Below are 72,089 nucleotides of genomic sequence, written 5' to 3' on the forward strand. Positions count from 1 at the left end.
TAATGCGATAAATACTACTTTCAAACAGGCTTTAACGAGTATGTCAAGTCACCTTAGCTCCGATACTGGCTACACTTTTCCAATATAACCACTCTGGTGTACATTTAGTTAATTTTCATATTTAATGATGGATGACTGAGCTAGGTGTTGGTGATGGTTGGTGATGATGTAAACGCTATTTTCTTCAAAATCTTAATGTGTTCATACCAAGAAAAGCAAATAGTTTCAGAGCTATACCCAGCAAACCATTTGCGAATAAAATTCCAAGTGGCAAATTTAACTTTGAATGAAAAACACTGCTATTGATTCCCTTGAACTGACTTGACTTGTCCGGACCTGATACCCACCAGGGGCTGTAAGGTTTTGCAGCACTAATTAAGATAGCTAGCCTAACCTTAGCTATCCCTCCCAATGTTATGGACTGCTCGCGGTGTTAATATTTTTAAAGACTCCCCAAAATTATTAGAATTTTGTGAAGGTTTAATAATAATAATAATTTTTTTTTTTAGCCAAATTTGTCGCTGGGATATTTTTATCCATAAATTTTGGCCCATACCACCTCCGCCACCAGACATTCCGAAAATGTTAAAACACAATTTTTGTTGACTTTTATTTTGGCGTAAATTATTTCACTTTTAAAACATTTGGTGTAAATTAAAAAGCATTTTTGCTTTCAAGCGTCCCCATGCTCCCCCTACACACACGCACACACACACACACACACACATACAAGCAACACTAGAGTTGACTTTGCCTGGTCTAGTCGTTGAGCTGCTTTATGCGAAATTTAAATTTTTGTGCTTTTTTTTTGTTGTTGGCGAAAAAGTTTTTCTTTGTTACAGGCCAACGAAACGAAATGGATGGGTGTTTAGGTGAGTGAAAACGGTTGAGATTTTGAAATTCTACAAAACAATGGAGGCCATATGCTGGGGTGGAATAATGGATTTCCCTTTTTTTTGTGTTTGTGGTGGAGACAGAGGGTGGCAGTGTAGCTATCTCAGACAAAAGAAAAGATGTGAAGGAAAAGTCTTGGCTTCAGACAAAAGAAAACTTTTGATATACGTACTTTGCATTGTAGCTTTAACATTTTTGAAGGATCTTCTCAGGCATGCGGTGATGAGGAATTATGGGTTGCCCAAAAAGTAATTGCGGATTTTTTAAAACAAAAGTAAATGCATTTTAAATAAAACTTAGAATGAACTTTAATCAAATATATTTTTTTAACACTTTTTTTCTAAAGCAAGCTAAAAGTAACAGCTGATAACAGACAGAAGAAAGAATGCAATTACAGAGTCACAAGCTGTGAAAAATTTGTCAACGCCGACTATATAAAAAATCCGCAATTACTTTTTGGGCAACCCAATAGTTAAAGGTGACAAGTAAATATGAAAATTAATGAACATTAAAAATCTTATTTTGCAAAGAAATTTATTTTTAAAATCAAATTTAAACGGTGTTTCTATAGCAATAGCACTTTGATATAAAAATCGAAAAATTATTTTTTTTATACCCACCACCATGGAATGGGGGAGTACTAATTTCGTCATTTTATTTGTAACACCTCGAAATATTCGTCTAAGACCCCATAAAGTAAGACCCCTAAAGTCGTCTCGACGTCCTGAGTCGATCTCACCATGTTCCTCCGTCCGTCCGTCCGGCTGTCAAAATCACGATAGCGGTCGAACGCGTAAAGCTAGCCGCATGAAATTTTGCACAGATACTTAATATCAATGTAGTTCGTTGGGGATTGCAAATGGCCTATATCGGATCAGATCAAGATATAGCTCCCGTATAAACCTATCTCCCGATTTGACTTCTTGAGCCCCTGAAAGTCGGAATTTTTGTCCGATTTGACTGAATTGCATGCGGTGTTCTGTTATGACTTTCAACTACTATGCCAAGTAAGGTCCAAATTGGCCTATAACCTGATATAGCTCCCATATAAACCGATCTCCCGATTTGACTTTTTGAGCCTTTACAAGCCGCAATTTTTGCCCGATTTGGCTGAAATTTTGCACGTAATGGTCTGTTATGCCTTCCAACAACTGTGCCAAGTACGGTTCACATCGGTCTATAACATGATATAGCTGTCATATTAACCGATCTTGGGTCTTGACTTCTTGAGCCTCTAGAGGACGCAATTCTTATCCGATTAGAATGAAATATTGCACCTCGTGTTTTGTTATGATATCCAACAACTGTGCCAAGTATGGTTTAAATCGGTTCATAACCTGATATAGCTGTCATATAAACCGATCTTGGGTCTTGACTTCTTGAGCCTCTAGAGGGCGCAATTCTTACCCGATTGGAATGAAATTTTGCACGACGTATCTTGTTATTATATGCAACAACTGTGCCAAGTATGGTTCGAATCGGTTCATAACCTGATATAGCTGTCATATAAACCGATCTTGGGTCTTGATTTCTTGAGCCTCTAGAGGGCGCAATTCCTATCCGATGTGGCTGAAATTTTACATGACGTATTCTATTCTTTCTTTCAACAACTGTGTCAAATAAGGTTCAAATCGGTTCATAACCTGATATAGCTGCCATATAAACCGATCTGGGATCTTGACTTCTTGAGCCTTTAGAGGGCACAATTTTTACCCGATTAGCATGAAATTTTGCAGGACGTGTTTCGCTATGACTTCCAATAACTGTGCTAAGTTAGGTTCAAATCGGTCCATAACCCAATATAGCTGCCATATAAACCGATCTTGAATCTTGACTTCTTGAGCCGCTAGAGGGCGCAATTATTATCAGATTTAGCTGAAATTTTGCATGAAATGTTTTAGTATGACTTCCAACAACTGTTCTGAGTATGGCGCAAATCGGTTCATAACCTGATATAGCTGCCATATAAACCGATCTGGGATCTTGACATCTTGAGCCTCTAGAGGGCGTAATTCTCATCCGATTTGGCTGAAATTTTGTTTCTCTCATGACCTTTAACATACGTGTCGAATATGGCATGAATCGGTTTATAGCCTAGAACAGCTCCCTTATAAACCCATCTCCCTATTTTACTTCATCAACCCCTAAAGTGCACAATTCTTACAAGATTTGCCTGAAATTTTACACAATGACTTCTACTATGGTCTCCAATATTCAGTTCAATTATGGTCCGAAATGAACCAAAACTTGTTAATTTTTAAATGATTTGTAAGAAAATTAGGGCGTCCCGGTAGCCGAGTTGGTAGCGTGCTTGGATTACCAATGCAGGGGTCGTGGGTTTGATTGTCGCTAGAAGCCTTGGTCTGTCGCTACTGTGGTATCACAATGGACTTAAAATTGTCTAAGTGGGTCTCTAAAGGACTCTTACCTAACCTAATTTAACTAAACTTAAGTTTCGAAATGCAAATGTTTACAGTTGATCACCTGGTATAGTTGTAGGGCTCTTTAGTTGGTGGCCACCAACATTTTTTTGGGATTGGATTCCCACGACTTACATACAGGGTGGCTGATGAAAGCCGCTACCAAAAAAAAATGTAATAACTTTTTTTCTATTTAATAATAATTAATTTAATTAATTAATTAATTAATTTAATTAATAATAATTTAATAATTAATTTAATAATTTAATTTAACATGAATAAAAGAAAAATGTATTCCATACACCGAAAAAAAAATGTAGCAATATTCATCATTGTAGCAATATTCATCAGCCACCCTGTACATCGTGGCAATTGCAGTGTCTTCATATGATCATTGCAACAACGAACGTTGTTTCGTTGTGCGGTTATGTAATAAACTCTTTGTGGCCAACAACTACAACAACCACGAAAGAAGCAGCCTTTATACCTCAGCCTTTAATAATACCTAGAAATGGTCGTTGGTGCTGTGGCTGTGCTGTTCTTGGTAAACCAAAACAAAAAAAAAGGGAACATTGAAAATAGACATATTGTAATTAAACATGCAAACCACAAAAACGCAATTGCAGTCATTTTTCTTTTCACCCCTCCCCCCCATACCCCCGGAAACCGTGACGTTCCAGTTCCCTGTCATATAAAGCCACACGCTGCACACAAAGCCATTTACAGTGGCATCAGGTTCAAATGCAAATAGCAAAGCAAACAACGGGCCAGTGAAACCGCATAGCCACGAAGCGAGCGGTGTGAGAGGTGTGAGATCTACGGCAAACAACAACCGACCACCGCCGTCGCCGCACCTATGAATCGCATACGGAATTGTGTTTGGCTTTTATGAATAGCTCACCAATATCGGTTGTCAGAGTCAGAGTTGCCATAATGAGGAGAGCTTTTCGCAAGAAATTGTGAGAGAAGAAATTGTTAGACTAGAGTGGCTGAATAATAGCAAGTAAAAAGGGGTTAAGTTCCGGACTTTGGATACCCACCACCTGGGGTATATACGTTAAACACCTTTCATCAAAATCCGGTGAAAAATGCATACAACATAGCAGCTATATCGAAATATGTTCCGAATTGGACCAAATACTTAATTGTGTATACCAAAATATTGGTCTTTTTAATAGCTATATCTAAAAATAAACCGATCTGAACCATATACGACACGGACGTCGAAAAGGCTAACATAAGTCGCTGCGCCAAATTTCAGTGAAATCGGATTATAAATGCGCTTTTTATGGGCCAAAGACGTTAAATAGAGAGATTGGCCTATATAGCAGCTATATCCAAATCTGGACCGATTTGGGACAAGTTTAAGAAAAATGTTGAACAGCATAACACAACTCACTTTACCAAATTTAGGCGAAATCGGACAATTAATGCGCCTTTTATGGCCCAAAAACCTTAAGTCGAGAGATCGGTTTATATGGCAGCTATATCCAAATCTGAACCGATCTGAGCCAAATTGCCGAAGTAAGTCGAAGGGCCTAACACAGCTCACTGTCCCAAATTTCAGAAAAATCGGATAATAAATGTGGCTTTTATGGGCCTAAAACCCTAAATCGGCGGATCGGTCCATATGGCGGCTATATCCAAATCTGGACCAATCTGGGCCAAATTGACGGAGGAGGTCGAAGGTACAAACACAACTCACTGTCCCCAATTTCAGCAAAATCGGATGATAAATGTGGCTTTTATGGGCCTAAGATCCTAAATCGGTGGATCGGTCTATATGGCAGCTATATTCAAATCTGAACCGATCTGAGCCAAAATGCCAAAGGACGTCGAAGGGCCTAACACAACTCACTGTCTCAAATTTCAGCAATATCGGATAATAAATGTGGCTTTTATGGGCCTAAGACCCTAAATCGATGGATCGGTCTATATGGCAGCTATATCCATATCTGGATCGATCTGAGCCAAATTGCCCAAAGACGTTGAAGGGCCTAACACAACCCACTGTCCCGAATTTCAGCAAAATCGGATAATAAATGTGGCTTTTATGGGCCCAAGACCCTAAATCGCTGGATCGGTCTATATGGCAGCTATATCCATATCTAAACCGATCTGAGCCAAATTGAATAAGGAAGTCGAAGGGCTTAACACAGCTCACTGTCTCAAATTTCAGCAAACTTGGATAATAATTGTGGCTTTTATGGGCCCAAGACCGTAAATCGGAGGAGCGGTCTATATGGGGGCTATATGCAAATCTGGACCGATCTGAGCCAAATTGCCCAAGGACGTTTAAGGGCCTAACACAACGAACTGTCTCAAATTTCAGCAAACTCGGATAATAAATGTGGCTTTTATGGGCCTAAAACCCTAAAGCAGTGGATCGGTCTATATGGGGGCTATATCGAGATATAGTCCGATATTACCCATCTTCGAACTTAACCTGCTTATGGACAAAAAAAGACTCTGTGCAAAATCTCAGCTCAATATCTCTATTTTTAAAGACTGTGGCGTGTTTTCAACAGACAGACGGACAGACGGACGGACATGTCTAGACGGTCTTGGATTTTTACGCTGATCAAGAACATATATACTTTAGAGGGTCGGAAATGAATATTTCGATCTGTTGCAAACGGAATGACAAAATGAATATTTCCCCATCCTTCGGTGGTTGGTATAAAAAAATTTAACAAAAAATATTTTAAAATTTTGTTTTTAATTTCGCAGATATCTCCACGAGTCGGCTGAAAAGTTCAAAATTCACCTGTTTTGGGTGCCGGGCCACAGAGATATACTAGGGAATTGTAAAGCGGATAAGTTTGAGAGGCTAAAAACTACCCTACACAATTCGGGAATACTGAAATCTGTGGGTATGCCTCTAGCGACATGTAAGCTAAGTTTTCAGGATCAGTACTGAAGGGCAACCAAGAGGGGGCTGTGAGCATTCCAAAACTATGGGGCCTAATCTAGACTTGAAGAGGTCTACTGCTTTACTGTCATTGTTTAGAACAGACGTCTTAGTCATTGTGTCTGTCATGACAGGTCACTGTCTAATCGGAAAACATGCTGACAGACTGAAGATTGCCAGCAACGACTTTTGCAGAAGCTGTGAGGACATCGAGGAAGAAGAGAATATAGAACACCTTCTGTGTGTGTGTCCTGCACTAGCAATTAGAAGGAGTTCCCCTTTAGGTTCTCAATTCTTTGAGAAACTGCCTGATTTGCCGGATGTGAACATTCGCAAGTTGTTGATTTTTTTTAAGCGATCTGGATGGTTCAACGGTAGGAACTAGAAGGCATTTTCCTTCTTCCGTTCCTGTGGTATCATATTGGATAAAATTGGCAATAAGAAATCCAACTTTAGCGGTTGTCAATAGGATAATGAGAAATAAAATATCTGTAGAATTGCGGGAATGAATAAGAAAAGACTAAAGATAGTCAGAATACATGGCATAACTACCAGGTAGTGTACCGTAAACAGCTGAGTACAATTTTTTCTCGCGAAGTGCACTATCTGTCAACGAGTTTTGGTTGTGTGTGTGTATTATAGTTAAGTTGCTATTGGGTTGCCCAAAAAGTAATTGCGGATTTTTTAAAGTAGCAGCTGATAACTGTCAGAAGAAAGAATCTGTTACAGAGTCACAAGCTGTGAAAAAATTTGTCAACGTCGACTATATGAAAAATCCGCAATTACTTTTTGGGCAACCCAATATTTACATGCACAAAATCAGAGTTGCACATATCACTGATTTTGACAGATGGTGGCACTCAATATTTTGTTGTTGGGCAACTGCCATTACTTGGTCAGAATATGTGACACTTCAAAGCCGCTAAGACTCACTCCATTTTATTTCCTGAATTCCCTAGGAGCCTATATCGATTATTATTGGATATATAAGATGAAGACTAACGAGAACTCAACCTAGGTCAGGTTAGGAAATAAAACGTTTTGGATTATCTTTGGATTAAGATTTCTAAGAACATCGGTGGATCTTAAAAATTGTTCCCCCTTGGCAACACTGCTCCGTATTGCCTCCAATGAAACGAGTTTGATTTCTAAGACATTGATCTGAGCGACATAAGGCGACAGCCAACAACCGGCTGACCACGCATAACTCGTGGCCGGCGAATGAACACACTGAGCGTCAAACTTGCACTACCCACCTATCGATTTGCAGCCAAACAAGCCATGTCCTGCCCGCCACCCAGAGCAGCAGGCATTAATCAAAAGCGAGCAGCCAACACTATTGGGGTGATAATAAAAACATTAACTAATAATGTGCGGATGCATGACCGAAGAAATGCATGGACGGATGGAGATCGATGGATGCATGAATAAATGAACTGACCGGCTTTTGGTCAATACTCGTACTTGGCCGGTGGACTAGACAGACCTGGCTGGCTGGCTGGTTGGCTGACTGGCACGAGCCAAATATGAAAAGCCTTTAGCAAACAGTAAAATCGTCAGCCACAGCTAGCTAAGACTGTGTGTGGATGAACAGACAGCCGACAGCAGCGACAACAAACATCTAACACTGGCCAGTCGTCAATCATTTAGGCATACAACAGCTAACAACAACAACAACGATAACACCATTGCTTATAACACAAACAAGTGGAAGAAGCAAAACGAAAAAACAAAAACTGAAAAAAAAAAACGCTCAACTAAAAACAGCGGCAATAAAAAATTGATATTTTTAATTAACGCCAAGGCCAATACCAGATACCAGACTGGCGAACGACGACGACGACAAACGAACGAACGTACGAACCAACATTCAAACGCACATTGGCAGACGGATAAGGCAGCCAGAGCAGTCGCAAAGCAATGTTAACAGTGATGGGCAAAAATATAGCATAGGTAAAAAAAATAGGTATGTTACAAACAATAAAAATTTGCCCATGAACATTCCATTAAAATTGAAACGGACAGCACTCGTTGATATGTGAGAAGTTTGCCCCAGTACCTTAATGGCATGTTCATGGGCAAATTTGCATTTGCATGGCATTCCATTAAGAGAAAGGGTAAAAACTTCTCACATACCAATGAGTGCTGTCCATTTCAAGTTTAAGCTCAACGATAAGGGGGCGTACTTTTTATAGTTGAGCCCCAACGGCATGCAGCAGTGCGACACCTTTTGGGGAGTAGTTTTTACATAGTTGCCATATCATTTTTATATCCACCACCAAAGGACAGGGCTATATTCATATAGTCATTCCGTCTGCAATACATCGAATTATCCAGTTCCGACCCTATAAAGTATATATATTTCTTGATCGTCGGAAAATCCAAGACGATCTAGACATCCGTCCATCCACCTGTCCGTCAGTCTGTTTATATCACGCTACATTTTTTTAAAAATAGAGATATTGAGCTGAAACTTTGCACATATTCTTTCTTTGTCCATAGGCAGGTGGAGTTCGAAGATGGGCTATATTGGACTATATCTTGATATAGCCCCCATATAGACCGATACGCCGATTTAAAGTATTAGGCTCATAAAAGCCACGTTTATTATCCAATTTTGCCAGAATTTGGGACAGTGAGTTGTGTTAGGCCACTCAACATCCTTCTTCAATTTGGCCCAGATCGCTGCAGATTTGGATATAGCTGTCATATAGACCGATTTCGTGATTTAAGGTCTTGGGTCCATAAGAGGCGCATTTATTGTCCGATTTCACTGAAATTAGGGATAGCGAATTGTGTTAAGCCATTCGACATCTTTTTTTTAGTTGGTTCAGATCGGTACAGATTTGGATATAGCTGCGATGCATACCGATCTGCCGAGTTAAGGTCCATAAATGGAGTATTTATTGTCCGATTTGGCTGAAATTTGGGACAGTGAGATGCGTTAAGCCCTTTGACGTTCTTCATTTTGGCCCAGATCGGGCCAGATTTGGATATAGCAGCCATATAGACCGATCTTTCGATTTAGAATCAGGGCCCCATAAAAGGAGCATTTATTATCACAATTTGCTGAAATTTGACACTATATCCATGTCTTATATGGTTCAGATCGGTTTATATTTGGATACAACTGGCAAAAATACCAATCTTGAACAGTGACTTGTATTTATCAGACCTCTCAATGTCCTTGCCGAATTTGGTTCAAATTTGGACCATATTCCTGCTATGGGGCATAATTTATGGCTTTTTTGTCCGATTATAAGAAAAGGACATATACACCCGAGGTGGTGGGTATCCAAAGTTCGGCCCGGCCGAACTTAATGCTTTTTTACTTGTTTCAAATGGCACAGTTCACTATAATGCCGCCAGCGTTAGGAGGGGATAACCGCCGCTGAAAATATTTTCTGATGCTTTCGACAGAATTCGAACCCTGGGGTACTTTTTCGTCCATTGTGATACCACAGTGACACACATACAGAAGGTGTTCTATAGTCTTTTCTTCTTCGATATCCTCACAGCTTCTGCAAAAGTCGTTGCTGGCAACCTTCAGTCTGTCAGCATGTTTTCCGATTAGACAGCGAACTGTCATGACGGACACAATGCCTGAGACGTCTGTTCGAGGCAGTGACAGCAAAGCGGTAGACCTCTTCTAGTTTAGATTAGGCCATTTATCATTCGTTGTTCTTTGAGCCTGGTCCTAAAAACTTTGCCTACATGTCGGTAGAGGCATACCCATAGATTCCAGTTTCTCTGGAATGTGAAAGGTAGTTCCAAGTCTCGTAGGCTCGTCCGCTTTACAATTTTCTGGAATATCTCTAAGGCCCGGCACCTAGAATTTTGAATTGTTCAGCCATCTCGTTGAGAGATCTGCGACAGTCGAGGTCGGATTTTGTGCTCAGAAATACGTTCTCCAGGAATTTAATGGCTGCCTGGCTGTCTGAACATAATCATTAATAACACCGTGAAACAATTTTAGAGTCAGAGTCTTGGGTGTGCAAAATTCCAAGTCAGAGTGATGGTGTCAGTATTTGGGTCTTTTAATATGTCCTAAAAAATAACGAAAGGCCCCCATATACTCGTATAAGGGGAAAAGTTAAGTGTCAAGGTCTAGGGTGTGGACGATGGTATTAGGTCAGTAGAACAAACGCCCGAAAGGGTATAGAGTTCACAGCCCAAACTTTTGTGTTAGGACCTTTTTATATGTTTTAAAAGGGGAGCACACCTTTTTAGGCCACATGGTCATGAAGACCAAAACCAAATAGTCAAAAAAGCCAAGCAGTACAATATGGGACTTGAATGAAAGGTATTAAGGAAAGGTATAGATTACGAGTCTGATATATAAATTTGGAGCTAATTGTAGTGTCAAGACTTACAAGATGTCAACACCCTAAAAACCTTCAATGCAAACACAGCCTTGCTGGCAACAGTAAAAACCGAAACAAAATGGGCGCGTTGGGCTTCGATGTAAAAATGCAACTCTGCACACAAATTTCACAAAAGCAACGCAGAAAAGTTAAAAAATGTTCAAATTTGACCATTGGAAGCGAGCGTTATTCTGTTCTGCCACATATGTAGAAGTGTTTTAAGTCGTCAAAGTTAAAAGTTGTTTAACTTTTGCTAGTTGATTTTTTGAGATTTGTTTGCAGAGTTGCATTTTTTAACGCGACGCGCCTCAACGCTCAACACATTCTGTTTGGACCTTAACCCGTACTAAAACTCAAGTATATTCTCAGGTATCGCATTAAAAAGCATATCATGACGGCCAGGAGGTTTTATCGACGTCGCTATTTGCCACTATGGTATGATCAGATCCCACCGACTCTCCGATCCTCAAATAAATCTTAACTTTTCAATGGCTTTCTGTGCAAAATTTCAGCCCGAAAGATTTACTCCTGTGTAGACGGACAAGGCTATATCGATTTAAAACGACAAGGCAAAAGAAAATAAAAACGTATAGCTTGGCCAATTGATATTTCGAGGTGTTACAACAATAATAGTGAAGGGAACAAACATCTGGCAAGATTAAGATTGAAATAATAATTCCCCTAACTCTAATGTGCTCTTTTAACGAACACAATGGTTAATGCCTATAGACAGACAGACAGACATGCTGATTTGCGTTATACAAAATGCAAATTCAAATTCGAAAAGAAAATAAAATAAAATAAAAGCAATTCTCAGTCCGTCGATGGGCAAAGAAAACGGGCGTCCGATGAATTTTAAAATGACTGTTATACACACACAAAATAAGTAAGTTTTCATGCGGCAAAAGCAAGAGATTGCTGTGAGAGTAAAAGGTGCGCGCGCCTCGCTAAATCTCTGAATGGGGGAATTGGACTCTCAGTTGCTGTCGTCTTCTTCAATGTCGACCATGACAAAAAGGGGCTGTTAAGAATGGAATGAAGCGGCGAACTCATTTTAATGATGGACAACACACCACACCTCTCGCATGTTCGCTGACAACAGCACGCACTGTGTGAGTGTGTGTGTTTATGGCGTGGCAAACGAATGAGACGGCTCACACCCCATACGAACGCTACACACAACCAACCGCAGCAACAATAATAGAGTGCAATGCATTCGTATCTATTCGTTTGAGTTCGTAGCGAAGCCGAATGGCCACAATAGTATGCAGAGTAACCAATCAAATGAGGGCACACAAATAAGGGGTAGGCCTTGTCCGTCTAAGATATGGCGGGAGGCACCACTTTTCATCGGACCAATTCGATGTGCGTATGGCTGTGTGCGTTGTGTTTGCTCTCTTCGAGTTGGTAATTGCATGAGAGCGAGTGGGAGAGTATTACTTGCTGGCCAACCTAGCAAGAGCAAATGAAACAAACAAAATATTCAGGCACTAATACACTTGTACTCAGCAGCAACTCAACTTGGCTCGCTAAGGCAAAGAGCCGTTGTCGTGTCGGCAGTCTAATAGGAAAAGAGGCATACAACGCTCGCTGTGCTTGCTTGCTTGCTGGCGAAAAATCCCAATTGCGCCCGTTAGTCTGTGGATAGTGCTGCTAAAGTTCGGTTAGACGGTCGGTGGAATTTCGTGTGTTTTCCTCCGTTTCGCATACCCACTTGCCTGGCTTGACAGAAGAAGTTATCTCATACAAGTGTGTGTTTCTTATTGTTGTTGTTTCCCCCCTCCAACGCTGTGCAATTCGAATTGTGATTTTTTCTACAACAAACGAATAAACAAAAAAAAAGAAAGAAAACAACAACAGCACACAGATCGATTTTTTGCGTGCTTACACAATTTTATCGCAAAATGAAATGAAAAAAAAGAGTGTTTATGCCAAATAACCAAAAGAGTGAAGTAAGAAAAAAATAAAAATAAAATAAAAACAAAACAACATTGGAGAAATCAACGAAAATTATCAGCAAAGCAAAAAGGCACAAATAAATGACACCTTCAGCAACAACAACAACAGCACAGTAGCAGCAGCAGCAGAATTCTAATGGAATTTTGTTAAAAATCAATAAATCATTTCCCCAACAGAAAAAAGTTAGTATTTTCTCGAAGAATCTGGGAAAACATCACAACAATACGAATGCCGGTATTTAAGGCAACGCAAAGAAGAAAATGAATATCTTTCATAGCTAACTAAAAAAATGCAAGAAAATAGAAGTGGTTTGGTGGTGTTCATGCTGACAGTTGGGGAAACTTAAATTTTGTCATTAAAAATGTTCCGTTTTTCCTTGCCTCATTTCCTATTTCCTCATGTATTCGTTTATTTTTGTTTGTGGTTTATTTTGTTCAACAAAAAGAAAATGACAACAGCAGCAGCAACAACAACAACAACAACAAACGTTGGTTGTAATCAAAACGGTGAAGGGAGAGTTTGAAGCTCCAGTGGCAAAGAAGACGTTGTAAAAATTTCACTTTGTTTCTATTCCGAAACAAACAAAAAACCCACAAAAAAAATAGAAATAAAAGAGAGCGAGCAGTGTACAACTTTGTTTTTCGCCCCATGAAATTTCTCTAAATGTGTATAGTTCGCCCGGTATGCGCGAGTGTGTATGGCGCCAAGTGCCCATGGTGTGGAGGTTTTTTGGGGTGGTTGCCTATATTTTTCTTCGTTTGTGTTTTTGGGTTTGCGACAAGAGAATGAGAGAGAGAGAGCAAATCAAGTGAATGCCAGAGAGTTTAATGTGGGCAGAAGAAAATATTATTACATGGGGACACGTGACATTCAACGATTTTGTACCCAAGTCTTGATTCTCATTTTCTTCGCCCTATTCTGTGGCTCTCTCACTCTCTCTCTCTCTCTCTTTCTTTGGCTCTGGGCCACTCTTTCCGCATGTATGTATCTTGTGTGTTTGACTATTTTTTCGGTGGCTGGTTGTTGGGTTTGTAGTTCTGTGTATTGTATTGGAATTTAAACTTTAATAAATTTTCGTTGGGGTTACCAGATGTGACCATACACAGTTGTTTATAAATGCTGTGGCAAGGGAAAAAAGCCGGCTTTTAGACAAACACTGAGAAATATCTTTCGACTGGGAAGAAATCTTCTAAGAAATTTGTTTTAAACCAGACAGTACTGATTTTTATGGAATTTGGAGCACTTGGAAAACCAGTTAACAAAAAATAAGTCCCCTAAAAATAGTTTTCAAGAGAAAAGTGTACTGCCGGTACCCATCACGAGACGATTTGAAAGGATCAGGATACAAGCAAGGGTACGTGCGTTCAACAAAATTTATTATGCAAAATAACAGAAAAGTCTGTTAAAACAACTTTGTTTGGTAAAAACAAGAGAAATTAGACCATACTGACTGTTGTTTTTGCAAACATTTTGTTCTATTCTTGGAGCAGAAGCGAATTTTAGCTAAAAACAGACATTTCAACAAACTGTTCCTGCTTGTTAAGGGGGAGATCTTTTTATTTTATAAATCTCAATTTATTTCTCTTTCAAGAAGAGCATAGTGATCGAGGAATTTTTTGCAATGGAAAAGTAAAGCCAGAAGAAACAACAACACCAACCTTGGTATCACATATTGTGATCACTTTGTTAAGGAGGTCGTCATCGAAAGCGCAGGTGTCAAAGGGCCGTACGTTGGTAGGTTGTACTTATATCGAGTTCATTGCTAAAACTCTTTTCTGATGTAAATACGACACTAATGTATGTAAGTCAAGCAAAATTTGTACAATCCTTTAAACATTATGAATAATTCTAAATTTTTTTTTTTTTTGATTTCTTAATGGCCAAAATCGCTGCTTAATCGAATATGGCTTCAAAATAAACCGATCTTCCGATATGACTTCCTCAGGCTTTAAAGAGCAAAATTTAGGGTTATGTTTGGTTTACAAATATCATTCCAAGTACAGTCCAAATTGGTTTGTGCCCTGGTACAGCTCCCATTTACAATGATCTTCTATTCAACAAACTTGAATTCTTGATCACCTACAATACAAAAAAGTTAGGATTTTCCTGTGAGTAATTTGTAATTTTTTCATATTAACGTCTAATTGTGTGATTGACTTGGTTCCGCCGAGAAATGTTGTACCACCAAACAAGTTTACCAAGCGATGTTCTCCAATCGATTTTGGAGGTTAAGTTACTGCAACGACAAGTGTTCTCCGGTTGCTACGGATTCCGCACACATGGGCAGAGTTTGTCACAGTTATTTTGTATACACTACAACACCACTGTGGTACAGGATATTATAATTTTGAGCATTTTTTTTTTTTTTTTGCAACCCTAAGAAGGAGAAGATCTAGACCCATTGATTAGTATACCGATCGGCTTAGAATCACTTCCTGATTCGATTAAGCTATGTCCGTCTGTCTGTCGCATTTATTGTCCGATTGTCAGAAATTTTGCACATGGCACTTCCTTGGCCCAAGTACAAAAGCTATTGATTTTGAACAAAGACTGGTTCACATTTAGCCCCCATATATATTTTTCATCCGATATGGACTTTTAAGACTGTAGAAGCCATAATTTTGGTCCGATCGTTACAAAATTTAGCATGAGGTGCTTTATATGGCGTCCTGATATGTTTGCAAAACTTCGTCAAAATCGTTTCAGATTTAGATATAGCTCCCATATATATCTTCGATCCGGTGTTTTATTCGATGAGGTGTTTTATTTGACGTTTTAATATAGATATAGCTCATATATATATTTTCATCCGATATGGAGTTTTAAGACAGTAAAGCCACAATTTTGGTCAAATCTCTACAATATTGGCCGTGAGATGTTCTATTTGACGTCCTAGTATGTGTGCAAAATTTCACCAAAATCGGCACAAATTTAGATATATCTCCCATATAAATCTTTATCCGATATGACCTTTTAAGGCTGTAGAAATCAACAATTTCTGTCCTATCGTCTGGAAATCATACAAGGTTATATTCGATATTTCAACAGGCATGCAAAATATAAGTCTGACTAGATTGGTGATAAGTTCTATATATTGAGAATAGTACGTGGACTAGCTGGTGAAGCGTATTATATACGCATGACTTTTGCCTTTCCTTACTGGTTTTTGTGGTGACAGAGAGTTCAAATAGTTTGGGAGACAGATTTTAATATTATGTTAGATTAGGTAAGAGTGACAGTCCTTTTATAGACTTACTTAGACCATTTTAAGTTCATTGCGAACTTAAACAGACCAAGGCGGGGATGTCACGCGTGCAAAACACTGAGAGCTAGGCACTGTAAGTTCCAGTCACTTCACTGCCGGCGTGGTGCCGTGATTTCTTTATATTCAATGTTTATTGGCGTTAAGGAATATTGCTATCACAAAAGCGGAATCACGGTCAACAAGACGCGACTTCACTTTGCTCGAAGGTATCCAGACACTTCATTCGCACACTCTACTTACCCCAACGTGTTATCTCCTCAACAGACTTCAATTAAAGGATTCCTTTTCCTTACTGCAACCAATTTTTTAAACAATCAAAACAAATTTACCCATACATGTTAATTGGGTTACAACTCCCTTCGGAACCTTCGCCGTTTGATTATCTATTGCGAATCCTAAAATTAAATTTTCTAGTTTCGGTATCCAGACTATAAAATTGTTGTTAGCCGGCCGGGCCGAATCCTATATATCCACCACCATGGATCGCATTTGTGAAGATGTTTGGACGAATTCACTTTATAGGCAGAAATTAAAAATGGATAATGGGGGTCATAACAAAAAATCCCCATCAGTTTTTTATATGCTAGAATAAGAATCGCGTCCTCTAGAGCCTCTTTCTGTTTCAAAAGTTAGTGTGCTTTCGACAGAGAGATGCAAGGGTATGGCTAGATCGACTTTAAATGTTATGACGATCAGGAATATACAGTCGAAACCGGATAAGTGAAACGCTAAAAATACATGCATTTCGTTTCGCTTATCCGTAATTTTCAGTTAAGCGTAATTCGGATAAGTGAAATAAGTTTCCAGTTAACCTACATAAGCATAAGTGCGAGCGAATTTTCACCTCAACGCACTATGTATGAAATAACTTGAGTTGGAGAAGAGCAATGCTCAATACAAATCTTAAAAGTCAAAGACCATCATAAGCGATATATCAAAATATGTTTATGTGAAATTTATCAATGACGCGAATTTTTTAAATTCCATATTTATTTTCCATAGAATCATTTTTCACTTATGCGAATTCTCTTTCCTATAAAAACGTTATTCGGGGTTCACTTATTTGATCAGTTAAGCGGTATTTGCAGGTAAGCGATTTTCACTTATACGAATTCAACTGCATTGAATAACACCAAAAACGAATGGTTCTTTCCATCAAGTTTCACTTAAGCGGGAATTTTCACAAAAGCGTATTACAGTTATGCGGTATCGACTGTATATACTTTATTTGGTCTTAGACAAATATTGCGAGGTGTTACAAATGGAATGAGGAAATCAGTATACCAACATCCTATGGTGGAGGATATAACAAGGTTAACAGCTGTGGGTGTATTTGGAGTCTAAAATTTCACTAAAAATTCGAAAGTTGTAAAGCATTTTTAAACCAAAGAAAACGACACATTGACTTTGACTTTTGTGACTCTGACCAACCTATTTGAAGTATTCATTTAGCGGCAGATTATTTTCTCTCTGGATTGCATAGGTAAGCATGCACCACTATGATTTCCTCATTCCTTTACCACATACACTTCTAACTATGTCTTTAGACATTACAAGCTTTTGGGTGCGACTGCTACCATTGAACGCATTTCATACTATGAGTGAGCACAACTGGTCACCCCAATTACTCCACATTCAGTACAATGTGCGTCGAACCTTTTAAAGAGAAGAAGTTTCACTTCAAAACAAATCTTGGCACATACATTTTTGCTCTCCGCTCACATACACTCTGGTGCTCTCTCTCTCTCTTTTGATGTACTCTCCCATTGCGATATACTTTAAGTACTCATACAGTGTGTGTTGTTTTACTTTTCGTAATAAGAAAAGAAAATCCCGCGCGTTATTGTTTAGCTTTTTTTTTGTCATTACATTCGTTGAGCAAGAAGAAGAGGCAGAAGAAGCAGAAAAATAACATAGTAAACATACAGAGATAGATACAAAGAGGAAGACAACAAAATCCACAATAGATACACAGCAAAATTTAGTAACGAACGAACGAAGTACAAAAAAAAATTCGAATCAACGAACGTTAGCTGGTCGCTCGTTCGTATGTATGTTGGGTGCAGGGTTGGATAGATGGATGGATGGTCGGTCGCTTGGATGGATGGATAGATAGATGGTCGAAGAAATGAAATCAACCAGCTACAAAAATGGCTGAGAATGTAATTCTTCTTTTTCGCTCATGTTTAACTGCAGAAAAAAAAACATTGGATTGCTGCTGAGAAATGGCTTTTTTGGCAAACTCAAAGTTTTGTTCAAGTCAGTTGAATTTTCTGGTGACTGCCGCATTGATGGCATCGGCGGAAGAGTATCTTTACAAATCATACATCTAAGCTTAGTGCGGAATTGTTAGCGGTAAAGATAATAGGAAAAACAAAAACCCTTACGTACACCATATGATGAGAGAAGATAGAAGAAAAGCAAATGGACTGATGGCACTTCTGTTGTAACCACATCCCTAACAGGCAAAGTGTATTTGGTTGTTGCTATTGCTTTATACCGTTAGCGGCAAGAGAACAGTTAAATTATTACAAAACTCTCCCAGTGGATACACATTTGTTGGGGCATGCTGCTGCTCAGTAGAAGTAGAAGTGGGGCGTTAAAATTGTATGCCAAAACACAAACAAGGATGCGGGATGCTAATGATGTAAATCAAAACATAGTCAAAATGTGTGTAACACCAACTTCCACCCCACCTCGACCCACACACATTACAATAGTGCCCCAGCATGCAGCAGCATTTGTGTTACATCGCCTTAGAGACTCTTAGTAAGAATGTAACGATAAAAACAAAACAAACTAAAAATCAGTTAAACATTGAGATACTCAATTACCAGCGCACCTACAACGCCACCCTGACATACTCTCAACGACTCACCAGCTCTTTTATCATTCGGATACACTTGTTTTGTTGGCTACAACATTCATTCGTTCGTTCGTTCGTTCGCTCGTATGTTCCGTGGTCGTTCATTGGGGTCGGCATTTCAACAAAGTGAATTTGTGTTGCCACTGTTTTGACTGAATCGCGGTTTGTGTGCGCTCTGGCCTTTGGTGTTTCTCTGCATTGAGGAGATTGTTTTTTTTTTTTTTGCTCGTTTTGGTTGTTGACGGTGTGTGTGTGTGTGCGTGCGTGCGTGTGTTTGATTCTTGTTTACCAGCAATTCAATCTGCTTGTATGCGTATCGAGCGTGGCAAAACGGCAACGATAACTACCAAAAGCCGGTGTAAATTTCTGGCTGCTTGTCTCTTGGCGAAAACGTAACGCCACAACGCGTAACAAGCGTCCTCAATGAATGTGTGAATGCTTGTGTTTGGCGGAAAAATGCATGCGTGAAAGAAACACCAAAAAAAAAAGAAAATACGGCGAACAACATCAAACATCCAAAACACTTGAGAGAACACGCACATGTAATGAAACTGTTTTGTTTATGTGTTTGCTTGGTCGCCGACCCACGGATCGGCCAAACCAAAGACCAAGAGGTGCTGCCAATACACATATGTAGCTCACTTTTTCGGCACTAGTTGAACGAACGCACTCACTCACGTCGTTTAACTGGTCTCTGTTGTTGTTTTGCGATTTATTAAAACCCCTTCGATGGGTCCACCGATCGCTAAATTCTACGTTGTAGGCATTTCTTTGAATACCTATTTCTTGCAAAGATTTTCGATTGCTTGCCAAACAAATGAAGTTTGCGAGGAAAACAAAAATTTATTTTTCTAATATGCAAAACAAAAATTAATTAAAATTGCTTATACTCAAGAATTTGTGGTAATTGTTCATACCAATAGCGATTTGGCGGATTAAACACAATATTCAAGCAAGTATTTGCAAGTATTGGAAATTAGATTATCCAATCACTTAGACGCCCTGTAGGCGTATAAGTAACATACTCGGCATACCAATGTGCGGGTTGTGAGTTCGAAATCTACCAAATTTTGCTAATACCTATAAACTTAGAATCATCCGCTGGTGCTTAGCCCATACCAGAATATTTTAAGCCCCTTAACATTTGAACAGAATGTGCTTCTTTTATGCTTTTCAATGGGTTTTAGCCCATTGGTACCCCTTAAGATAGCCAACGTTTTATGCTTTAAAAGTCTCTAAGATTGTTTCGATAGAGCTGGACAATTATCGATAAACGCAGCAGGTAATCGAAGATATCGATATTTCTTATAATAAATATCGATAGTATCGATACAATCGTTATTTTCCCATCAACTATACATCAAATGAAAACTAGTAAAAGGGTGCTAAGTTCGGCCAGGCCCAATCTTGGGAACCCATCACCATAGATTCTGCTAAAATATGGGTATATCTGGTTATACAATAGAACGATTTGGACCGCATTTGGCACAGTGGTTGAGACGCATAACATAAAATTTCAGCAAAATCAGATAAAATTCGCGGCTTTTTGGGCTCAAGAATCACATCAGGTTATAGACCGATTTGGATCGTACTTACTACAGCTGTTGAGTGTCATAACATAACACTACATGCAAATTTCAACCAAATCGGATGAAAATTGAGGCGTCCAGGGGCTCAAGAAGTAAATTGGAAAGATGATACCAGAACGCTACATGAAAAATTTCAGACAAATCGGACAAAAATTGTGGCTTCTAAGGTCTCAAGAAGCCAAATCGAGCGAACGGTTTATATGGGAGCTATATTAGGTCATAGATCGATTTGAACCGTAGTTATCACAGATGTTGGAATTCATAACGGAATACCGCATGCAAAATTTTAGCCAAATCGGACTAAAATTGAGGCTTCCAGGGACTCAAGAAGTCAAACCTGGAGATCGGTTAGTATGGGAGCTATATCAGGTTATAGACCGATTCAAACCGTACTTGACACATTTTTTTAAAGTCATAACAGAAAGCTATGTACAAAATTTCAGCCAAATCGAACACAAATTCCGGCTTCCAGGGGCTCAGGAAGTCAAATCGAGAGATCGGTTTATAGGGAGTTATATCAGGTTATGAACCGATTTGGACCGTACTTGGTATAGTTGTTGGAAGTCATAACAGAACGCTTTGTGCAAAATTTCAGCCAAATCGAACAAAAGTTCCGGCTTCCAGGGGCTCAGGAAGTCAAATCGGGAGACCGATTTGTATGGGATCTATATCAGGTTATAAACCGATTCGGACCGTACTTGGCACACTTGTTGGAAGTCATAACAGAACGCTATGTGCGAAATTTCAGCCAAATCGAACAAAAATTCCGGCTTCCAGGGGCTCAGGAAGTCAAATCGAGAGATCGGTTTATAGGGAGTTCTATCAGGTTATGAACCGATTTGGACCGTACTAGGCATAGTTTTTAAAAGTCATAACAGAACACTTTTTGCAAAATTTCAGACAAATCAGACAAAAATTGTGGTTTCTAAGGTCTCAAGAAGTCAAATCGGGCGATCGGTTTTTATGGGAGCTATATCACGTTATAGACCGATTTGGACCGTACTTATGACAGTTGTTGGAAGTCATAACAGAACACTGTGTGCAAAATTTCAGCCAATTCGGACAAAAATTGCGGCTTCCAGGGGATCAAGAAGTCAAATCTGAAGATCGGTTTATATGGGAGCTATATCCAAATCTGAACCGAAATGGCCTATTTGCAATCCCCAATGACCTACATCAGTACAAAGTATCTGTGCAAAATTTTGAGCGGCTAGCTCTACGCATTCGACTGCTATCGTGATTTCGACAGACGGACTCAGAATGTCAACATATACGACCTGCACTATGATTACAGGAAAGCATGGACTCACAAACGGACAGTCGGACGAACGGACATTTTTGAATCGAATCAGAACGTGATTCTGAGTCGATCGGTATACTTATCAATGGGTCTAGCTTTTCTCCTTCTTAGCGTTGCAAACAAATGCACAAACTTATAATACCCTGTACCACAGTAGTGGTGTAGGGTATAAAAATACTTCAAGAGAGTATTTCACACATACAGCCGTACTGTCCTTTTGGGTATCGCTGATTTAAAATCAAAAGAGATCTTCCGGGTTAAAACGAAAAAATTCATTTGTCGGTCCCGTATTGATAAAACTTTCGAAATTATCATCAAACAAGTAAAAAGGCGTTAAGTTCGGCCGGGCCGAACTTTGGATACCCCACCACCTCGGGTATATATGTAAATCACCTTTCGTCATAATCCGCTAAAAAATGAATTATTTATGTCCCCATAGCAGCTTTATTGAAATACTGTCCGATTTTGACCAAATTCGATACGAATATTGAGTGGTCTAATAAGTACAACTCATTGTTCAATTTTGCAGAACAAAATATTGATCTTTTTGGTAGCCATATGCAAATATAGACCGATCTGAAACATATACGACACAGATGTCGAAAAGCCTAACATAAGTCACTGTGTCAAATTTGAGCGAAATCGGATTATAAATGTGCCTTTTATGGGACCAAGACTTTAAATCGAGAGATCGGTCTATATGGCACCTATATCCAAATCTGGACCAAGATGGGCCGAATTGAAGAATAATGTCGAAGGGCCTAACACAACTCTCTGTCCAAAATTTCGGCAAAATCGGACAATAAATGCGCCTTTTATGGGCGTAAGACCTTAAATCGAGAGATCGGTCTATATGGCAACTATATCCAAATCTGGACCGATCTGTGTAATATTACACAAGTATGTCAAGGGACTTAACATAACTCACTGTCCCAAATTTCAGCGACATCGGACAATAAATGCGCTTTTTATGGGCCCAAAACCTTAAATTGGCGGATCGGTCTATATGGCAGCTATATCCAAATCTGGACCGATCTGTGTCAAATTGAGAAAGGATGTCGAAGGGCCTAAAACTACTCCCTGTCCCAAATTTTGGCAAAATCGGATAATAAATGTGGCTTTTATGGGTCTAAGACCCTAAATCGGCGGATCGGTCTATATGGCAGCTATATATAAATCTGAACCGATCTGTGCCATAATGCACAAGTATATCGGGCGGTTAAGATAACTCTTTGTCCCAAATTTTGGCAAGATCGGAAAATAAATGTGGCTTTTTTGGACCGAAAATCTTTAATCGAGGAATCGGTCTATATGGCAGCTATATCCAAATCTCGACAGATTTGGGCCAAATTGATGAAGGATGTCGAAGGCCCTAACACTACTCGCTGTCTTAAATTTCGGCTACATCGAAAAATAAATGCGCCTTTCATGGGCCCAATCCTTAAATTGAGGGATCGGTCTATATGGCAGCTATATCCAAATCTGAACCGATCTGAGCCAAATGGACGAAAGTCACTATCCCAAATTTTGACAAAATCCCATAATAAATGTGGCTTTTATGGGCCTAAGACCCTTAATCGGCGGATCGGTCTGTATGGGGGCTGTATCAAGATATAGCCCGATATAGCCCATCTTCGAACTTAACCTGCTTATGGACAAAAAAAGAATCTCTGCAAAGTTTCAGCTCAATATCTCTATTTTTAAAGACTGTAGCGTGATTTTAACAGACAGACGCACGGACGGACATGTCCAGATCATCTTAGATTTTTACGCAGATCAAGAATATATCCACTTTATAGGATCGGAAATGGATATTTCGATGTGTTGCAAACGGAATGACAAAATGAATATACTCCCATCCAGCGGTGGTGGGTATAAAAACCGGAAGCTACATTTTGATGTTGGAACCATGGTGTCTTGGGCCAAACTTCTTAGAATATTTCGTAGATTAAAATTTTTACCACCACCATAAATTGACCTACCCTGCTTCATAACATTGCCCAACAGTTTTAGTTATTTTGTAGATAAGAGATTATCTTTTTCCAACTCTGACTGCTGTATATGTTGTGGGTTAGGTGAGAACCTTCAATATATTAATCAGCACCTCATTCAATCAAATGAGCCTCCGAAAAAAAAACTTGTACCGAAATTAGTTCAGTTTGTTTCAACTTTGTGAGGGTTTGATTTCTGCGCCATACTTTTCATATATGAGCTGCAATGAAATTCCCAGACCCATTTAATTTATGGCCATGCTAAAGACATATTCGTGATTTAACTGTTAAAGTTACCAAATAACCCTTCTTGGCTCTTAACTTCAACTTTTCTACTTCACAAAGCTGGAGTGGTAAAATTGAAGTGCTGTTTGTCATCATCGTCATAGTTGTTGTTGCTGCTGCTGCTGCCGCCATGGTTGCTGCTGATGGTAAAATAATGACTTTTGACATCATTTTTCTTCGTTTGTGTCAGTTTACAACATAATTATGACTTTTGTTAATTCATTTGGACTTCTTCTTCTTCTTCTTTTTTAACTCTTCTGCTTTTTTGTGTGTTTTTCTTCCGTTATGGTACAGGTTCGTTGCCATATTTCTTGCTAACAAACTCTGGCGGTTGTTGGTCTTTTAGGTCTTTTTTTTTTTGCTTCTTCAGACTGTTGGCACTTTTTGTGTGAGAACATAAAAACTTAGCTAAACCATCCTGGTTGTATGTAGTGGTCAAGAGCGGAATAATTATAGATGTATGAATAGAAAATTATTAAAATAGTAGAATTTCGGGAAATAGAAAAATAGATGACGTCAAAAATATGGGTTACTCTGCAAAGGTTGCTATTTATGCTTCGGATAGAAAAAAACAAATTTTATAATGGTACTCAAAGGTACTTTTGTGACAGAAAGAGTACTTTTATGAAAATGTAAGTAAATAAACCCCCGAAATAAGGAAAAAGGTATTAAGTTCGGCTGGCCCGAACTTTGGAAACCCACCACCTCGAGTATATATGTAAAATACCTTTCGTCAAAATCCGGTGAAAAATACAAACCTTATGGCCCATATCAGCTATATCGAAATATGTTCCGATTAGGACCAAATACTAATTAGTACAAGTCATTGTTCAATTGAGTGTAAAAAAATATTGATCTTTTTAGTAGCCATATCTAATAAAACCAAACCGATCTGAACCAAAAACGACACGGATGTCGAAATGCCGAACATAAGTCACTGTGCCAAATTTCAGTAAAATCGGGCAAAGTTATCAAAGAGCCTAACACAACACACTGTCCCAAATTTCGGCGAAATCGGACAATAAATGCGCCTTTTATTGGCCCAAAACCTTAAATCGAGAGATCGGTCAATATGGCAGCTGTATCCAAATCTGGACCGAGTTAGGCCTAATTGAAGAAGAATTTCGAAGGGCCCTAGACAACTTACTGTTCCAAATTTCGGCGACATCGGACAATAAATGCGCCTTTTATTGGCCTAAAACTTTAAATCGAGAGATCGGTCTATATGACAGCTATATCCAAATCTGGACCGATCTGGGCCAAAGTGAAGGAGAATGTTGAAGATCCTAACACAACTCACTGTCCCAAATTTTAGCAAAATCGGATAATAAATGTGGCTTTCATGGGTCTAAGACCCAAAATCGGTGGATCGGCCTATATGGCAGCTATATCGAAATATGGACCGATCTGGGTTACATTGACTAAGGGTGTCGAGTGGCCTAACCCAACTCACTGTCTCAAATTTCAGCAAAATTGGATAATAAATGTGGCTTTTATGGGCCTAAGACCCTAAATCGGTGGATCGGTCCATATGGGGGCTATATCAAGATATAGTCCGATATAGCCCATCTTCGAACTTAACTTGCTTATGGACAAAGTTTCGGCTCTATATATCTATTTTTAAAGACTGCAGCGTGATTTCAACAGATAAACGGACAAACAGACGGACATGTCCAGATCGTCTTAGATTTCTACGCTGATCGAGAATTCTTTATAGGGTCGGAAGTGGATATTTCGATGTGTTGCAAACGGAATGACAAAATGAATATTTCTCCATCCTTCGGTGGTGGGTATAAAAACACTGCTTCACGTGTGGCAGCACAGAATAACGCTCGCTTTTAAGCGTCAAAGTTGAAATTCTCACAACTTTTTTTGGGTTGACACGACAACCTTAGCACAGAGGTTAGCATGTCCGACTGGGTTCGAATCCTGGCGAGTACCATCAGAATACATTTTCGGTGATGGTTTTCCCCTCCTAATGATGACAACATTTCTAAGGTACTATGCCATGTAAAACTTCCCTCTAAAGAGGTGTTGCACTGCGGCACGCCGTCCGGACTTGGCTATAAAAAGGAGATCTCTTATCATTGAGCTTAAACTTGAATCGGACTTCACTCATTGATATGTAAGAAGTTTTTCCCTGTTCCTTCATGGGCAAAATTTGCGCTTTTACAACAATTTCTCTTAAATCTCAGAAATCTGCCTTTTTTGATCTTGTTGTTGTTGTTGTTGTTGTAGCAGTTTATTGTGTTCTATCTTTCGTCTGCTTGATTCTGTTGAGTGTCAACACCCAGGAACTCTGCGACTAAGATGGGGTGTCCAAAGGGATCTGGGTCTGAGTCGTGGTCAACAAGGTTTCGTTATCTGCACCCCAAGTGCTGCCAGCGATTGACTTGAGGACCTTGTTTCTACTTTTGACTTTAACGCAGATTGCTGTGGCATATGGGGAGAATGTGTAAGAGCTGTCAAATGTGACGCCAAGTATTTTGGGATACTTGATGGTTGGAATCATTTCTCCATCGACCATCACAGTCAGCTCAGTATTCACCTCACGCGTATTTGTAGTGAACAATGTGGATGAAGATTTGGTGTCGGATATCTTCAGGTTTCTTGCAGCGAAATATGAGGCAAGCTCGCTGAGGTATCGCAGATGTCATCAATGGGTGGGGGGCCTGATGCCATGATCGTACAATCGTCCGCATATGATACGATCTCTATGCCGTCTGGAGGGGGTGGAATGGAGGATAGGTAGAGGTTAAACAGTGCCGGAGAAATCACCCCACCTTGGGGAACTCCCCGTTTCACTCTACGGTGTTTCGACTTCTTATCCCTAAAATTCACAAATGACTGGCGACCACACAGATAATTCGCGACTCATCGACTCAGTGGTACTCATCTGCGAGTACCACTTCTTGCGCCGGGAAATTGGGCCGCACACTGACCCCAAAGAGATGACGGCTTGCCAGGATACGTCACTCAGGAGATCAGGGGATGCAATGGAGATTCACCGGGGGGACAAAATCCTGAAATTTGTAAAAATTTCTTTGCAGAGAATACCGCTTCCGGCATTATTTTGGTCTCTAATTTTCTCTATCTAAGTGTCTGCGGGAAAATTTTCCCGCACGGAAATGCAAAACCTGAAGATTCTATCTTAAATCTCTTTCTATGCCAGTTAGTCTAAGACCACTCTCGTGGTCTTAGACTTGACAAAGTGGCCACATTCGTTCATAAAAGTGAATCAACACAATGTCATAAGATCAACAACAATTGTTTATAAATGGTAGATTTTACTTAGATTTTCAGTATGGGGCCTCTTATGGATCCCTTCTATGCTCTTGAGATAGTCCCAAATGTAGCTCTTAAGACCAAAGAGGGCTTATTTTACTTTCAATTTCGATAGAATTTAGTTGTGTTGCGATTGACTGTGTTGTTTGAGACCGCGGTAGCGCAGCGACTAGCACGTCCGCCTATGATGCTGAACGCCCGGGTTCGAATCATGGCTTGAACTTCAATTCGACAGCACTCATTGATATGTGAAAAGTTTGCTTCTGTTTGTTAAGGGAAAGTTTGTGGGAAAATTTGCAATATGAGTTGTGTTGCCACCTTAACATTTATTGGCTTTTGATATTGCCTTCATATAAACCAATTTCCTTACATAGGGTCAGCAGAAAATCCATGGTAGGCCGGTAATGCCTTTTTTCAGTCCTGTTAATTTTCTAAAAATTGGCTAACATTCTAAGTAGACCTCGATTATTTTTCCAAGATCCGTTTTTGGTTGTTATTTTCCCAAAAAACTCTTCTCTAACTCCTCTCCTTTGCGAATTTCCCATTTCAGGAGGTTTCCTTTTTTTTATTCAAAACAAGAAAACAAAGCTGAACGTCGTGGCTTTGTGCAATCAAATAGAGGCTCTAGGATAAATTAATACAAAACTAAAAACTACGAAAATAGCTAAAAAAAAAAATTATGCAACTGCTGACACAATTGACAACAAAAAGTACGGCGACAACTACAACAGGCTGTGCCAGCACAGCGAATAGCAACAACAGCGCCATCAACACCAATGCAAATCATCAGACCAAGTCAACAGGCAAAATGGATAAATTCTATCCGCCAAGGCCAAAAATCAATGCCTTCAATGAACTGTTCAAGTGCCAACTGTGTCAGGGTTACCTGATCAATCCGACAACGATAGATGCGTGTACGCATACATGTAAGTACTTATGTAAGGTATTCCAAGTAATGACTTCTGCAGAGTTTACTTAATAAGAGATTAAACAAAAAAAAATTATATCTCCTCCCTTAGATTGTCGTAGTTGTATTGTCAGGCATTTGAGCGAGGACGAATTCTGCCCCCAGTGCAAAGGAAATGGAGGCAAGACCTTAAGTCCAGCCAATTTAAAGTAGGTCCCCCCAAAACTTTCCAAAGTCCTGAGTAAAAGAAAAAACTTCCCCCTTTTTTTTTGTTGTTCTCTACTCTCTCAAGATCCGATAATGTTCTGCGTTCGATCGTCTACAAACTGGTACCTGGTTTATATCAAAAAGAACGTGAGCGCATAGTGCAATTTGTAAATAATACCAAAAATGAGGCCCCTCAGCCCCTGGGTGGCTCGCCGCCAGAACCCCTTTCTTCGTTGCTGGAAAGTGATGATGATTTCATTACAGCCAGAGACTCGATTAGTTTGTCTCTGGAGTTCCATCCCTTTTTGGCCAGTCAATGTGATGAGGCCGATGTGCCGCCCGTTAGATATCTCAAGTGTCCGGCCAGTCTTAAGATCACACACTTGAAGCGTTTCCTCTGCTCAAAATTCGACATTGATCCCTGCAATAGGAGAGTGGACATTGAGATTATCTACGAGGATGAGGTTTTGCCCAGTGATTTCACGCTCATGGATGTGGCCTATTGTTACCAATACAAGGGGGTAAGTAGAGCTCTCAAAGAAGTGAAGCTGGCAGGCAAAACATAACCTCATTTCTCTTTTCTCCCCCCCCCCCCCCCCCCCCCCCCCCCTTCACTTTTAGCAATCCCCTCTCAAGCTTTTTTACAGAATTCTTCTTTTTAACGATGAGCAACTGGCCAAGCCAGAGCATAAGGAGGCTAGTGTTGAAAAGGTTTCGCCAGAGCCCAGCACCACTAATCTGGAACTAAGAGCAGATTCCGGCCTAGAGACCAAGAAAGCCATACAGAACTCCTCTTCACTCGCCAAGGCGGCTGCAGACGCTAGGACCAAATCCTCCTCATCCTCACCTTTTATAACGCCCTCGGCTCCCACCTCCATAGGCAGTAGCAGCAACTCCTCCAAAGTCAAATCACATAAATCGTCGGCTTCGAAGCCCGTCGCCACTCCGCCATCTGTAAAAATGACCCTCTCCTCGCGACCAGCTGAATCAAAGAAATCGGTTTCAAAAAAATCTTCCCTGGCGGAAGATTTCACTTTGCCCACCACCACCACCAACGATTTTAAATCACTGCGCAGCAATGACATACGCTACAGTCATTACGCGGTAACAGCTTCGACTACAGCTCCCCCCACGCCCGCTGCGGCCACGACCACGGTGACCACAGGCTCCAAAGTCAAGGTGAAGGCGCCGAAGGAGGAGAAACATGCGTCGTCGAAATGTGATATTGTGGTTAGCATTCCGCACAATCAAATGCAAGATGAATGGGATTCCAAGCCTTTGTCACAGTTGAAGACGGCCAGCAAGAAATCGCCAAATACTCCTCCGGCCGCCCTCAGCTACTCGACCGTGGTGGAGGAGACAAAGCCAACGGATGCCAATAAGAAGGTGAGGAATGTGCCAAAGCTCAAGATAGAGTTGAACAGCTTGAAGACCAAGCTGATTGAGAAGCCCAAGTCGGCAGACATTCGACTGGACACGCTGATGATAACGCACCCTCACAAGCCCCGAAAGTTTTCGCTGGACGAGCCTCAGGCCATTGCGAATGACAAGGTTGACTTGCAGACCTATGTGAAGAACATAGGTCTGAAGCCCATAGAGGTGCAGACCAACACCAGTACCCCAACTACTCCCCATACTCCCTTGGAGACGGAGCTTTCGGAAAAGTTCACTCCCAATGCCTCGCCGCGTTCTTCTTGTTCCTCTTCGACCACCTCCTCATCGAATGGCTATCTTCATGTGACGGGGGAGATTTCAAAATCCTCCTCCTCCTCGCACAAGAAGCGCAAGAAAAAACATTCCAAAGAGCCACGTGACTCCAAGAGAAAGAAAATGCACGCGGAAATCTCCTCCCATGCTGCGGACGAGAGTCTAAAGATGAAGGTGAAGCTGACAACACCGTTGAGCATTAAACCTTCCAAATTGGAGAGTAAAAAATCACCACCATCCTCAGACAAAACGGAAGGGTTCTTCTTTGCCAAGCCTCCCAAATCGCCAGAAACAAAAATCAAATTGGCATTTGAGCCTCTGCCCCCCTCAAAGGAAACGCAGGAGAAGCCCAAGGAAAAATTGAAGACTCCTTCGGATAAGAAGGCCAAAGATGCCCTGAAACTACAGCCCTTGGCTATAAAGACTTGCAAGGATTTCGAAGATGACGATGACATCAGCATGCTGCCGGACATCACCACCTCATTGAGTCTCAGCAAGCCTTTGACGAATTTGAAGGACTCCAAGCTGCCACATTCTCCTCCGCTGCCTCCTAGTCTATTTAAAACCACACCGCTGACCTTTTCTACATTTACGCCCAATGTGGTTACCGCGCCCAAGTCCAAGTCTGTGGTCACACCTGCCAAACCCGCCAAGGACCCCAAGCCAGTGCAGCCAATACGAATGAAAACATTGGCCCCAAAACCTATGCCCGCCTCCAAACCTCTGGCCGTGCCCATAAAGCCGCCTCAGTTCGCAGTTCCTAATCTACCCAAGTTGATGGCCTCAAACTCCTCAAAGTTCCTTAACTCCACGCCCTCGTCCATAGCCAGCTCGGCCAGCAAGCAAATGGGCAACTTACTCAAGCGTTCGGCCTCCATGGATGAGGGCAAATCGATGGCGAAGCACCCGAAACTGGACAAGCCGCATCAGATTACGGTGAGTGCCTATGGTAGCAATCTGCAGGTAACCCGAGTGGAGGTGCCCGCCACCCCAACATCGTCTACAGCCAAAGCCACCTATGAGATACCTCTGTATTCCCCCCTCTCGGCCTCCTACAATCCCAAATGTACATTCAGTGTGGGCTCCTCCAGCGCTGGTGGCCGAACCCAGACGGGCGCCCTAACTTCTGCCTCCCCCACAGCAGTAGCAAAGGCGCCCATGTTTACCACCAGCATGGCCACGAAGAAACCCGAAAAAGATAAGGCCAAGGCCAAATCTAGTCCCTCGGGGCTAAGTTATGGCAGCAGCAAAACCTCGCCAGTAATGGGTCCTCCTTTGTCGCTGGGCAAATTGAACACCGAGGTACCCATGTCGGTGAAGTCACCACCAGTTCCCACGCTTAGTGCCAATAAAGCTTTGTCGCCCTCGCTGGGCATGGTCAACTCTAGACCTGGCCTGTCAGCCTGTCAAGTAACGGAGAAGAAGACCGATGCCACAATCTCAAGCTCTCTCAAAGCGAGTAACAATGGCCCTTTGGAGAAACCCAGCAGCAGCAGCCTGAGACAATTTCGTTTGCCCTCTAGGGAGTCGGCTCAGGATATTTTGGATTTATCAGCTGCTCCGAAGTCAGCGAACGGCTTGCCAGCCGCAGAGAAGAAGTCCCCTGCCGCAACCACAGCTGGCTCGTCTTTGGAGTTGGCCTTGACCAAAATCAAACAGAACATCAGCAACAACAACAACAACAACAACAACCATCAGGAAAGCAAGCCAAGTCAGTTGGATTTGAAACCCAACTCAGATGATTTGCAAAATCTGCACCTGCTGTCCGAGTCGGCAACGGCCCGGGAGAAAATCGCCATAAACTCGCCAACCTCCTCAGTCCCATGTTCGCTGTACGACAAGGCGAAAATCAATCAAAACTCCCTGGTGCGACAACAGAATGCCTCGGTGCGCAGCATACCAAATCCCTCGGCCCTGGCCTTTCGCAATCATCAGCCTGCCAACACCATACCCATGGTTACCATAGCCGCCCCCTTGGTCTCAGCCCTCACCAATGCCGATGCCGATAAGTCTCTGCTTTCCAAGCCCCTTTCGCCACTCAGCGCTATGCCTCAGAGTCCAAACTTTACTACCTCCTCGCGCAATACCTCCAGTGCCACCTCGCTCACCACCAAAAGGCATCCCTCCATAGATCAGGTGGCCGCCAGTCTGAATATACGCGCCACTGCGGCTGCTGCCGCCGAAGCAGCCACGGCCAAGTCCAGTCTAAAACAATTGGACGAAATGGCCATCGTTACATCCACATCATCATTAGCGGAAACCAATGGAGGAAGTAAACTCAAGCAAATAAAACAGGAAACTGTGGAGCAAACGCCAACAGCGGCCGCCAACAGCAGTTCACATTGCCAACAACCCTCGTCAACAGTGCACTCGGCCATGGCAACATCCTCGGAGGTTGTGGAAATCAAAAAAGAACCTGAAGATAGATTCTCCGATTCATCGGCGATGGCGGATGAACCACGCGACCAAGTGAATGCTCTCTTTGCAGCGGCCAAGAGCAGCAGCGGCAGCGGCAGCACTGGTGCTGCCACCACAGCAATGCCAGTGCCCTCGTCGCTGGTGTCGAAGGTTGAAAATCTTGTGACGTCAGTGATTAATGTCTCAACACCCACATCCAGTTTGTTGACCACAAGCAGTGCGGGATTTTGAAGTTTCACCACCAGCAGACACTAGAGCTCAGTTACAACAACAACAACAACAGGTAAGTGAATGTAAAATGAAAAGAAGAAAAGATGTTACAAAAGCATAGCTCTTTAAGTTTTCATAGACAATGGAAAGGTTTTTGTGGGTTGGAAACTTAACGGAAACTCCATGGTATGCTAGGTAGTTACGCTACGGTTTTCCGCTTGATGGCAGTCAAGGGAAATGCTACTACCACTCCCCCAAATCTACAATACATGGTTGGAAGTACAGGTGAACAGTTTGGCTGGCTAAATGGTAGATGCTCTCGATAAACTTCCATACTACTGCTCGGAAAAGTGATTAATGGCTATGGGCCAGTGTCTAAGTGATACAGCTCACATTGAAGAGATTATCTTGAGAATTTCAAGTCGAATGTTGAAGACCATAGCAGTAGTCATGGGGTAATATTTCAGTCCATTCGGATAAGAATTGCACCTTGTAGGGGCTCAAGTAGCATAATCGGGAGATCGGTTTATATGGGAGCTGTATGTGGCTTTAGATCGCTTCAGACCATATTGGAAACGTATGCTGAAGGTTATGGCGGAAACCGTTGCACAAAATTTCAGCAAAATCTGGTAAGACCTGCGCCCTCTATAGGCTTAAGAAGTCAAGATCCAAGATTGGTATATATGGCGGCTATATCAGGTTATGGACCGATTTGAACCATATTTATCTCAGTTATTGGAAATCATAACACAAAATACTTCATGCTAAATTTCAGTCAAATCGCATAAGAATTGCGCCCTCTAGTGGCTTAACAAGTCCAGAGAATCTTGGGAATCTAGACGTTAATAAGTCCCCGGGCCCGGATGGCATATCAACACTTGTCTTGCTTAGGTCGAAGAGCTTGCTCATCCATTACGCAACCCTTTCAACCTTGCCTACCGTGCGGGAGTCTTCCCGGCGCGTTGGACTGCGAACGTTCAGCCAATACCCAAGAAGGGTGAGGCAAACAACTCTGCAAATTATCGGCCAATTGCGATATTCTCCGCTCTCTTCAAGGTTATGGAGAGCATGCTTAATCACCATCTTGTGAGGTATTTAGAGTCTAATGGCCTTCTCAGCGACCAAGAGAATGGGTTACGCAGAAATCGCTCTACGGGTGAGATATCCAGAGCCACAACCTTACTCTCACCAAACTGGTGGATTGATCGACTCCAACGTTCCGACAGAAGTGCGATGAGGTCACTTCTGTCAGAACTTCGGAGTCGCTCAATTCACCAGTTTGGTGAGAGTTAGGTTGTGGCTCTGGATATCTCCAAGGCATTTGATAGGGTCTGGCACGGTGCACTTTTATCAAAGCTTATCGCATTTGGTGTCGGTAAAGGCTTCGTTCGATTTATTTTGAGCTTTCTCAGAGATTGCACTATTCGAGTCATTATAGATGGGTTCTCATCCAATGAGCACGAATTGACCGCAGGTGTACCCCAGGGGTCTGTTTCTCCTTCTCTTTTTTTAATTTTCATCAACGATCTGTTGAGTCAGACATTGAATCCGATCTTGTCATTTAAGGATTACAGTAATCTCTGTCATTCGTACTCATTCGACCATAGACCGAGTCTTCGAGAGATTGAGGACAAGAGGCGGGTTATGGATGATACACTCTGCCGGGATTTGCTGGCCATTTCTGAATGGGGTCGAATGAATCGAGTAAATTCAATGCTGTTTATTGTCACACAAACGATTCGCTGACCCATTACCATCATCTTTGTCTATTAACGGTATAAATGTTGGATAATCAGAAGCTCTTGAAGTTCTGGGTATGAAAATACCCGATTTGGGGTCTTGACTTCTTGACCCTCTAGAGGGCGCAATTTTTATCCAATTAGGCTGCAATTTTGCATGAAGTATTTTGTTATGACTACCAACAACTGTGTTAAGTATGGCGCAAATCGGTACATAACCTGATATAGCTGTCATATAAACCGATTTGGGATCTTGACTTCTTGAGACTCTAGAGGGCGCAATTCTCGTCAGATTTGAATAAAATGTTGCACGTAGTGTTTTAATATCACTTTCAACAACTGGGCTTGGTATGGCGCTAATCGGTACATAACCTGATATAGCTGCCATATAAACGGATTTGGGATCTTGACTTCTTGAGCCTCTAGAGGGCGCAATTTGTATCCTATTAGGCTAAAATTTTACATGAAGTATTTTGGTATGACTTTCATCATTTGTACGAAGTATGACGCAAATCGGTACATAACCTGATATAGCTGCCATATAAACCGATTTGAGGTCTTGACTTTTTGAACCTCTAGAGAGCGCAATTCTCATCTGATTTGGCAGACATTTTGTACAACGGCTTCTCCCATGACCTTCAACAAACGTGTCCAATATGATCTGAATCAATCTAAGGCTTAATACAGCTCCCATATAAACCTATCTTCCGATTTTGCTTCTTGAGCCCCTACAAGGTGCTATTCTTATCCAAATGGACTGAAATACTACCCATTGACTTTTACAATGTTTAGCATTCAATTCATTTATGGTTCGAAGCGGACTATAACTTGATATAGCTCCAATAGCATAACAGTTCTTTTTCATTACTCTTTGTTTGCCTAAAAAGAGATACCGCGCAAAGAACTCGACGAATGCGATCCATGGTGAAAGGTATATAAGATTCGGCCCGGTCGAATTTAGCTCGCTTTTACTTGTTGACCGACCATAAGGAAGCTATTCTTCAGCAGTGAATTTTTTAAACCGCTGATTATCAAAGTGGGTCCATGCTGGGGCCAAGTACCAAGTACCATTGTCTACGCTTTTTTTCCCCGCTTGGAGTTCTCTTATTTTATACAGTCGAATCCGCATAACTGTTATACGCTTTAGTGCAAAATTCCGCTTAAGTGAAACTTGATGTAAAGAACCATTGAGTTTTGGTGTTATTCTATGCAATTCAAACCGCTTGAGTGGAAATCGCTTAACTGAAAATACCGCTAAACTAAAAAAGTACTAACACACAAAATTCGGATTTATGTGAAACTAAAATCGGATAAGTGAAAAAGTTGTTGTTTTTATGTTTCTATATAAGAACTTGGAAAATCTAGCGTCCTCAATTACATTCCAGAAACTTATTTTGATATATCCCTTATGATTGTTTCTAACTCCTAAAGAGTTCAGTATTGCAATTTTTCAACGCAAGTTATTTCATACATAATTAGCATTTTGACTTCAAAATTCTCTTGCCTATATCGTTTAACTGAAATATAATTTCACTTATCCGTACTGCGTTAAACTGAAAATAACGGATAAGTGAAACCAAATTGATGTATTTTTAAATTTTTTGCGTTTCACTTTTGCGGTTTCAACTGTTTTTTTAAATCATTACTAATATTTCATAGGTCTTTAATAATAATAAACCTAAGGATGCAATGCTCATTCACAATGAATGTTCTATTTTGAGTTACAACCTCAGCCTTGCTATGGACAAGTTGAGTAACCAAAATAAACGTTGTAATTCTAACTGACACCATAAGGCCTTAAGGCATTTTCCATTTAATTTATTTCAGTAGCCTAATAAAAAAATTTCAATATTCAATGAATGAATCAAATCGATTGTTTTCTTTTTTTTCTATCTTGTGCTCTTTACTTGCAGGCAGAATATTCCATAAGGCCCATTTATGAATATTGCAAAGTGGCAGACGGCATAGTTAATTCAGAATCAGAATTCAATGCAGTGCAGTGCCATGACAAGGCATGCAATGCAATGCAATGTTGTAATAAACCCCCCCTCAAGTCTCAACCCCACCACAGCAGGCCCAACGTAATGCAAAAAGGGAGAGAAAACAAAAACAAAAAAGCCCTAGACAAGTAGTTTGAATGTTTGTATATGTATGTAACGTAGTAGCCCCTCGCACAAAACCCCACTCACACCGCCCAATAAGCCAACAAATATGCATAGGCCTCAGCAACCAGCAATACTCACTCACTCTTACAGCAGATACTTGAAGTGCACTCGGTCAATCGTCATGAGAGGAGAACAACAACGAAGAGCAACAGTGAGAATAAGAGCCATACAGAGAAGCAAAACAGAAGAAAAAGACCAAAACACCAACGAAGGAAAAACAACTGATTTCAATTCCTACAAAATTGCAAAATCGCAGACATATTGACATCATGCGATATGCAAATAAACAAATAAACGCCACACACAGCAAAATAAAAAATGGAAAAAAAAACAAAGCAACAAAGAAAAAAAATAACAATAAATTCAAAACAAAACGTCACCATCATCATCATCATAACAACAAAAAAAAAAGTGAAAAAAGAAACGCAAAAAATAGAGACACCAACCAACGGCACAGTTAGCGTCAACAAAAACATTTCCATAATGAGCTATGAGCTACATCCCTACCAAGTAACTCACTCCCCTTTGCTCTTTACCTTTCCTACTCTTTTGCCATAAGGCCCATAAATTGCAAAAAAATAACGCCAACTATGAATGTGAGAATTTGGAGCTTCGTCGTGTGCTGACGAAATTGAGGTTGGCGCAAATTTTCGGCCATGGAAAACGACACCATCGCCAATGTAGCTAGCCAAGCAGCCGGGGGACAGGGAAGCGCAGGGAACGTGAAATGAATTTGGAATATTCCTAAGCAGCAACATGGTTATAAAGATACCGTATAAGTGGTCACCCGGGAGGGGGACTAGCATCATCTAAATGGTAAGTACACATCGGGAAAATTTATGGTGTTTATTTAAACAAGAATTTAGATAATTTTCTATTTTGTTTGAATATGCGGTATGTTTGGATTGCTGATGAGGGTATCTAGGATAAAACAAATATTTTTGGCTACAACACAAAGAATAGATTCAAGATTATGGAAGAAATAATCAGATTTAAAAAATACCGAAATTTTCATATAATGGAAAAATAGATCATTATATTTTTAGTTTATTATTTTGATTCAGAAAAATGTTGAAAAATGACACCACATGTTGTCAATATTTTTAACAACCCTGTGTATGACAATGACACCAAAGGGGCATGATTTTGCAACATATTTTTTTTTCTGTCAGTGTATGAAATGATATTTCGATTTGATTTCTAAACTTTGCATGGTTCAAATCGTCTTAAAACACATACACAAAACTCATTAAACATGTTTTTTCGACACTCTCTTTCCACCTTTCGCCAGTTTACCCATCTCATATGTTCAGAGTATCAGAAGACGATGTTACATCGTGAACTGTCGTGTAAGGCGTGAGCCACGGGATTAGTGAGTGAGATGAGAAAAAAATACTTTGTGCGTGAGTCAAAAGATGCTCCCAACACTAGTAATGACTAACGAAAAACTCACTCACTTGAGAAATCACGGCAGGGAAGAAATCTTACGTTATACATACGAGAAATCACAGCTCTCGAGAAAAAAAAGACTTTTATTTATTTTCGAAAAAATCAGGATTCAGGGAATAATAATCATATCTTCCGAGAAAATCAAGGCTCACGGTTGAAAAAAAAAATATTTTTTCACATTGATTTGTTTCTTAGTCCTTATCAGCTAGTTCTCGACAGTGGTGATTTTTGTCGTGAGTCGTGTTTTCGTGAATCCTGATTTTCTCATAAATCGTGGACTTTGTTGTCAGTCATGTTTTTTTGTGAATCCGTGATCGACACGCTGAAGCACTAATGTGTTATTTGGGCTTTTTAAGTTAGAATTTTCTATGATTTTCTATTGAATGGGACCGTCGTAGAATTGGGTAGCAGTATTGTCAGGACAATAAAGGGTTTTCAAAATGTTTTGCCTGTTAGGCCGAAGATCATTAAATTTCACAATGTTTGTTTGTTTCTCTTTCGAGACGAGCAAACAAAAAGAAGGGGTTTTTTCAGGCAGCTACAACCATAGAAAAAATCAAGCGCTGCGTTGAAAAATTGAAAACATTGGTTCATAAAAGTGAATCAACACAAATGTTATTTGATCAACCACAAATATTCATAAAGCGAAAATCCTTTTTGTGAACGAAACGTTCGAAACTGCCCCAGACATTGACATTTTGACAACGTGGATAACATGTGACACGTTCTTTGAATGCCTTTTTCAAATTTATAGGAGACCCATTCGACCATTCTTGTCGAGAGGCTCATTAAGTCATATCGGGCAATCATGGGTGTAGCTGTCTGAAAAAAGAAAAAATCAAGTGCGGCGATGAAAAAATTGAAACCATTTGTTCATAAAAGTGAATCAACACAAATGTTATTTGATCAAGCACAAATATTCATAAAGCGAAGATAGTTTTTTTGAAAAAACATTCGAAACTGCCCCCAGACATTGACATTTTAACAACGTGGATAACATGTGTCACGTTCTTTGAATGCCTTCTTCAAATTTTTAGGAGACAAATCAAGTTATCGGCCATTCTTGTCGAGAGGCTCATTAAGTCATATTGGGCAATGGGTTTATATGGGAACTATATCAGGTTATGACCCGATTTGGACCACACTGGCACAGTTGTAAGAAGTAAAAACAAAACTCCTCATTACAAATTTCAGGCAAATCAAAAAAAAAAAAAATGCGCTCTCAAGAGGCTCAAAAAGTCACGATCCGAGATCGGTTTATATGACAGCTCATTAAGTCATATCGGGCAATCATGGGTGTAGCTGTCTGAAAAAAGAAAAAATCAAGTGCGGCGATGAAAAAATTGAAACCATTTGTTCATAAAAGTGAATCAACACAAATGTTATTTGATCAAGCACAAATATTCATAAAGCGAAGATAGTTTTTTTGAAAAAACATTCGAAACTGCCCCCAGACATTGACATTTTAACAACGTGGATAACATGTGTCACGTTCTTTGAATGCCTTCTTCAAATTTTTAGGAGACAAATCAAGTTATCGGCCATTCTTGTCGAGAGGCTCATTAAGTCATATTGGGCAATGGGTTTATATGGGAACTATATCAGGTTATGACCCGATTTGGACCACACTGGCACAGTTGTAAGAAGTAAAAACAAAACTCCTCATTACAAATTTCAGGCAAATCAAAAAAAAAAAAATGCGCTCTCAAGAGGCTCAAAAAGTCACGATCCGAGATCGGTTTATATGACAGCTATATCAAAACATGGACCTATATGACCCATTTACAATCCCACACTAATAGGAAGTGTTTGTGCAAAATTGGAAGCACCTTCACTCCTTGGAAAATTACCGTGCTTCAGACAGACACACAGATGGACATACAGACAAACGGACATGGCTAAATCAACTGGAAAAGTCTAGAGGATCAAGAATATATATACCTTTTGGGGTCTTAGATCAATATTTCCATGTGTTACAAACGGAATGACGAAATTAGTATACTTCCAGCCATGGTGGAGGGTATGAACGTTTGGTGTGTTCATCTGCCATTTTTTTCGTACGGATCAACTTCTGTAGCGCAGAGGTTAGCTGAACGACTGGGTTCGAATCCTGGCGAGAAAATCATAAAACAGGAAGTCAAGATTCATTATCGGTTTATATGGCAGCTATATCAGTCTATGGACCGGTACCCTTCCCCATAGGATGGGGGTATACTAATTTCGTCATTCTGTTTCTAACTCCTCAAAATATTCGTCGAAGGCCCCATAAAGTGCATATATTCTTGGTCGTCATGACATATTAAGTCGATCTAGCCATGTCCGTCCGTCTGTCTGTACGTCCGTCCGTCGGTCTGTTTGTCTGTCCGTCCGTCTGTATGTCAAAAGCACTCTAGCTTCCGAAGGAGTAAAGCTATCTACTTGAAATTTTGCACAAATACTACTTATTAGCGTAGGTCGGTTGGGATTGTAAATGGGCCACATCGGTTCTTGTTTTGATATAGCTGCCATATAAATGACTTCTTGAGCTTCTACAGGGCGCAATTATTATCCGATTAGGCTGAAATTTTGCACGTAGTGTTTTGGTATCGCTTCCAACAACTGCGTTATGTATGGTTCTAATCGGTCCATGTTTTGAAATAGCTGCCATATAAACCGATCTTGGATCTTGACTTCTTGAGCCTCTAGAGGGCGCAATTCTCGTCCGATTTGGCTGAAATTTTCCACGAGGTGTTTTGTTACCATTTCCAACAACTGTACATAGTATGGTTTAAATCGGTTTATAACCTGATATAGTTGCCATATAAACCAATCTTGGATCTTGACTTCTTCAGCCTCTAGAGGGCGCAATTATTATCCAATTAGGCTGAAATTTTGCATGACGTGTTTCGTTATGACTTCCAACATCTGTGCTAAGTATGGTTCGAATCGTTCCATAACTTAATTTAGCTGCCATATAAACCTATCTGGGATCTTGACTTCTTGAGCCTCTAGAGGGCGCATTTATTAACCGATTTTGCTGAAATTTTGTACAACGGCTGTGACTTTCAATATACGTGTAAAATATGGTCCGAATCGGTCTATAGCCTTATACAGCTCCCATATAAACCAATCTCCCTATTTTACTTCTTGAACCCCTAAAGGGCGCAATTCTTATTCGAATTGTAAAATTTAAATTTTACACAGTGACTTCTACAATGGTTTCGAACATTCAGTTCAATTTTGATCCGAGTCGGACCATAACTTGATATAAGTCCAATGGCATGGCAATTATGGTGGATGGTATATAAAGTTCGACCCGGCCGAACTTAGCTCACTTTTACTTGTTTTTAAATAATTTTTTCTAACATTTTTTTTTCAATTATTATTCCTTCACATCATTTTAAAGCATTTGGAAAAGGTTTCAAATATATTTCTTATGATTCTTAGCCTCTATCTTCTACAGCAAACAACATTTGTTTATGTTTCATGAATTTTTAGTACAGTAAAAAAAGTTTTGATGCCTTTTGCAGGATCCCTTTTGTATGAACTACTAGGCTTATCGCCACAAATTTCAATTAAAATTTGTAAGCTTTGTAAATTCGTTGACTTTTGTTAAGTCAACTTTCATCCCAAATGTGAACTTATTTGATACTTCAAATGTTATATGAATAGTTCCATTTATTTACTTTATGCCAATGAAAACCGCTTTGGGGTAACTCTTTCTTAATTCGGGCTAGATGGCTTTAAGAATTTCTAAAAAGTCTTTAACATAATTTTGCCTAGGACCAAAGACCTGTCCGATATGGCGGTAAATAACTATTTTTTGCAAATCATTGGAGGCAATGAATGCTTGAACGCATCGCATATTTTGGCTATTCCGTTGTCAAGCCACATTTAATCTCTAAAGAAAAGAGAAAAAAATCACACACAACGCCTTTGACAATACACCTTTAATCCGAAAACCAGTATGAGTTCGATCGTAACTTTTATTGCCAAAATTTGCTTATTAATTTCTTTTTTAATTTAAAAAAAAAGGTCAGCGAATTGTGGCTATAAAATCGAAAATCGTCATCGTTTAGTAATGAACGATAAGAAGAGGAGATTTTATGGCCTTTTAACTGTGAGAGAGATAAGTTTTAACAGTTTTTATTAATCTAATTAACCTTTTCAAATGTGTTAATTGAAAACTGTAAACAATCTCAGCATTTAAACACACAGGCTCACACACAGCCTCACACACAGCCTCACACACAGACTCATACACAGTTCCCAGACACAGTCTCACACACAGCCTCACACACAGCCCCACACACAGCCTCACACACATCAAATGGTATTCAAACTAAGCTAGGCTTCCGGTTTTGTGTTATAGTAAGGAAATAATTTCTATCTATCTACGTGTGTTATTTGAATATGAATACAGCATACATTAACACTCTTGTTGGGGTCTCATAGGAAACCCAAATAGATTGATTTACATATTTAAATGAAATCGTATTTTTCCTTTTTTTTGATAGCCAGACAAATTGTATTTAATGAATATTTGTTTAATTAAACAATATTTTCTACGTACAACAACAACTGCAACAACAAAACACATGCCATGCATGCATGCATGTGCTCACACCCTCGTGTCTCACACTAAATGCCATTGGCAGAATTGATATGAACAACATTTTAATATTTAACAAGTTGTTCAACGTCAAAGGTTTACACGTATTCGCATTTAATATCAATAAATTCAAATTAAAAAAAAATAAAATAAATAAAACACCAGTCGGCAAATTTATATGGGAGATTATAAACAGACTTATAAATTCAGTAAACACTGATTTTAAATTTTTTTATATATTTAAGAGAATAAAGAAATTTGAAGTTTATGGCTGTTAAGAAGCAAGAGTAGCACCAAGGTTAGACCATAGCAGAAGTCATTGTGTAAAATTTCAGCCAATTCGAGTAAGAATTGCGCCCTTTAGGGGCTCAAGAAGTAAAATAGAGGGATCGGTTTATATGGGAGCTGTATCAGGCTATAGACCGATTCGGACCATATTTGACACATATATTGAAGGTCACGGGAGAAGCCGTTGTACAAAATTTCAGCCAAATTGGATAATAATTACGCCCTCTTGAGGCTCAAGAAGTCAAGATCCCAGATCGGTTTAAGTGGCAGCAATATCAGGTTATTGATCGATTTTAATTATATTTGACACATTTGTTGAAAGTCATAACAAAACACGTCACGCTAAATTTCAGCCAAATCGGATAGGAATTGCGCCCTCTAGAGGCAAAAGATGTCAATACCCCAGATGGGTTTATATGACAGCTATATCAGGTTATGGACCGATTTGAATCATACTCAGCACAGTTTTTCAAAATTTTATTTTATATTGGAAAACCCAAATTTTAATGGAATATTTTATTTTTATTATTAAATTGTCGTTAACACACTAAGAGAGAAACATGTCCAAACCTTTTCCCATCATTATTTTCTTTATGTGATTTTTAAAGTTTATTTTCAAAAAGAAAATTAAATTTTATTCGATTTGAAAATTGTTTCATTTTTTCCCACTTTTATTTATTTTGTATCTTTCTTTCAACATAAATTTTGCATTTTGTCGCATTTGCAACCATAAATCCTTGCAATCTCGTGTAAATATCATTCATTCCATTGGGAGGTTGTCTGTGTCTATTTTTGAAATGCATTTAATCAATAAAAGCTGCCACAATACGAACGCAACCGAATGAAAATAAGAACTTACAAAATAATCGGGAGATAATCATTGCCGTTATGGCTACTATTATGTGAATGCATTTAATAGGGTGGTAGAATGCATTTTATTCTATTTTATTTTGTTTTGTTTTATTTTATGTAATTTTATTTTATTTCATTTTATTTTATTTTAATTTATTTTATTTTATTTTATATTATTTTATTTTATTTTATTTTATTTTATTTTATTTAATTTTATTTTATTTTATTTTATTTTATATTATTTTATTTTATTTTATTTTATTTTATTTTATTTTATTTTATTTTATTTTCTTTTATTTTATTTTGTTTTATTTTATTTTACTTTATTTTATTTTATTTTATTTTATTTTACTTCATTTTATTTTAAGCTATTTAATAGCTTCTCCTCACAGAGTGGTCGACTTGAAGCACTCTGTTCGGAATCAGCAACAAAAATAGAGGTTCCTTATCATTAAACTTTGCCTCCTTAATGGAATGTTCTTTGGCAAATTTTGCAATTTATCACATACAAGCATTATACCCTAATCAACAGATGCTTTCTCCTCATGAACGTTTACATCCGTATCGGTACTAAAAACGTATGCCTTTAGTTGCCGGAATGTGGCCATCAAACACACATGCATACATATATATTCATATATGTGTGTTTGCTTGTGCGATCATTTGCATACTTTCATGAAAATGTGGGTGTTTTCTTTACTGACTGCCATGTGTGTGTGTGTGCGAGTATTTTGTTCTTGTTACGAACGGTATGTTTGTGTAAAAGGGTAATCCCTGCACAGCCTTTTGACATGTTAACATTTTCATCCTGATGTATGAACTCAACAGTCAACCAGCCAGCCGGCATTCAATGCAATGTATCATCATAATAGTCCCATAATATGTCATACAAAGAAACACTTAAACATAGTGCACACACATGAGTATGTATGTTATATAGTTAAACATTAGTGTTGCCGCGAGCAAACACTTATTTCAAATAAATGTTTCCCAAAAATTCCCATACTATGATGAAATTTCTCCGTAAATGGTTGCATTTCAAAATTAAAGTTTAATTTTTAATAATTTTATTTTTATTATATTTTCTTTTATCTTTTTTATATTGATATACAGCGGTCAAAAAAAGTATTCATCATTAGCAAAATTGATAATAAATTCACTTATTTTGGGTAATTGAAGAAAATTTAAAGTAAACAAATAATGCAGTTTTATGCAATAGTTTATTTTTCGTAATATGTTTTAAAATAAATTCAAAAAATAAATTTAATTAGCGCAAAAAATGCAATTTTATATAATAACACCAAAAACAGAACAAAAAAAGTATTCATCATTGATGTGCTATCATCAAAGTCAAATTCAAATATTATTTGGGAATCCCCCTTTTCTGTTTTATTTAGTAAAGGAGGCTTTGCCCTTGACAGCAAATATTTAATTTCATTGAAAATATAGTTTTTGTCAAAATGGGTCGTAAGCAAAACGAGGTTTCTGATGAGGTAATACAGAGCTTGAAGAACGAAACACAGTTGCTACTGTAAAACATGGTGGAGGTGGTTTAATGGTTTGGGGGTGTATGGCGGCTTCAGGAGCGGGAAATTTTGAAATTATTAATGGAGTAATGGATCATAAGTATTACATTGACATTTTAAAGAGGAATTTAAAAGATAGTGCTGTAAAACTTGGGCTTGGTAATAACTTTCAATATTATCAAGATAATGACCCCAAACATTCTGCTTTAAATACCAAGATGTGGATGCTGTATAACTGCCCCAAAGTCATTAAAACTCCTCCTCAAAGTCCCGACTTGAACCCAATTGAACATCTTTGGGAACATCTCGAACGCAAATTGAGAACGCGCAATTTTTCGAGCAAGAGTCAAATGCAACAGGTGATAATGGAGGAATGGACTAATATAGACCAAAATATAACCGCTAAATTAGTCCAATCGATGTCAAACCGTTTAAAAGAAGTTATAAGACGCGGTGGTCGAATAACAAAGTATTAATTTTTTTAAATTATGTTATTTATTTTTTTGTTTTTTTGCAATGATGAATACTTTTTTTGTTTAATTTTTTGTGTTCAGCTGTAAAATGGCCCTTTTTGTTCCAATAAATGCTATTTTTTTCTTTAAAAACAATGAAATTGTGTACATATATATCACACAAGCACTACTGCATCATTAGTTTAATATGTTTTATTCCAATTGTCTTTTGTAGACTTATTAAAAAAAAAACATTGAATGATGAATACTTTTTTTGACCGCTGTACTTATTTTAAACATTTTATTGATGTACTTTAATTATACCTACCACCATAGGAATGGGGGTATACTAACCTAGTCATTTCGTTCGTAACACCTCAAAATATTGATCTAGGGTCCCATAAACTATATATATGAACGTCTCGACCTTCGGAGTCGATCTAGCTACGTCCGTCCAGCCGTACGTCCGTCCTTCTGTTTTTCGAAATCACTATAGTGGTCGAACTCGCACAGCTAGCCGCTTGCAATTATGCACAGGTATTTGGTTTTGATATAGGTCGTTGAGGATTGCAAATGGGCCATATCGGTTCAGATTTGGATATAGCTCCCATATAAACCGATTTCCCAATTTTATTTCTTGAGCCTCTGGAAGCCGCAATTTTTGTCCGATTTAGCTGAATCTTTGCAGATAGTGTTCTGTTAGTGTACTGTGTCAAGTACGGTCCACATCCGTCTTTAACCTGATATAGCTCCCATATAAACCTCCCGATCTCCCGATTTGATTTCTTGAGCCCCCGGAAGCCTCAAATCTCATCCGATTTCGCTGAAATTTTACACAAAGTGTTCTGTTATGACTTTTAACATTTGTCTCAAGTACAGTCCAAATCGGTGAAGAATCTGGTATATCTCCCATATAACCCGATCTGTCGATTTGAATTCTTGACCCCCTGGAAGCTTCAATTTATGTCCAATTTGACTGAAATTTTGCACATAGTGTTCTGTTACGACTTTTAACATTTGTGTCAAGTACAGTCTAAATCGGTGAAGAATCTGGTATATCTCCCATATACCCGATTTAACTTCCTGAGCCCCTGGAAGCCGCATTTTTTGTCCGATTTGGAATTTGGAACATAGTTTTCTGTTATGACTTCCAACAACTGTGTCTAGTTCAGTCCAAATTGGTCAAAAACCTGATATAGCTCCCTTGTAAACCGGTATCTCATTCATTCTTGTTCGTTTCCCAGAGCTTTAATTGTTGCTGGTTTGACAGAAGTTTGGTAGGTAGACTAAAATTATGTCCTTTAACTAAATTTATTTTGTATAAATTTTTAACAGAATCCATGGTGGTGGGTTCTCAAGATTTGGCTTGGCCGAACAGTTTTAATTGTTTTTTATAATGTTGTTTTATGTATTTTATTGTATGTGATATATGTATTATTATGTATTTTATTATATGCGATAAACACATTTTATTTGTTTTATTTTATTTTTTTTTCAATGTTATGTTATATTATTTTATTTATATTATTTTTATTTCATTATATTTTTTTATTTATTTTTTTTAGGTTTTTGTTAATTGTTTTACTTATATTATATTTATAATAAATTTTTTATTTTTTTATTTCATACGAGTTCTTACCTAGGTATGAAGATTGCTAAATATTCGCTCCCATAGGTAGACGACAACTCTGTTACTTATGAACGTATTTAAGTGCAGTCACTCATACGCAACACGGTTGCTTGCTCTCGTAAGCACTCTCAGTAATTCATTTGTCGGGTAACTGCATATCCACTGAGGATAAACATGAATGCACACACACACACACGCACACACATATGTGCATGTGTACACATTTCACGTGCAGAGTACTTACAGGCATTCATGTGCATATTTAAATGATATAATTCCAAATGACTTACTCTCCCCACTGCCCCCTCCACCATCCTCACTCCATCATATGACGACAATTTATCTCTTGCAAGCAATATGATGTAGTTGCTGCCAAAACGAATCCATATACACTCGTACTCTGGTTATTGAGGCTGCCGATGTTGATTATGATGACGATGTTGGGCTTTCGTTATCGTTATCGTTGTTGCTGTTATTATGTATTAAACAGTTCACAGTTCGTTAAGTGCAAAACACGAAGTTCATTTGGATATCAACTGAAATGCTCTACAAAAACAAACATCACAGTATGTGTATGAGATAAATGGGTGGGGTCGGGGTATAGGTAGAGGAATGCATGACCGGAGATGTGGACGATGAGGCTAAGGCAAAAGATAAACATTGCAAATGGGTGGGGTGAAGTTGATAAAATGTTTGTTATTTTAGCACAGAAAACACGTACAAGGCAACAAGAGCGTGTGCAATACATTTCGCTAAAAAAAACATTTCTATAAATACATATGCAAAACAAAACTAGACGACATTTGTGAATAATTCAAATGTCATTTAAATATGCCTTTTGTCGAAGCTTTGACAAATTGCAAACAAGAAATTCCAACTTCCTTTATTTAACGATAAGTGGATTGCAAAAAGAGAATTGAAATAAAATTCAAGGGATCAGGTTGTTGAGTTTTGCTTTAAGCAGCAACAATTTGATTCGTTCCTTTTTTATTGGCGGTAAACGATGTCGTGTCTAACTCATAGTTCGAGTTCTGTTAAGAGCATCAAACCAGAAGGTATCAACTTATGCTGGCTACATTTGTGAGAATTGCAGCCTTGCAAAGCTTCTCTTTAAGCTGTTGCAAGATTCACATTTTTCAGACTTCTAATAAATCTCTCTACTCTATTCTTTTTTGTATATCTAGGACTAAATTCAAATTATTGATGATTTTGAAGTACAAAAATAAAATACATTTTCCTATTCCATTTTTTTTGGCAACTTAAATTTTATTGAATTTGCTGCAAAAATAATCATTGAATATATTTTGAAATTTAAAAGCGATCCTCAGCCATAAATTAATTTCCGAAAGCGGGGCTCATCATTATTCTTTTCATTCATTTATTAAAACATTTTTTTTTTTGCCATTAAGAAAAGATACGTCTGTCCATATTTGGCGTGAACTGAGTTCTTGCGTATGATCCAATAATATTGCACTAAAGCCACACTTGCAGAGATGGGAAACCTATTCAGCTACGGCATTTTCTCATGTAAAAATTTCATACATTAAAAAATTATTTCTATGGGTTTTCACATAAAAGCTTAAAGAATGTATGCCTATGACTCCGAAATTATGATTTTAAATACCGGCGTGAACATCAGAATATTTTTCAGCAGTGTTTATCCCCTTACTAATGCTGTCTACATTTTTGAGGTATCCTGCCATGTTAAAACTTCTCCAAGTGGTGTCGCTATGTGGCACGGCGTTCGAACTAGGCATAAAAAGTAGGACCCTTATCATTTAGCTTAAAGTTTAATCGGACTGATCCATCCAATGATATGAGAGGAATATCCAAATCTGAACCGATTTTGATAAAATTTAGCAGTAACTACGACGAATTATATATATGAGAGCTTTAACTAAATCTGAGCCGATTTTTACCAAAATTGATAGTGCTTGTCTTTGGGCTTCAAAAGTGATATATACAAATTGTAGTGATGATTGGCTACCCAATGCGATATCCACCTTAGTTATCCTTACAAGTAAAAAGGCATTACTTTCGGCCGGGCCGAACTTTGGATACCCACCACTTTGGGTATATGTGTAAACAAACTTTCGTCATAATCCGGTTAAAAATGCAGTATTTATGCACCCATAGCAACTATATCAAAAATATGGTCCCATTTGGATCAAATTCGGCACGGACATTGAGCGGTCAAATAAATACAAGTTATATCAATATTGGTATTTTTGGCAGCTATATTCAAATATAAACCGATCTGAACCATATAAGATACTGATGTCGAAAAGTCTAACATAAGACACTGTGTAAAATTTTAGCGAAATCGGATAATAAATGCGCCTTTTATGGGGCCAAGACCTTAAATCGAGAGATCGGTCTATAAGGTAGCTATATCTAACTCTGGACCGATATGGGCCATATTCAAGAAGACTATCAAGGGGCCTAACACAACTTAATGTCCAAAATTTTAGCGAAATCGGACTAGAAAGGCCCCTTTTATGGTCCCAAGACCTCAAATCGAGAGATCGGTCTATATGGAATTATATCCATATCTGGACCGATCGGGGTAAAATTGACAAAATATGTCGAAGGACCTTACAGCGAAATCGGACAATAAATGCGCCTTTTATGGGTCCAAGACCTTAAATCGAGAGATCGGTCTATATGGCAGCTATCGAAATCTGAACCGATCTGTACCATATTGTAGAAGGATGTCGACCGGAATAGCTTAACTCACTATCCCAAATTTTGGCGGCATCGGACAATAAACACGCCTTTTATGGGCCCAAAACCTTAAATCGAGAGATCGGTCCATATGGCCACTATATCCAAATCTGGACCGATCTGGGCCAAATTAAAAAATAATATAGAAGGGCCTAACACAATTCACGGTCCCAAATTTGGGCGAAATCGGACGATTAATGCGCCTTATATGGGCCTAAGACCTTAAATCGAGAGATCGGTCTATATGGCAGCTTTATCTAAATCTGAACTGATCTGTGCCATATTGCAAAAAGATGTCGATGGGAATATCTTACCTCACTGTCCCAAATTTCTGCCGCATCGGACAATAAATGCGCCTTTAATGGGCCCAAAACCTTAAATCGTGAGATCGGTCTTTATGGGAGCTTTATCCAAATCTGGACCGATCGGGGCCAAATTGATGAAGGATGTTGACGGGGCTATCACAACTCACTCTCCCAAATTTCAGCAAAATCTGCGCTTTTTATGGGCGCAAGACCTTAAATCGAGGAATCGGTCTATAAGTTAGCTATATCCAAATGTGAACCGATCTGGGCCAAACTGTAGAGGAATGTCGAGTGGCCTAACACAATTTACTGTCTCAAATTTCAGCAAAATCGGATAAGAAATATGGCTATTATGGGCCTGAGACCTTAAATCGGCACATCGTTCTCTATGGGGATTATACCCAGATATAATCCGATATAGCCCATGTCCGAACTTAACCTGCTTATGGGCAAAAAAAAAATTAATCTGAGCAAAGTTTCAGCTCAATATCTCTATTTTTAAACCCACCACCATAGCATAGGGGGTATATTCATTTAGTCATTTCATTTAAAACATATCGAAATATCCATTTCCGACCCTACAGAGTATATATATTTCGGATCGTCGTAAAATTCTAAGACGGCTTAACTATGCCCGAGTGTCTGTCCGTCCGCCTGTTGTAATCACTCTACAGCCTTCAAAAATTGAGATATTGAGTTGAAATTTGGCACAGATACGTAATTTTGCTGCACGCAAGTTAAGTTCTGGAATGGGCAAAATCGGACCAGATTTGGATATAGCTGTTATATAGACCGATCTACCTATAAAGGGTCTGGAGCCCATAAAAGATTTATTTTTTATCCGATTTCGCTGAAATTTGGAACAGAGAGTAGTTTTAGGCTTCCCGACATCAGACCCAAATATAGTTCAGATCGGACTTTATTTAGATATAGCTGCCATATAGACCGATCTGCCGATAAAGGGTCTAAGGCCCATAAAAGCTGCATTTATTTCCCGATTTCGCTGAAATTTGAAACAGAGAGTTATTTTAAGCCTCCCGACATCTGACCTTAATATGGTCAGTGGTGCAATGTGATTGATATATTAAAATTTACTGTTGTGATTGGGGTACATTTGGAAAAGCCGTGGTGGATTTTTTCTGTGAATGTTTCTGTTTCTACTTTGATTTTCCCATTTATGGGTATTCTACCAGAATTATATCTGATATTATTTTGTTATGTGCTAACATGACATTTTGACACCTTTTTTAAACTCCAATATAAGAAACTACAAACCCGCATTCTCCCAAACCATTTCCTTCATTGTTCTTTGATTGTAAGTCCCCAACTCTTTCTTCTCTCTATTCCCATCTCTGGCTTGATTTTTTTTTTCTGTTTTGTTGGACATTCGACTTTTTGGCTATGTTTGTTTCGATGAAGATTTGATTAACATAAATATTTATGGGATTGATTTGTTTACAATAACGATTTTTAAGCTACAGTGAGCTCGCACGCACACTCGCTTTGTATCAACCATCATAGCATGCCATCGTCATTATCATCAGCATCAGCATCTCCATCCCGAGCAAGAGTAGAAGATGTGTGGTGCGGCCTGATGATGTTTAACGATTATGATGACGGCAATGGCTACAACTACAATGTTATCTTTTTAAACTAATCTTCTTGGGCCATCGCCATTATCATCATCATCATCGTCATCGTCATCTCCATCATAATCGCATCCCATCATCAGCATCATCGACATCAACTTCACTCTTGGTCTGTCTTTCGTTATTCGCTTGTATGAGGCGATGGTGGTGGTGGGCTCAAGCATCAGAAATCATCAAATATAATTTTTTTATGAACATCAAACATTCAACAAAAGCGAATGGATGTACGGACGGATGGTAGCTACGGCAGCAGCAGAAGCCACAGCGCCACTAAATCCCTAATTCCTATGCGATACACTCAGAAAAATATTGACCTAATGACAAACAAGTAAAAGCGTGCTAAGTTCGTCCGGGCCGAATCTTATATACCCTCAACCATGGATAGCATTTGTCAAGTTCTCAAAACGACATATGCAAATTTTCAGCCAAATTGGATACGCAATGCGCCCTCTAGCGATTGCGATTTATATGGCGGCTATATCAGGTTATACACTGATAAAGACGATACCTGGCACAGATGTTGGAAGTCATACTAAAACGACATGTGCAAAATTTCAGCCAAATTAGACAACAATCGCGCCCTCTAGAGGCTCAAGAAGTCTAATTGGGGGATCAGTTTATATGGCAGCTACGTCACGATATGGACTAATTTAGACCATATTTAGCACAGTTGTGTAAAGTCATACTAAAACAACATGTGCAAAATTTCGGCTAACTTAGATAACAATCGCGCCCTCTAGAGGCTCAAGAAGTCTAATTGGGGGATCAGTTTATATGGCAGCTACGACACGATATGGACTGATTTAGACCATAATTAGCACAGTTATTGGAAGTCATACCAAAACGACATAAGCAAAATTTCAGCTAAATTGGATAAGAATTGCGCCCTCTAGAAGCTAAAGACGTCAAATCAGGTGACCGATTTATATGGCGGCTATATCTGGTTATAGACTGATTTAGACGATACTTGTCACAGTTTGCTCTCTTCCTTCTGGGTGTTACATACAAGTGTTTAAATTTATAATATCCTGTAGGGTATAAAAATGGTGACAAAGAAAATGCTACCACATTCCGTAGATGTGTTACTGAGTTCTATGAGCAAACTACATGCGACATGTTGCTGCGTCAGTATACATTTCGCTGCCATTAATAGAAAATGCAATTAAATGCTCACGAAATGGGTCACAAACAACTCTGCTTCCATGTAGTTGCCTTTGTTGGATGTCGTTGCAATGATTTTTGTTTGTGTTATGCAGTCTAATAGAATGCGGCACGTTTCGCAAACAATTAACAGACAATTTTCGTGCGAATTAAGTCAGTACTAGGCTTATGAATTGAGGCCACACAACAAACGTTTGTTCATCTGCCTGGTCAATTCTACTCGACTAACAAATGAATAATGGATGAACTAACCGCATACTGTTGAGAAAAAATTGCCCTTATCGTATTTATTTTTTCAAAGTGTACCTTATTATTTTGTTTCTTGTTTCACTTAATTCCTGATGTAGTTGTTCGGCTTTTCCATCAAAGGCAAACCAAACAAAAACCATCTCCATCGACCAAAAAACCATACCGCCAACATCAGCAAAAATATTTGATATCCAAAAAGCTGTCGTCACACAGCCACTTGTGGTGCAGATACTAAAGATATGTTTTTTTTTTTTTCTCTTGCAGGTATTGCCAGATGCATAAAGACATGTAAGCCGCAATGGATTGCGATAAAATTCCCCCAAAACAACACCCGAGGTTTGGGGGTAATAATAAAGGTGAACATTAAATTCATATCCTTGTCGGTAATACTGCCCAATTAGTTGAAGCCTTAAGCCATGATTAAGAGTAAAACTCCGCCTACACACTCTAGATGAGCTTAAAGGAAAATATTTCCCTTGATTATTTTTACCTTTGGTATGGCAACACAGTGATATGGCACACTTGCCGAGTGTTTGTTTTCATGCGATAATGCCCCCAACCCCTTCCCACTCTCTTGCTTCGAACAAACCAACCATTTATTAGTGAGTAAAAGTTTTGTGTGTTTGGTTGAAGCCAAAGGTATGGTGGGGTGGGGTGGGGGGTGGGGGGGGGTGCTATGGCCATAGATAACACGAAAATACACAGTACACAATACTGAATTACTGAAATACTCGTAAAATGACGTGACGTTTCATGATGTGCGTGACGTTGTGTGGTGGTTTCCACCCGTTTTAAGGTTGTTCTTTTGCCGCACTAATGCTGTGCTGCTGATGGGGTATTATTTTCGTTTCGTTTTTTGTTGTTTTTGTTTTGTTTGCTATTTTTTTCCATTTGCCATGGGTGAGTGTATGTGTGTGGCATAACTTTAAGAGTTTATTTGTAAAGCAAGATATGGAAAAAAAACAACAAAATGTATATGAACTGTAGAGTGAGTACGTATGTAAGTGAAACTGCCCGCAAAAGAAAAGGCGCGAATAGGGCAAACAAAAGATTTGTGGAAAATAACTCAAATGAAATGGAATTTCATTGGGAAAAAAATGAAAAAAAAAAAAATTGCAATAAAAATAAAAAATATAATTTATGGCTAAAATTAAAATTATGACAAATACTACCTACCCACACATCGTGTAAATAATAAAAAGTTTAATGTTAATTAATTTATTTATGTCAACAAAAACAAAATGATGATTTAAGTCATCTGCAAGATGTCCTTAAAATGAAGAAGAAAAATATATGAAACGGAAATATGCAATTTTTTTGTTTTAAACTAAAAACCTTTTTATATTTTGTTATAAAAAACAAACAAAAGTAACGATCCTTTGTATTATAAACTTTCAGTTTAACTAGAAAAAATGTACTCGGATAATTAATTAAGCTTTTATGTTAGGTTTCAATGTACAGATAACAAAAAACAACTAAAAAAGCGTTTTCCTAACTCTGATACTATATAAGTTTTGGCTAAATAACTTCAGGACACTGTGTAATAATAGTTATAAGAACACAAACACACACACTCTCATAAAAAATATATTCTCGTATATGAAAAAACCAACAACAAACACATACATACATATATACTTATGCATAGATATATTCAATGAAAAAAAAAACAACAACAACAACAACAACTGCAATTAAATAACATGATAACAATAACAACTAACACTAACTAAAACTCAGCACAAGGCTATATTTATCTATGAATTAAACTAAAAACAAACAAACAAAGAAAACATTAAACGTTAGTTTTAAAACTTTTTAAGCACAATACTAAAATGCAATTAATTTAAATGAAACCAGGAAAAAGAATACCAACTGAATTAAAATATATGAACAAAAAAAAAATAAATGAAATTTTAGTGAATCTTTTAGACCCTTTAACAAAATGCGAAATGTCCTCAATCACACACCGATAACTACAACAAGAAGAACCACAAAAATTCCCCCTACCCATTTAGATGTTTAATTAAAACAAATGTACTCTCATATGGTAATCATACAAAATATCATAGCAATGTTATCCATTTCAATCAAGTTATCAAAATATTTAACACAATAAATGAAATACAACAACAATATATACATAAAAAAAATTAAATGAAAACAAAAATCTGTATTCATTGGAAAAAGTTGCAAACTTTTTTCTGGACTTTGAGATGTATAAGGTAGGTATTTTACAGTTGGTTATCAAAAGTGAATTTTACTAAATAGTAGTTGGTGGAAGTAGTGTATTTGTCTTCTGTCTTCACACGAAAACACATGCATTATGAAAAGTACAGCTAACAGACAGGGTTGTCGAGCGTGGTAATGTGGTATTTGTATCATAGAGGCGTTTTCGCTATTAATACGATCCAACGCACGGCCCTTGAAGCCATCACACCTAATATGGTTGAAAAGTCTTCTAACCAATGACGAAACGCGACCCATAGTGCTTGGTTTTCAATTTGCAAAAAGAAAGTTTCCGATCATTGAACTCGTCTCGAAAGAGAAACAAACAAAAATTTTTAAAAAAATATACATTTAAAAATATAAAAAAAATCTAGATTCCCAAGAAGGTAAGATCCCAGATCGGTGACGGGCGCAAGTGCCTTCTAGATACCTCAGACGACATATCCAGTGGGAGGTTCGATGAAGCTGGAACAATCGAATTATCGAAGTCTTGAGAGTTTCTAAAGTGCTTCAACGCGCCACTGACCATGAATTTATCTATCCTGATTACCTGATGTTATATCAGAACCCTTACATGACGAGAGAAGTCGAAGCGCCCGTTGAAAAAAACACCAAGATATTTGAACGAATCCTATATTTGGATAAGCTGGCCCCCAAATCCGACGCCCCGGAACACAGTGCCTAAAATTCGAGAAGACAATATGTTTGGACTTGCCGCTAAAAACGACCGTCACACATTGCTCTACTTTCAGACTCAATCCCCAGTCCTTAAAGTATCTGTGCAGCGACTCAAGATAGGAATTGAGACGCATGGTGACCGTGCTGGCCCTAGGGACAGAACCAACTACCAACACGTCATCCGCGTAGGTTAACAGCAAGCAACCCACGTGAGGAGCAGAAATCTTACAAACGAAGATGTTGTACAACACCGGTCCCAGCAGAGAACCTTGCGGTAGCTTTGCAGAAACTTGAAATTTTTGCAGAATTTGATAAAGACGAAGACAGAATAGAGACAACGAAAATGTCAATTAACACGAGTCTTAAATATGACAGAGATCTTTACGAACTGAAAAAAGTTGGCTTTGCCACATAAACGAATCGAGTCATTTTTTAACCACCGCCTGCATAGCGTCAGGAACATTTACATCGCTTTTCGTTAGACAAAGATACCGAAATGAATATTTCTCGAATTGAATGTTCATCCAATAATTCTAATGAATAGCATAAACAAAAATCTCCTTACATACAAGAATTTTTATAATTTTTTTTTTATTTTTTACTAGCCGAATTGAGTCCGCTCCGCTGCGCCTTCTTTAACTCTCAAATATCTTTTTAGGGTGGGGACACTTTGCCCTGTATGCGGATATCGAATTTGTGCCGTTGTAGTCTATGACGCTGAACGTTTTCGAATCCTGGCGAGAATATCGGACAAAGTGGTATTTATCCCCATTTGCGAGGTACAATACATGCAAAATCCCTTATCATTGAGTTTAAACTTGAATCAGAAAGCACTCATTGATGTGTCAGAATTTGTCCCTTCTCGGGCAAGAGTGGCCTTTCTTGCCCTATACACCTGCAAGAGAGCCATTGGTTTAAAGTTGGGCATTTGGACCGCGTGTCATGCATTGGGTATATACTGCAGTTGTCACACCTTTTATGCTATATGGTGTTGTGGTCTGGTGAACGGCGCTTCAAAAATCCACCTTCTGCTCAATACTTAACCGTATCCAAAGCATGGCTTGTTTGTGCATCACAGCCGCACTGAGGACGACACCATCTGTTGCACTGAATTTAATGCTACATCTTATGCTTCTGGACATTGTGGCTACCCAAATTGCACCGACCACTGCCGTGAGGTTAAGCGAGCTTTCTCATTGGTCTTGTGGCGGCCACTAAGACTGTGTTATACTTGATACAATATCCGAAGATCCAGGTAGTGTGGATTACTCGCTACCTGATACGTTTTTTTGAAAAAAAATACTGTACCACTATTCCTGATAGAACCGAATGGAACTACGATATCCCTGGTATCAGAAGTTACATAGACTTCTTTGCGGATGGTTCCAAACTAAACGACCAGCTGGGCTTTGGGGTGTACTTTAAAGAATTAGAACTGGTCACATCGAAAAGGTTACCCGACCGCTGCAGTGTGTATCAAGCGGAGGTTCTCATTCCCTTGGGAACCTGTCTGATTTAGCGGATGTGAACTTTCGCTAGTTATTGGGCTTTTTAAAGCGATCTGGATGGTTCTACGGTAGGAACTAGAAAACATCTGACACTTAAACCTAACCTAACCTAAAATAATGCCATTTGACAAGAAATTTCATTGTGATCCCTGGTGATGTCTGCAAAATGTGTTTTTTAATTAAGCTAATTTGGGAATCATTTCTAGGTATTTATAATTTTGCTCTTCTTCTCGAACATTGCAAACTTTTTATTTATGCATGTTTTCAGTCATTTTTATTACTTTTTCTACTGAAGCCCCATTTAATTCAACCTGTGTTTGAATACTCCTGAATGCTGGTCATCAATTAGCTGAAAAATACCTTCATTCCTGCCTTCATCACAATGCTAATTGAACTAATTGCTGCATTTTGCATCATTTACAAATGGCCCCAGTTGCCGGCAAATTGTCATCATCTACTCACACCCCCATTGTATGCCAACTCGTTCTTTACCTCACAAGCATAGGGAAAGGCGACCATCATCACCGAACTCACCAAGCAGCCAGCGAGCCCATCACTCTCACTGTCATTAATTTGACATTTACTTTGTAAACTTCTTTGCTACCGGGCGCGCATTTACTGCTAAGTCACCACACACGAACACACAGCGGCAGCGGCAGCGCAGCCCAACTGTGTTATGAAATTAAGAAAATTTAATTAAAAATTCTCGGAAAAAGTGGAAAAGTGAAGAAAAATAACTTTGAAGTGAACAAACGAACATGAAGTGTATGAGTACAAGCAGCAGACAGACAGACAGACATACCACGCAACAACATCAAGTGAACAAGTGACTGAGTGAGTAAGTTTTTTTTTAAATTAATTTTCATGGAGAGGCAGCAGCAGCAACACCAGCAGAGTGTGCAATGCTGAAAATCAACAGGGAGAAGCACTCACTGTATGTCTGCCGGTGTGAATTTTTGTTGGGGGTGGAGGCGAGGGTCGGTCAACTTTGTAATGTGTTTTTAGTTTCTTTTCTTTTGTTTTCGTTCGTTGGTTGAATTGCGTTTTTTTTGTATTTGGGTTTCGGTTCCCTTGCGACCATATAATGAAGTGTTTGTACGCGTACATACATGCATACGTGTGTGCCTGTGTTTGAGGGCTTTTATTGCCTGTGTTGGTTGGTTTTGTTTGTTTGTTTTTGTTGGGAAATTGCTACAGTTTAAAATAAATGGCGCATCGTGTGTATGTGGGATATTTTTTATTTGCCCTTTAATTGTTATTGTAAACAATCGTAAAATGTTGAGATAAAATTGAGTAGAGAAGATTCAGTAGGAGATAAACGGCAATTTAAGAAAGCCTCCCATCACAACATTTCACACTTCCATGGTGGCTCGGTCAACCGAGGTGAAGTTAAAGATGTAGTGGCAAAGATCAAAAAAACGAACATCAGAGAGACCAATCAGTGTCAATGTTTTCCCAAGGTAAGTGTTAGTAAATAGGGAGAAGTAGTTTTGTTTTTTTTTTTTTTTGAGACTTAAAGATTATTTTTGTATTGTTATTTAACGGATTTCTGTCTACTTAGATGTGGTTTATAGGGAGAATTATTTTTTTTTTTAAATTGTGTTGAAAACTTAATTTTTGTTTAATAAAGCGGACAGGTCCAAGTGTCACACCAGCAGATGTTATTAATGAAGGTCGATTGGAATTTTAAATGTGGTCAAACGGTCAATGATCAGACATTGCATGTAAACCGATCTTTTGATTTAATTTCTTGAGCATAAGGACGGCAAAACTCTGATTTTCCTCTTTGGAAAACTTTGACGAAAAGAAAAATTGATACCAAATGGTCTTATTTTGGTGCCATACAGTATTAGTAGTAAAGCAAACCCGTATGGTATCAAAACAATACCGCCTGGTATGGATAATATACAAAATGATAAGCGATAACGATTATTTATTTCCAAACTCGCTTTTAATACCAAACCGGCATTGGCTTTAGTACCAAAACCGAATTGTTTAAATACCATTTTCGTTATCACTTTAACATGTCATTCCCTAATGAATTTAATACCATTGGAAATAATTTTAATTTCGTTTGTGTATATTACAATACTTTTAAGAATGTGTTACATCATCAGTCATGTAAATCAAGAGATCGGTCTATATGGCAGCTATATCCAAATCTAAATCTGGACCGATTTGAGCCAAATCGGCGGATCGGTCTATATCAAGATATAATCCGATATAGCTCATCTTCGAACTTATCCAGCTTATGGACCTTAAAGGAAAGGCAAGGTAAGGAAAGGAAAGGAGAGGAAAGGAAAGGATAGGAAAGGAAAGGAAAGGAAAGGAAAGGAAAGGGAAGGAAAGGAAAGGAAAGGAAAGGAAAGGAAAGGAAAGGAAAGGAAGAAGGAAGGAAAGGAAAGGAAAGGAAGAAGAAGGAAAGAAAGGAAAGGAAAGGAAAGGAAAGGAAAGGAAAGAAGGAAAGGAAAGGAAAGGAAAGGAAAGGAAAGGAAAGGAAAGGAAGGAAAGGAAAGGAAAGGAAAGGAAAGGAAAGGAAAGGAAAGGAAAGGAAAGGAAAGGAAAGGAAAGGAAAGGAAAGGAAAGGAAAGGAAAGGAAAGGAAAGGAAAGGAAAGGAAAGGAAAGGAAAGGAAGGAAAGGAAAGGAAAGAAAGAAAAGGAAAGGAAAGGAAAGGAAATCAAAGGAAAGAAAAGGAAGGAAAGAAAGGAAAGGAAAGGAAAGGAAAGGAAGGAAAGGAAAGGAAAGGAAAGGAAAGGAAAGGAAAGGAAAGGAAAGGAAAGGAAAGGAAAGGAAAGGAAAGGAAAGGAAAGGAAAAGGAAAAGAATTGCTAAGCTATTGGAGCTATTGTATATCAAGTTATGGTTTGATTCGGACCATAATGAATGAATGTTGGAGACCACAGTAGAATTAATTGCGTAAAATTTCAGCCAAATTGAATAAGGATTTCACACTTTAGGGGATCAAAATGTAAAATAGAGAGATCGTTTTATAGGGGAGCTGTATTAAGACCATATTTGACACGCATGTTGAAAGTCATGTAGGAAGCCGTTGTACAAAATTTCACCCAAAGTGAAGACCCTAGATCGGTTTATATGACAGCTATATCAGATTATGCATCGACAACTGTGCCAAGTACGGGCACAATTGATGGAAATCATAACAAAACAGCACATACAAAATTTCAGCCAAATCGGATAAAATTTGCGCCCTGTGGTGGCTCAAGATCCAAGATTGGTATATATGGCAGCTATATCAAAACATGGACCCTTATGGTCCATTTACAATCCCAACCGACTTACACCTATAAGAAGTATTTGTGCAAAATTTCAAGCGGCTAGCTTTACTCCTTCGAAAGTTAGCGTGCTTTCGACATACAGACAGACGAACGGACATGGCTAGATAGACATAAAATGTAATGACGATCAAGAATATATACCTTAAGGGGTCCGAGACGAATATTTCGAGGTGTTGCAAACAGAATGACGAAATTAGTATACCCCCATCCTATGGTGGATAGTATAAAAAAATTCAGCGGTGGTTTTTCCTTCCTAATACAGGCTACATTTGTGAGGTCCTTTGCCATGTAAACTTCTTCCTAAAGAGGTGTCGTGCATCGGCACGCCGTTCGGAGTCGGCTATAAAAAGGGGGCCCTTTATCATTGAGCTTCAACTTGAATCGGACTGCACTCATTGATATGTGAGAAGTGTGCCCCTTTTCCTTAGTGGAATATTCATGGGCAAAATTTGCATTTGATTTACTGCCAAGCAAAACAGGTGTTTGCGCTTTCAGTAAATGGAACATTTTCTCCGCCCAAGGTGCGACTGTGGGTACTTGTATCGCTAGCTGAAAACAACTGCGTCTGTTTTCCTTCCTGAAGTATATCTCTGTGAGTGCTGGGAAACTTTCTCCTTAGCGCAATTGCCACGTCATTAGCATACGCGACTATCCTTTTCTTCCAGAGACATTTATTAGCCATTAACAGTATGGCTATATTCCAAAGTAGAGGAGACTTGAGGCTTCGATCACTCTGAATTTGTCATACAACTATTGACGATACAAGTAATTCGCTATTCAATATTTCAGTGTCAGCAGAAGGAAGTTGGTTGTGTTCTCAACAAGCATTGCATGGATGCCTGATTAATGCTTTCGATGGGAAAGTTCCTTAGATCTTTGTAAGATTCGGATAACATTCGTAACTTCGTCAACAGTACATTGGTGGATGGTTGATCTTCGACTTCTCTGTTTCTTCTGCTTCTCACTTACTATCTTTAAGAAATTGCTAAAGATTGCTGTAATGACAACCATTTTCCTTTAATAGTAAGTTTTTTAAATAGATTTAAATTGTTTTTGAAACAAAACAAGTAAGAACGGGCTAAAGGAGCGGTTGACATATGACCAAACTATTGCTGAACTAGTCAAAATCCGACCAAAAAAAATTTATGACAGCTTTATCCTGATCTGAACTGATTTCAACCCAAATCGGCACACATAGTGAAAGTCATAAAAGATGACATTGAGCAAAAGTTTAAGTAAATCTGTTTAGAAATATGCTGACAAAGGCTCCAGCATATGAAACATATTTAAGGAAGCCATATCTTAATATGATTCGATTTTTGTGAAATTCAACTGCAATGCTGAAAGTTATAAGGGAAACATTTTTGCTAAATTTCGTGAGAATCAGTTGACAAATGACCAAATAATTGCAATATTAGTCCAAGTAGGACTAACATGTATATGGGAGCTACTTTCCAGATCTGAACCGATTTTTTCCAATTGCTTTGTCCTTAGGCCAAAAAAAATGGCCTTACCAATTTTGAAGAGTATCGGATAAAAATTGCGACCGGTAGTTTTTACACAAATTAACATGGACGGACATAGCTTAATCGAATCAGAAGTGATTCTGAGTTGATCGTTATACTTATCAATGGGTCTATCTCTCTTCCTTCTGGGTGTTACAAACAAATTCACTAAGTTATAATACCCTGTACAACAGTAGTGATGTTCTCTCTTCTTTCTTTTGAAGGAATAACACTCTTTCTTGATCGTATATGCCTTACACGCTTTTTTACCTAACTTTATCGTCATTTCCGTATTTCATTCAAGTATTTTAAATGTCTTTTTATTTTGAAAATGTATTGACTATTAATGGGTATCGTATTTGATTCTGATTATGTTATGATTTATTTTAACTTTTTTTAAGTTTTAAAATTCAATGAAATTGTGATATACGGTGGGAATCATATTTCCAAAATCAATGTGACTATCATTCTTAAAATTCAGTTCCATTTCGTGTTCTTATCAGTTATTATCCTAAGATTAGAATATCATTTAATTGGAACTTAATAAAAATCCTTAATTTAATGAGGAATGTCAAAATGGATTCTCGTAAAACTCATTTTCGAAAGCCAATTTAAAACCTCTACAGAAGTTGTTCTAGTTGATGGAGCTCTCCTTTCCCCCCCGCAACATTACTGTTCCTTTGCCCATTGATTGTTATCGGCTAGCAATAATCTCTCTTATTGTCATGTATCCCACATTCATTTACTTACAGCACACTTCTTAAACATTCAATTTGTAAAGCAGTTTCGTGTGCTCTCTTAGTATTTGTGGTGCTATTTGGGCTGTGTATGGCTCGGGTGGATGATTTGATATGAGCGAGAATAGTTACAACTGTCAGCATGGCCATTTACACTGTGATTTAGGGTAAATGCTAAAAACCACACCATGATTGAGTGGGGGATATTCATACACGCGTTTGTTAGTATGGGTGTGGGTATGGGTAAATCTTTGTATATAAATGTGTTTATTGCTTTTGTCTGTATTGAAATATCATTTACACATTCCACACTATCGTACAGAGATGGAAGTTGATAGTTGTTGGGTTGTCAAAGGGACAAGATGATGAAATTAAATCACATTAGCGAGCTAAATTCGAGCATAATGAATTATTCTATAAATTGACACATGTTAATTCAGTTTATATTGGGTAATTGCGGATTTTTTAAAAGAAAGTAAATGAATTTTTAATGAAACTTAGAATGAACTTTAATCAAATATACTTTTTTTTTACACTTTTTTTCTAAAGCAAGCCAAAAGTAACAGCTGATAACTGACAGAAGAAAGAATGCAATTACAGAGTCACAAGCTGTGAAAAAAATTTGTCAACGCCGACTATATGAAAAATCCGCAATTACTTTTTGGGCAACCCAATACATTGGGTCACAAAAGTTAGTATGCACCCATGTAAGCTAAATGTATTTATGAATAGACAACTCGTAATCCATTGAAACGGTAAAATTAAATATTTTTTTCGATATTATAAAAGCAGTTTTCATTATGAGCTACCACAATTAATAATTTTAACAATATTTTTAATTCGAAAGCTAAAAAGGACCAAAATATACATCACAAAAGTATCTACCTATGCATTATGTGCGATATGCAAAATCTTATACAACATGGTGGGATTTCATCAATAATATGCTTTTAATTAGTATGGAGTAGTGGATTGAAGGCGAGACTGCATAGAATCCACCAAATTTTCTTTAATTTTTGACCATTCTTCTTTACAGTTGAGCCTCGATTATCCGGGCCCCTGTTTATCAGTAACCCATGTGCTGTGCGTTTGGTTTACCTCTATTATTTGTGCACCACACACATGATTGATGTAAAATTCTTTGCATTAGCTCAAGCTACAGAGGCATACAGTGTTCTATTGGTGAAAACAATAGTAGTCTAGAAATTTGTCATTACACGAAAAACACATGCATTGGGAAAAGTACAGCTAATAGACAGGGTTGTCGAGCATGGTTAATGTGGTAATTGTATCAATGCTAACCAGACGAAGAATCCCCCTGGAAATAGACATGCGAGTGGACAACATGGTCATCAAGACAAGGGAGGCGGTAAATTACCTCAGAATTCGACTGGATTCTAAACTGATGTTTGGTCCGCATAAAAGAAATCATCTGCTCAAAAAGCGATCGGAATCAGGGCAAAACTGAGGAGAGTTATGGTGAACCAAGGCGAAACAATGAAAGGTGGTCTCATTTGTGCAATTCGTCATCTTGCTATCAAGCTGATCGACGTTTTGCCATCACAGGTAAAGAAATTTGTGTACTTGTGTGTATACGTGTGCATACATGAGTAGAGAATATGCGAGAAAGAAGATAACAAAGAGAATGCAAAAAAATCTGATATGGTCTTAAAACTGTCAAACCTGGCCGGCTGTAATCAGCTGCTCGCGTGAAACCACCTTATTAAATCCGCCTTGATGGTGAACATAGGAGCGCCACTACCCAAAAAGAGGAAACTTCTAATGGAAGATTGTACAAGCATCTCTTATACGGTCGCAAGATCTGGACATATAGCCTCCATGTCAGGTACAGGGCACAACAGCTGATTAGTGTTCAGCGAACAGCTGTACTAAGAATGCCATCGGTGTATTCGGACCGTTTCGGCTGCTGCGGTGCAGATAATAGCAGGAATGGCACCAGTAGACCTGCAAGCCGAGGAACGCTCTACAGTAACGCTCTACACTTTTCAAGGCGATAGTGAATAACAGTGAACTTGTGCAAGACTACAGAAATGAACTATTGAGGAGACTACAATAAAGTGGCAGATACGATGAGAGTACGAAGCTTAAGGAAGATGGACCGTGAAACGGATCCCAAATATCAAAAACTTGGTATATAGGAGACATGGGGATGTAAACTATTACATAACGCAAATGCTGTCCGGACACAAATATTTTAGGAAGTATTTGCAGCAAATGGGGGAATTGCAGTACTCTTTTAAACCTCTTTGAATATGAAAAACACCTCGATGAGGCTGAACATACTATCTTTCAATGCAGACGATTGGAGGAACCACGCGCGTCCCTTGAAGACCAGACAGGGTCAATAACTACCGAAATGTTGTAGACAAAATTGTCAGAAGTATTGACAATTGGACCGTAGTAGCAAAATATTGCGAAAGAAGACTGATATCGATGAGGCATAATTAGTCTTAAACAAGGGGAGTTTGGACGCAAGCGATGATATGAAAGACCGATTTGAGCTCCACCTCGAAATAATGCAAAAGCGGTGCCGAGTTGGATTTGGCTCTTAGCAGGCGGTGGTTTTGACTGCAGACAATTTGAGGAATCATAATGCGAAAGCGGTGCCGAGGTGGTTTTGATTTTTAGCAGCCGGTGGTTTTGACTCCAGATGATTGGATGACTCGCGTCCCTTGACGACCAGTTAGGGTCAACATTATCAGAAGTATTGACAACTGGCCCGTAGTGGAAAGATACTGCGAAGACGTCCAAAAACGAAAGAACACTGATCTCGACGTAGCGCAAGTGGTTTCAACGATGGGAGCTGGGACGCAAGCGATGAATTATACAAAGGTGTAAAGATCGATTCGAAAGCCACCTCAAAATAATGCGAAAGCGGTGCCGATGTGTTTTTGACTCTTTGCAGCGATAAGGTGGATTTGAAGTCGGTAAGTCCGACATAACACATAAGTGTCTTTCTATGTCCATGGAGCAGTGCATTTTCCCACCTTAACCCAAAAAAAAAGTGATTTTTACAGCCAGATGGACGGTCATGGTTAAATCGGCTTGGAGTGTCAATATAATCAATAAATTCAGTTTATGAGGTTGCAAATCAATATTTCGAGGTGCTATTAAACTAAATGACTATATTAGTATACCATCCATATTGTGGTGGTGTGCATAAAAATTAATTATCCCACTTTATATCAGTCACATAAAAAAATGCCTTTCGTTTTCTTGTTGTGTGGTTTAATAAAATGCAACATTTCAATAAAGTTGGCAGAACACGATGACGTGACACATGCTATCTTCCATCTCTGCATAGCCATGGTGCTCATATCGAATTACACCCACTCTCGTTTACAATCTGTGCCGTGCGTTCATTCATCCATTGCTATCATCATCATACAAATGAGTTTACGCCTCACTTCGAGCATGTTTTTTTTTTTATTTTATTCGTTATTTTTTTTTCTGCTTTCAGCTTCGGTTAAGTGTTGTTGTACAACGTTCCATATATAGAGTCATGTACATTTATAGATACATTAGGGTGGGTGAGATATGAATAAGGCATTTAAGCTAAAGCGAAAATGATAAAGTTAAAATGCCTGCACCAAAAATGTATATAATTTTACCTGTGTATAGGTTGGTTCACAAAACAGTTGGACTGGCGATAGATGAGCCCCGTATATTTTTTGTATTGAACTTTTGCAAAACTTCCGCTACACACAAGGGGTGGAGACCTCATTAAACAAAAACAATTTTTATAAAATATAGGGGCCAGCAAAGGATGGCGCAAGCGTTGCACGGACTTCTCTTTAGATTGTCTGGATTTTTACCCACATATTCTCCAAATTAGTTTTGATAAATTCGAGGGTATCTCAATCATTTCGAATCTTCTTCTCGGTTCCTTATTAAAATGTCTTTTCGCATTTTTAATAAATCTTTACCACAGTGTTTTGTTTTAAAGCAGTGGTGTGCACAGTGACATATTTTCACATTATTTCTAAGCCCATGGGCTTATGTTCTTGTGCATGTACGCGGGACGTGGTCAGGATTTAACTTTACTGGGTGGGGCTACGTCTCACAGTGGGAGAAAATCGAGAAAAATAATAAAAAAAATAAGCTAAAACTCTTTAAAATGGCTGACGCTGAGGTGTTATCGATGTGCAAAGTTTCAAAGCCATAGGTGATCCCTAGTTTTGGTCCCTAAATTTGATCGTCTCTTCGTTGGTTTCTGGGATATAGGAGTTTTAATTTTTTTTAGTTGAAATTTTGGCCGAGATTGGGTTTGTATTTTGCGATTTACGAAGGCTTTTGTGTTTCGATTATGTTGAAATCTCGCTACAGTCTAACAAAAAAGAGATCTTGAGCTGAAACTGTACACAGATTCATTTTTTTTCCATAAGCAGGTTAAGTTCGGAGATGGGCTATATCGGACTACATCTTGATATAGCCCCCATATAGACCGATCCGCCGACTCAGGGTCTTAGGTCCATAAAAGACACATTTATTATTCGACTTTGCTGAAATTTGGGATAGTGAGTTGTGTTAGGCCAGTCAACATGCTTCTTCAATATGGCTCAGATCAGTCTAGATTTGGATATAGCTGCCATATAGAACAATATCTCGATTTAAGGTTTTCGTCCCATAAAAGGCGCATTTATTGTCGGATTTCGCCGAAATTTAGGACACTGAGTTGCGTTAGGCCCTTCGACAGCCCTCTTCGATTTGGCCCAGATCGGTTAAGATTTGGATATAGCTGCCATATGGACCGATCTCTCTATTTAAAGTCTTTGCCCCATAAAAATCACATTCATAATCCGATTTCGCTGAAATTTGACACAATGACTTATGTAAGGCTTTTCGACATGCGTGTCGTATATGGTTCAGATCGGTCTATATTTGGATATGGCTACCAAACAGACCAAATGTTAAGACTTCCAACAACTGTGCCAAATTCAGTTCAAATCAGTCTATCAACTGATAAGGCTCCCATGTTAACCGGTCCCTCGATCATCCATGTTCGGTTTCTAGAAGCTGTATTTTTTGCTGGTTTAATAGAATAAAATTACGCCCTTTTAGCAGAATACATGGTAGTAGATGCCCAAGATTCGGCCCGGCCGAACTAAGTTCGCTTTTACTAGTTTTTTTCGATTTTCTCCCATTGTGCGTCCCTGGCATGTACGCAACAGTGGGCAATCGCATAAGTACTTCATTTGCTCACCACTGTTTTAAAGCCCACCATTCGGCCTAAGCTTTCATGAGGTCCTTGTTTTATTTCACTTATACTGTCAACGGCTTTTTTTGCTATTCTGTGTTTTTCTTATACTTCACTCAATGTTCTTAATTTAGTAATGAGTGCTGTTGCGACCCACCCTAATATATTTACCATATCAACTTAAAAATCTCAACAAAAGATGGAAAAAAAGGCAACAAATTAACAAAAAAAATAAAAGAAACCCAACAAAGGCAAAAATGAAAAACAACAACAAGAACAAAAAGCAAGACCTCGACACGAGCCATATTTCAGCATTAGCATCCGTAAATCATGGCACATACCCTGGCGCTGGTGTTGATGCTGATGGTGGTTGGGGATGGGGTTGTTGAATAGTGGTGTTGATGATGGTGTTTATGGCCTTCCCTCCTCAATACAGAGGCGAGAACAGAGCAATTCAGGGATTTGTTTCAACTTTTCCATCGTCGTCGTCGTTGTCGTCGTCAACATCGCCTTATTCACAAGCCGGCACTGTTGGTTTACTTGAGTATCCCCGTTACAATGTTGACTAAGAAGAAGAATAAGAAGAGAATTCCTCTTAAATTGGGTGCTAAATGTGCGACCATAACAATCGAGATTTTAGATTTTCGACAATTGTTGGTGGTAATCGTCCACAACGTACGGTTGACTGAGGTGCTAGATGTTCGAGTCCACAACATTACTTTGGTGATTAGTTGGAGAGTACAATACGGCAGGCAAAGAGAGAGAGAGAGAGAGAGTGTGTGAAAGGAAAAAACAAAGGGAAAGGATAAAGGTTACGACCTTAAATCTCAACAAAGGCATTCACACTCACCCAGCACATACAGATTCCCACAGAGTAAGGGTCAACTTAAGGCATTCGCCTTCCTCTTCTTTCTCCCAGTTTAGACTTAAACTCTCTCTCTGTAGAGAGGAAGGGGCGCGTTGTGCTAGGGTTCGGTGTATGACAAATAAATTATTGACTTTCTGTGTAAGTGCCATGAAAAGTGTTCAATTAAAGCGATGTGAAATACGAGATGACCCTTCAACAATGATGGTATTGATGATGACGACTGTTTGCCAAAGCAATTTGTGGTGGATTTAGACGCTTTGTGAATTCCTAAATTCCATACAAAAGTTGGGAAATGTCCTTTGAAATTACTTTCAAAAGCATTTGTATAGAGCAGACGTATATGGATAGAAGCTATCCATAATGTCATTGTAAGGATTGGGCGAATTTTATTGGCAACTTATCTTCTCTTTTTACAAAACTACAGAATTTTTCGGCTTATTTTGTATGGCGTGAAATGCTAAGGCGTATTAGGCAAATGCATTGTCAACTAACTGCTTCTGCAATTGGCTGCTAAGGATTTATGTAAACAATTTTTGATAATAGTGAAATCAAAGTCAATGATTACAAAGCAAGATAAAAACTTTACACCCCCTTTCAGCACCTCATCCCAAAGTTGAGATGATATTTTAGGAGAAATTTTCGTTAAATGAAGTAATGCAGGCACCACAAGCACTAAACTAAAAACTCGAATTTCGCCCCACAAATCGGACCAAAAACTGTCTCGCAAACCCATAGAACAAAAGACGGCACTTGCCGCTCATTGCAGCTTGAAAGGACACATTCCAAGCCTTAAGGACGTAGAAATTTTGACACAGCAATTACAAACGTAGATACATGCACCATAGCAGCTTTATCAAAATATGGTCCGATTTGGAGCAAATTCGACACGGATATTGAGAGGTCTAATAAGTACAAGTCATTGTTCAATTTTGTAGAACAAAATATTGACAAGGATTTCGAAAAGCCTAACATAAGTCACTGTTTTAAAATTTCAGCGATATCGGATTATAAATAAGCTTTTATGGGGCCAAGACTTTAAATCGAGAGATCGGTCTTAATGGCAGCTATATCCAAATCTGAACCGATCTGAGCCAAATTGAAGAGATCGGTCGAAGGACCTAACACAACTCCCTGTCCCAAATTTCGGCGAAATCGGACAATAAATGCGTCTTTTATGGGACTAAAACCTTAAGTCCCATATGGCAGTTATATCCAAATCTGAACCGATGTGGGCCAAATTACAAAAAGATGTCAAGGGGCTTAACAAAACTCATTGTCCCAAATTTTGTCAAAATCCGATAGTAAATGAGCCTTATATGGACCCAAGACCTTAAATCAAGATATCTGTCTATATGACAGCTATATCTAATTTGGAACCGATCTAGACCAAATTGAAGTGGGATGTCAATTGGCCTAACATAACTCACTGTCCCAAATTTCTGCAAAATCGGATAATAAATGTGGCTTTTATGAGCCTAAAACCCTAAATCGGCGGATCGGTCTATATGGGGGCTATATCAAGGTCTAAAACCGCATTGGTAGGGCCCAATTATCTCATTGACTTTTGGTTTTAATCTTTCACACAGTACGCTCGAGAGTATCTTGTATGCGATGGGGAGGAGACTTAATCCTCTGTAGTTGGCACATTCCGTCTTGTCTCCTTTTTTGTGTACGGGACATAGTATGCTGAGGTTCCAATCATCGGGTATGCATTCCTCTAGCCAGAATGCGCAGATAAGCTGATGCATACGCCTTATCAGCGTGTCGCCTCCGGTCTTAAATAGTTCAGCGGGTAACCCGTCGGCTCCTGCTGCATTGTTGTTCTTTCGTCGGGTCACTGCTACTTGAACCTCATTCTGACTAGGTGGTAAATATTCTATACCATCATCAGGGATTGGTTCTGCGATATCCTCTTCGCCGCCAACATCTTACACTAGCAGTTGGGTAAAATTTTCTTTCCATATCCTCAGCATGTTATCTGTGTCAGTTACCAGATTTCCTTCTTTGTCTCTGCAAGAGGATGTGCCTGCACCAAAGCCATCGGTTTGATGTTTAATTCTTTGGTAGAATTTCCGTACATCATTCTGACTCCTGCACATCTCAATTCGCTCACACTCACGTCTTTCCATTTCCTTTTTCTTTCTGCGGAATAGACGATTCTCCTCTCACCTTTTCTCCCGATACCTCTCCTTCATCTGGCGCGTTGCTACTGATTGCAGGGTTGCTCTATATGCCGCATTTTTGGCTTCAGTAGCATCTCGACACTCTCGGTAGTACCATGGATTTCTTGGGGGAGGCTTCCGGTACCCAAGTACGAATTTCGCGGCATTTTCCATGGAGTGGGCAATAGTTTGCCACTGCGCCATTATATCATCGGAACAAGGAGTGCTTTCATCAAGCAGTTGGGTCAGTCGAGTGGAGTATGCCGCTGTTATCTCTTGTGTTTGCAGCTTTTCAATGTCCAGCTTCCGTGCAGTGTCAGATCGTATTTTCCTCGCCATGTTCAAACGGGTGCGAACCTTTGCTGCGCCAAGGTAATTATCCGAATCTATATTCGCTCCACAGATCGATTGTACATCTAACACGCTGGATGAATGCCTTCCATCTATCACAATGTGATCGATTTGGTTTCTCGTGTTTTGATCTGGTGCTACTAACTACCACGTTTTTTGCCGCGGCGAAATCCATCAGC

At 38.9% G+C, this 72,089-nt stretch overlaps 1 protein-coding gene across 2 annotated transcripts; it reads left to right on the forward strand.

The window, feature by feature from the left end:
* Positions 1-12,149: 12,149 nt before the first annotated feature.
* LOC106081938 (protein suppressor 2 of zeste) lies at positions 12,150-32,646 on the forward strand. Of its 2 annotated transcripts, none has more exons than XM_059369045.1 (5): positions 12,150-12,730; positions 27,680-28,055; positions 28,149-28,245; positions 28,329-28,764; positions 28,865-32,646. In XM_059369045.1, the coding sequence occupies exons 2-5, from the start codon at positions 27,809-27,811 to the stop codon at positions 32,597-32,599; spliced, it is 4,515 nt and encodes a 1,504-aa protein (XP_059225028.1). In that variant the 5' UTR covers positions 12,150-12,730; positions 27,680-27,808; the 3' UTR covers positions 32,600-32,646. The 2 variants fall into 2 exon arrangements, with proteins under 2 accessions (XP_059225028.1, XP_059225029.1); XM_059369046.1 differs by having other exon boundaries at positions 12,150-12,541.
* The last annotated feature ends 39,443 nt before the right edge of the window (positions 32,647-72,089 follow it).

Source organism: Stomoxys calcitrans, chromosome 5 (assembly GCF_963082655.1).
Source record: "Stomoxys calcitrans chromosome 5, idStoCalc2.1, whole genome shotgun sequence".
Taxonomy (NCBI): Eukaryota; Metazoa; Arthropoda; class Insecta; order Diptera; family Muscidae; genus Stomoxys; species Stomoxys calcitrans.

What these genes read in the sequence shown, in the direction of transcription:
- LOC106081938 (XM_059369045.1), top strand. Translation starts at nt 27,809, where the DNA reads ATGCAACTGCTGACACAATTGACAACAAAAAGTACGGCGACAACTACA. An exon ending in AGATGCGTGTACGCATACAT is followed by an intron (nt 28,056 to 28,148) that starts GTAAGTACTTAT and finishes CTCCTCCCTTAG; the next exon opens with ATTGTCGTAGTTGTATTGTC. An exon ending in TTAAGTCCAGCCAATTTAAA is followed by an intron (nt 28,246 to 28,328) that starts GTAGGTCCCCCC and finishes TACTCTCTCAAG; the next exon opens with ATCCGATAATGTTCTGCGTT.